At 53.7% G+C, this 63,791-nt stretch overlaps 1 protein-coding gene across 2 annotated transcripts; it reads right to left on the reverse strand.

Moving 5' to 3' along the window:
• Window positions 1-3,659: 3,659 nt before the first annotated feature.
• On the reverse strand, window positions 3,660-58,387 carry ARHGAP8 (Rho GTPase activating protein 8). 2 transcript variants are annotated; one of them, XM_040234563.1, is made up of 13 exons: window positions 58,308-58,387; window positions 41,459-41,578; window positions 39,933-40,088; window positions 35,769-35,856; window positions 30,307-30,438; window positions 26,172-26,258; window positions 21,336-21,434; window positions 19,770-19,880; window positions 11,637-11,710; window positions 8,814-8,891; window positions 8,047-8,175; window positions 4,711-4,814; window positions 3,660-4,068 (listed from the first exon to the last, which is right to left on the reverse strand). In XM_040234563.1, the coding sequence occupies exons 2-13, from the start codon at window positions 41,559-41,561 to the stop codon at window positions 3,736-3,738; spliced, it is 1,494 nt and encodes a 497-aa protein (XP_040090497.1). In that variant the 5' UTR covers window positions 41,562-41,578; window positions 58,308-58,387; the 3' UTR covers window positions 3,660-3,735. The 2 variants fall into 2 exon arrangements, with proteins under 2 accessions (XP_040090497.1, XP_040090498.1); XM_040234564.1 differs by lacking the exon at window positions 30,307-30,438 and having other exon boundaries at window positions 58,308-58,354.
• Window positions 58,388-63,791: the final 5,404 nt, after the last annotated feature.

Genomic DNA, 63,791 nt, shown 5'->3' on the forward strand with positions numbered 1-63,791 from the left:
TCAGTCTCAGGTCTCGTGGTTTCTGAGCCGGTGTCCTGGCAGCTGGAGGGGAGTGTGGAGTGTGAACACGCCCCTCCGCTGTAAGGTGGGGAGACCGAGGCCCTGACCCTTCTCTAGCCCCCACAGCACAGGGCTGCACAGATCCAAATCCCTGCTCTGCCACATGCAAGCTGTGTGACTTAGAGTAAGTTCCTTTACCTCTCTGGTCCTCCAGGTCCTCGTCTGTAGATGAGAAATGAGATGATGAGAGCAGCCCCACCTGCCCCAGGTTGGGGAGGGACTTCACCAGGGAGGACTAATCCTCCCGGCCTCTCTCCCCGCCCCCTTGCCCCTCCCGTGGGAAGAGGAGGGAATATCATGACGGTGGAACTCGGAGGTCTGGAGCCAACTGCCTGCAGAACACGTGGCCTCTGGCCCGCGTCCTCCCCAGGCTCAGCGATCAGGTGGTGTCTGTCGAAATCAGGGTGACTAGTTAGCGAGCGCCCTTGGCCACAGACAGGCAGGCAGGGCCCTGGCCAGCTCGAAGCAGACACTTTGACCCCCAGAGTGGCTCGTGAGTCTGCCTTTGCCTCAATGTTCTCAGTCTGGGCAGGGAGAGGGCTGTTACTTAAAGCTGCTCAAGCCCCAACTGTGAACGCCCACCTGGCTGGGCTCCACCAGGAGGCAGAGGCAGGCGGGAGGTGTTTCTGCAGCAGCCGCCACACCACAGGGACCAATGAGGACGGCAAAGTCTCCTCCCGGCGTGTGGCCCGCGTGGCCGTGTGTCATCCTCAGAGCCCCACAGGAGGGACCCGGCGCAGCCCGACCATGTCCGTGTGGTGGCCGTCCCAGCGCAGGTCGGAAAAGAACTTCCAGACACAGAGCACTGCAGAACGGAGTGAGTTCATTAAGAACAAAGAGCAGAGACAATGTGGGGACTGGGAGCACGGCAGGCCGAGCTCCTGACCCATCAGGGAGAGCTGACGGGGTGCCGTCTGAAGAGCGGGCCGGCTCCAGGGAGAGCCGACACTTGTGAGTTGTTCAGTTGCTCAGTCGTGTCTGACTCTTTGCGATCCATGGACTGCAGCACGCCAGGCTTCCCTGTTCTTCACTATCTCCCTGAGTTTTCTCAAACCCATGTCCATCGAGTTGGTGATGCTACCCAACCATCTCACTCTCTGTCGTCCCCTTCTCCTCCTGCCCTCAGTTTTTCCCAGCATCAGGGTCTTTTCCAATGAGTTGGCTCCTCACATCAGGTGGCCAAAGTGTTGGAGTTTCAGCTTCAGCATCAGTCCTTCCAATGAATATTCAGGACTGATCTCCTTTAGGATGGACTGGTTGGATCTCCTTGCATCCAAGGGACTCTCAAGAGTCTTCTCCAACACAACAGTTCAAAAGCATCAATTCTTCAGTGCTCAACTTTCTTTATAGTCCAACTCTAACATCCATACATGGCCACTGGAAAAACCATAGCTCTGACTAGATGGACCTTTGTTGGCAAAGTGATGTCTCTGCTTTTTAATACACTGTCTAGGTTTGTCACAGCTTTTATGAGTTAGTAGCCAATTTTTATAGCCTCAAGACAAAGAAAATTCCTGCTGGAAGGGTGCTATTAGGTGATTGGTTAGGGGCTATAGGGTGAGCACAGGGTGGGCATTTTTGCCTAACTTGGGGTCAGGAAACCGGCTGGTAATGATCAGGGGGGCTTTTGGCAGCAGTTACAAAGGGGCTCAGCCAGTTCTAGAGGTGACCTTGGTTCTGGGCTCTGTGTCTGTGGCCTTGGACTGGGACTCCACAGCCCACCCTGCTGCGGCTGGGCCTGCCTCTCCCCAGGAGGACGTGCTGTGTCAGTGGGAGGGTCTCTTCTCCAGCACCTGCCACCAGCTCCCCCTCCTCTGCCCTAGAAGCCACAGGAGGACCAATGTCCTCATCACCTGAATGGCCGGGACTTGGGGACACTGTGCTCTGGCCTGGACATGACATGGAACCTGCATCAGAGAAACGGAAGCATGCGCCCCTGCTCTCAGTCTGCTGGGTCCTTGAAACGAGGTGCCACCCACTCACTGCTGGGCTCTGGGAGACGGCTCAGTGGGCACATGTCCCCTCCCTTTCAGAGAGGAGAAGAGGCAGGCAGGCAGGCGACCGCAGCCACAGGTGAGAGTGCAGTGAATGTGGAGGTGAGAAGAGGCAGGAGGTGAGCACAGAGCCCACCCCTCTGCATTCAGGAAGTAGCCCCAGGTGTCCATGGGATTTCCCAGGCAAGAATACTAGAGCGGGTTGCCATGCCCTCCTCCAGGGGATCTTCCCGACCCAGGGATTGAACTCACATCTCTGGTGTCACCTGCACTGGCAGGAAGGCTCGTTAGCACTAGCTCCACCTGGGAAGATAAAGTGAAAGTGTTAGTTGCTCACTTGCGTCCAAGTCTTTGCGATCCCATGAACAGTAGCCTGCCAGGCTCCTCCGTCCATGGGATTCTCCAGGCAAGAATACTGGGGTGGGTTTCCATTCCCTTCTCCAGGGGATCTTCCCCACCCAGGGATGGAACGCAGATGTCCTGTTTTGCAGGCAGATTCTTTACCGTCTGAGCCACCAGGGAAACCCTCCTCACAGAGTAGTTAAAGTTAAATGAGGTCATGAGTGTGGGGTGGGCCAATAGGTCGTGTGTCCTACGAGAAGAGACACCAGAGAGCTGGCCCTTCTGGCTCCTGAGGACAGAGAGGAGGTGGCCGTCTGCACGTCAGGGGGAGCACCCTCGCCAGAAGTAAAGCCTCCTGGCACGCTGACCCTGGGCTTCCGGCCTCCACAACAGTGAGAAAAGAAGGGCCTGTTGTTGAAACCCTGGCCAGCGGTGTATGCTGAGGGGGCCTGCCCACACTGACCCACCGGGCACCAGCTCTCCTTTGTTGGGGGTCTGTGTGGGGCACCTGACCCAGGCCAGCCCACCGGTGCCTGCCCCGGACACAGCGCCTGTCCAGGGTGAGACCACGGCTCGGCCCATCAGGGACACTGGGGGCTCTTTGCTGGGAACGTGGAGCCGTGACTTTTCAGGGGTCCTCACTGTATGGGGCGCTGGGAACACAGGCCCGCCCCGCAACGCTGAGGGGCTGGCCTCCCTGAGACCACAGGGCAGGACACGTCCTGCAGCCCTTGGGCAGCCGACGGCCCCGTTTCTCCCCCTCCTCTTATCCGCACCCTTTGCCCTTCCGCTGTGACCCTGGCCTTGGCCCCGAGGCCAGCTCTGGCCGACAGGGTGTGAGCGTTAGTGACGTCACCCAAGCTTAGAAGCTGCCGGGCTAGTGCTCTTGCTTGGATTCGGCTTGTGTCCAGGGAATGCGTGCCCATTCATCAAATGGAAACGCAATGCCTGCGGGAGGGTGGAGTCTCCCCAGCCACCCTGGTGCCTGATACCTGCCAAGCAAGTCCTAAAGCGACCAGAGCTACCCGCTGACCCACTGACTTGCAGGCAGTGACCAGAGGCCGCTGCTCTAAGGCACTGGGTCTGCACCGTTTGCCACGTGGCATCGCGGCAGCAGGAGATGCCTGGTACCAGGCCCAGCCACCACATTCCCATTTTCAGGGGGGCCCGGCCGAGTCCTGATCCTAACAGATCCATCATCTTGCCTGCCATTACCCAACAAGAGGGGCTGATGAATCAGAACCATGGAATTTTCACTGGAGGGTCGGTTCCCTAGAAGATCGTTTAATGGCAAGTTTACAAAACACAGATGCAGAGACCACCACTGACATTTCCAGCCCTAGAGGAGTCTCCAGGCCGTGGTCAGGGGACGCGGAGGGAGCGGGGGTCTGGCGAGGTCAGAGATGGGTCTGTCTCCTGCAGCGCCCCCAGTGCCCCCGTCGGGGATGGAGCCTCTGGCGCGGGGACCGCCCTGCTCGCTGGCCTGGGCCCCGCGCTCCTCTCGGCCGCTGAAGACCTTATCATAGTACTCAATCAGCAGCTCGGTGAACAGGTTCAGAGGCACGAGGGCACTCAGGGAGGAGACCCCCTGGGACGGCCAGATCAGATTCAGCCCGAAGACGCAGGCCAGGTTGGAGCTATTCATCTTGTTTGAGATGCTCTCCTGGGACACCTGGGGTGAGAACACAGTGGAGACGAGAAGTGTGACTGGGCGTTCTTTGCGCCCGGAGGAGGGCTGGAGCTGCCCTGTCTGTAAAACGGAAAGGATGGGCCTTGACGTCCCCGGGGCCCACTGTCTCTGGCCTCTTGATCTCCTTCTGGAATGTCTGCAGCATCCCCCCCACACCCCATCCCAGTCTCCTCTACTCCCAGGACTCAGGGGGTGGGGCCCTGGCACCGTGGGTACAGAGTGGGGCCCTGGCATGCAGGTGCTCTTGGAGGGTTAACGAGAGTGTAGGGAACTTGCCTCCCCAAAGGGGCTGCCCCCTCATCTCTGCCAACACTTAGAGCAACCCCAGGGCTGGGAGAGGAGACATTTCTATTGTCTTAGGGCCCCCGGTGTGTGGCTCATGGTACAGCAGGCCCAGGACACTTCCTGCTCAGGCCTCACGCTGGCTGCAGACTCTGAGCATCCTTGGTCTGGGCACACAACCCCCCCACACTGCCTGTCCGCACCCCACCCTGTGACCTGCTGGGCAGAGGTGTGGCCTGGTCAGGCCTTGTAGGAGGCCCTTCGGGCCTAGACTGAGCTCTAGGGTCGAGGGAGATGAGAACCCAGGCCTGGTCTGCCTGGGCACTGGCTTGGCCCCCTCACCTCGTGCAGGAAGCCCATGAGATAGCTGAGGATGGCGTAGTTGTGTTCCGGAAGGTTCTGCAGGATCTGGCGGCAGCAGGTCACCCGCAGGCTGCTCTCCACACCTGCCATGGCCCAAGGATCCTTCCTGAGTGTCCCCTTCCTGTATCCCATCCCTCCGAGGACAGGCAGGGGCCTGGGGAGGGGAGGACAGACTGCCCCACGCCTGGGCCTTGGGTCTCACTTTCCAAGGAAGCTCTGCTCCGAGCTCTGCCCACTTCTTCACCTCGGGCACCGCGACTGCTCCCCGCCATGACCCCCGGGAGCCAGATCACCTTATGGATTGGATGGTCGATACAAACTACAGGCCGAGGGCCAGGAAAGCTTTATTGGCGCAGACCCACATCCTTTCATTTGCCCATGGCTGCTTTTGCATGGTGGCTGAGTCTGGCACACACAGCCTAAAACAGTTACTATCTGACTCTACAGAAGCACACGGACCCTGCTCTGGACTAACTCAACCTGTTTCCCATCCACAGCTCAGGGCCCCACACCTGGCGGGGTCTGGAAGCAGCCAAGCAGCCGAGTGCCCCCAGTGGCCCCCCACCACATACCCCACTGAGCTCCATAAACTCCGAGTGCAGACGTGCTACTCAACACGCATTCGCCAAGCTCCTGCTGCTGACACACACGTGCACACACGGACACACCTTAGCTCCCAGCACCCTAAACCTCCTCCCACTAAGCCTTGGGCATGGTGACTGTGGATTAAAACAGCCTCTGCTAAAAGACGCAGAGTTCCCTGCTGTGAACATTCTTGTTGGTTTTTCAACAGAAGTCATTCTTCCCTGAACTCAAGCGGTTGCCGGGTAATTTGAGCAGACTAGGAATTCCCTTGGAGTTATTATTTCCGAGGAACCAACAAGTCTTGTTGCCCTGGATCTCTGCTTTCCAGACTCGACATCTTTCTAAGAGCTGTGGTCCCAGAACAGATACGGAACATCGTCCACCCCTGGCTTTTACTCTGGTTCCTTGAAGAAAGAAGGAAGTGAGCAGGAAGGAGCAGCTCGCTGTCACAAAGCCACCACGAACCAAGCACTTACTGTGTGCCAGGAATCATGCCAAGCAGTGCATGACTTTTCATTCTCAAAGCAACCCCGATTTTATACAGATGAGGAAAGTGAGCTCAGAGAGGTTCAGTGACCTGCCCGAGGTCACACAATTAATGTGTGCTGAAGCCCAGACTTGAGTCCCATTCTGTTCAGCTATGAGTTGGTGTTCTAAACCTTGCTACACCTTGGCGACCATCCCTATGGCAGCTGCCTTTTTTTCCTGGACACCACAGGCCACCTGGGCAGCCCATTTCCTCCAGAGCATTCTCTGCAAGGACTTCTTGCCTCACTCCAAGGAGACACCTGGGCAGGGTTGCCGATACAATAGAGGATATCCAGTTAAATGTGAATTGAAGATAAACAGCAAATTCTTTTTTAGTGCAGGTATATCCTGTTCAATATTTGGAACATACTTATTCTATGTATACTTACTTACACATAGATACATGCTTATACTAAGAGTTCATTATTTACCTGAAATTCATATTTGACTGGACGTCTTGTGTTTTTTAAAAGCGGAATCTGGCAGCCCTATGCCTGAGTCACAATTCAGTCAAGCTGAGTTGTTGAATGACAGCCGACAGGGTCCATAGCCTTCAGAATAACTAAGCTGATAGAAAGATAGGCAGCTATTAAAAAGAATGAGTAGAGGTGCAAATGAAGAGGAAAGAAGTAGCTCATAACTGCAAACTTTCCACAAGAACTGCTCTAAGATGGGGCCAGGCAGCTCTGTCTATCACCAGGTTTTGGCTGGAATGAGAAGTACTTTCTCGGGCAGGATTTTGTTTGGGTTGGGGTCACCGTCTTAGGGGTACAGCCTTGAGCCTCTAACTCTCATTGTTAGAAACGATCAGAGTGCCTGTTCAAATCTCTTCATGTGTGGGGTGGTGGCGGGGGGGTGCTGGGCAGGGAGGAAGCTGGGGCTCGGCTGTGTCTATGGCTTGACACTCACCAGGAGCCGAATCCAGTTTTGGGAGAGCACTGGGGACAGAGGTCATCCCATTGAAAGAATTGAAAGCAACAATGTTTGATTACGCTGCTTTCCCAGCATCCTCCAGCATCTCTGACATGCCCTCATTGTTGTTTAGTTGCTAAGTGTCTGAGTCTTTACGACCCCATGGACTGTAGCCCGCCAGGCTCCTCTGTCCATGAGATTCTCCAGGCAAGAATACTGGGGTGGGTTGCCAATTCCTTCTCCAGGGGGAAGATCCTCCTAGCCTAGGGAAAGAACCATGTCTCCCCCATTTGCAGGCAGATTCTTTACCACTGACCCACATAGGAAGCCCTGACGTGCCCTCACTGGCTGTTGGGAGTGATCAGCACCACGGCCCTCGGTGCACCTGGTCCATTCCAGAATGCCGGCATTACCACGCCCGAGAGTTGCAGCTCACATCACGTCTCCCCGGCGTTCTCCACCAATCTGGGGAGACTCTCTCCTCAAACTCTAGTCAGGCTTTGTTGAGTTCTTTTATTAACAAAGCCTCTGGTTTCAGGCTTCTTTTTGTCTCTACACTGTCCAGCTTTACGAAGAGCCGTAAGTTAGTGTAACAGGAACCTTGATCACCCTTGCCATCTGATGGGTCCTCATCCCCCTGTCCCCCATCCCCTAGGGGATGTTGGGCCACCTGGTCTGCGGGTAGCAAGAGTCCTGTTGGATCAGTGTAGTCAGAATCCGCCCCCCGCCCACCCCCATGCCCGTTTCCTCTGAGTAATCTTCCATCCACAGACCACCTGCCCACCAGCTCTTCGGCCAGCCCCTCCTCCTGTTGCAGTATTTGGAGCTGAGCCCAGTCTGTCTCCCCGCTGCAGTGGTCCCTACACCTCTCACGATGCCCCCCTGCCCCACGATGGGTGCTCCACTGTGCTCTCTCAAGGGCCATGCGTAGCTTTTTCTGTAACAGCAGGCGGGGTGGCTACCCCCCTTTCTAGATGAGGAAGTTGAGGTGCTAGAAGTAGAGATCCTGCGGAACAGTGCAGGGGGGTGCACTCTGACCCCAGATCTAGAGATGCCCTCCGAGACTGCGCCTCTGGGCCCAGGGGCATCTGATAACCCCTGACCCCATGTCCCCCAACCACGGGCAGGGCTGGCCTGGCTGAGGCTGGCGGGGGTCCGGGAGGGACAGCCCCTCTCCTGGCCCGCAGCACCAGAGGGAAACAGCAGGAGGCCGAGCAGCCCCGCCCCCTCCCACCTGGCCTTCGGCTGGCACCCTGGGCACCCCTGGCCGGCACCCCGGCGGGTACGTACTGGTGATCTCGAGGATCTGCTCGTAGGCCTCGAAGGTCAGCAGCGGCTGGGGCAGCTCCCGCAGGAAGGTCTTCAGGATCACAGCCGGCAGGTGGATGTCCCCATAGTCATCGAAGCTCACGGGCTTCCCTGGACACACAAGGGCGTGCGTCTGAGTTCTGACGCTGGGCTGGGGACTCCAGCTGCAGAGCAGGCTCGGGCTCGAAATGGCTTGAAACCTCCTGAGGGGAGGAGCCCGGCCCCAGGACACAGCACTGCCCCGCCCACCGATGGTGCCACCTGCCCTCCCCTGCGTCTCACGGCGCCCGGCGGGGGCTGGGGACCCTGGGCTTTTAATGAATTAATTTGGCGCCACCGGGTCTTCGTTGCAGCATGCGGGGTCTTTGATCTTTGTTGCAGCACGTGGGATCTCGCTCCCTGCCCAGGGATTGAACCCAGGCCCCCATATGAGGAGTGCGGAGTCTTTGCCACTGGACCACCATGGAAATTTCAGGGGTACACTATTGATTCTCTGCCATATGACCCAGTCCTGCCTGGACAAGAGCATCCTGAGGTCAGGCCTGGCTTCCACTGTCCCCAGGCTTGAGAAGGGAGGCTTGGGGTCTGGGCACAGACTCACCAGGGCAGCTGTCCCCCCAATCTGGGCTATTCTGGGGTTGGGGTGGGGGGAGCTCCGCTGGCTCGAGTGAGGGCTCTGTGGCCTCAGAGGCCCCTGTGAGGCTGGCCGGGCAGGAGACTGGCAGGGAGGGTCTTGGGGAGCCACTCACCTTGGTTGTAGAGGCGCTGGACCTCGCGGACCGTCTGGACACTGGCTGATCTCCGGAACAGGCCCTCGGTGTGGAGTCCTGTGGGGAGAGTCTCCAGGCATCTCACAGGGCCCAGTGTCTGAGGTTTCTGGAATGTTGCGTGACTCCCCCTTCCCACGCACCCCCGCACCGCGGCTGGCAGGGAACACTCTCCAGCCTGGCTCGTCTTCTCCCCCCTAGCCCCACACCCACCTTTGTTTATTCCTCTTAAATCAAACCTTTTCCATATTCCCCAGTCCCACCTGATTCCCCACCTCTGTGGACCCCAGAAAGGGAGAGTGGAAGAGGCTGATGCTTCAGGCAGACAGCTGGGGTCTGCCCAACAACGCTGCCTCGGGCCAGCTGTGTGACCTCAGAGGAAGCACTCAGCCTCTCTGAGCCTCAGCTGCCTCGTCTGCCAAGTAAGCCAGGAGAGCCTGCCTCCAAGGGCTGCGGGAAGGATGAACGGGGTAATGCATGGCCCCAGCCCAGCCCCCAGGACGCCCCCAAACATGCTGCTCCCCTTTCTCCCCAGTGTCTAGAGCCGACCTGGCCTATATGGCAGCCACTAGCTGCCCATGGTGGTTTACATTTGTGCAATTAAAATTAAATCAAGTAAAAAATCAAGTTACCCAGGCTCGGCACACAAGCCACACACGCAGTGCTCCGTTGGACGACAGCCACATATGACCAGTGGCTACCGTCCTGGACAGTGCAGACAAAGAGCATGTCCATGTTCACCAGGACAACACCGGGCCCCAGACCCCCATGCTCGCCGCTCACCCCCTCCCCAGTCTCTTTCCACGCTGAAGTTGGGTGAGCTATTTGATACCTACATCCAAACCTCATCGGCTCTGGCACAGAGGTCTTCCTGTCTCCATCAGTCATGGGAGAGCTGCCTGCGAACCCATACCACAGACCTACAGGTCTGCCTACTGCTGCCCAGCTCTCCTGCCCAGCACCTCTCGCCCACTCCTCTAAGCCCTCTGTCCAGCCCCCACCGGCTCCACACTCCTTCCTGCCTTCACCCTCTGCACCCGCTGTTCCCCTTGCCTAAGGGCCCCTCCTCTCTTTCTTGCTGAGTGACTGTAATAGGCAGAATTCTGACATGGCCCCCAGGCTCCTGGGCCCTGGGGTCCCACGCATTCATTCAAACACTAATCTAGATGGCCGCAATGAAGGGACTCTGTGGAGGGAATCCAGGTCCCACGCAGCTGAGCTGAAGGCGCGGAGATTATCTAGGCTGGGTCTGGCCTAATCAGGTGAGCCTCATAAGAGGGACCCAGGTTCCTCCTGGCAACACAGACTTAAAGCATGCGGGGCAAGGATTTGAGGTGGGGGGGTTTCTCCAGGGGGAGGTCACACAGCAAAGAAAGCAGGCTGCCTCTAGGAACAGAAAGAGACCCTGGCTGACAGCCATCAAAGACGCAGGCAACTTGGATCTACAACCACAAGAGCTGACCTTGACTGACGCGCTGGATGAGCATGGACGTGGAGTCTTGCCCAGAACCTCCAGAAAAGAGCGCAGCCTGCCTGGCACCTTGAGTTGAGCCCGGTGAGACCCTGAGCAGAAAACCCACCCCCCGTGGCCAGACTTCTGACCTCAGACATTGTAATACATTTGAAGCTCCTAAATTTGTGGCTATTTGTTACGCAGCCGCCCGCGTGTCAGAGCTCAGGTTCCCCTGACCTCTATGACCAGCTCATCCCTGTCGTGTCAGTCTGTAGATGTCATAGCTGCAGCCCCTGGAAGGGACACAGGCTGTGTGTTGCGGTCACCATGACAACCCTAGAGCCTAGACCAGGGCTGACTGCAGCTGAGTGTTCAACGAATACACGTTTAACCCACATATTCTTCAACAAACGTAGAGTGAGTTCCTACTATGGGCTGTTTGTTTCAAGTTTTCTTTTTTTTTAATAAGGGAATTAATACATTTTTTAAAAAAGGAAAACTCCCTTCTACAGTTTCTATGAAACTTTTTTATCCACAAGTTTTTTTGTCCATTCCTGAAATACATAACGGAAAGGGCAGTATTGCTAATGACAGAGCAAAGAAATGTCGAAGGAGACAGAGCTCCAAGTGGCCAACCGCAGGCCCTCCAGCCTGAGAGCCGTGGTCTCAGAGAGCTTTTGACGCCTTGAGCGGGCAGTTCCTGGGACGTGCTGGGAACCACCCCCAGGGACCCCACTTCCCCTCTGATGCACTGACCCCCACAGCTCCTGCATCTGAATCTGCAGGGGACCACCCCTCGCTGGCAGCCCTTTCTCTCGAGAATGGTCTTCCTCCCGTTAGGGTAAAAGACACCTCCATGCCCCTTTCCTGTGGATCTGAGCTCTAGCCTCAGGAGTCTAGGAGGAGCCACAAGGCTCACCCCCAAGTCACTGAGCACACCCACCCCACTGGCAATGTGTCTGCAAACCAAGCGTGTCTCTCGTGATAAACGACCAGAGGTGTGTGAAACACCACGCACGTCACCTCACTTAGGCTCCACAGCAGCTCCGTGCACCAGGCGCTGTTATTACCCCACTGGACAGATGAGGAAACAGAGGCCCAGAGAAGGAAGGTGACTTGCCTGAGGCCACACAGCTAGCACACAGCGGAGCCAGGGTTCAAACCAGGGAGCCCAGGTGGCTGGAGCTACCACTGTGCCCGGGCCCTGCCCATCCCACTCACCCGCCCTGTGCCCAGGTTCTAGCTCCTCCCATCTTCTGGCCTGTGAGGCGCTCAGGATCCCAGAGAGTCTCCAGGAGAGGAGCCCCTGGCACCCCCCTCACCTCCCCTGGCTGGAGCCAGCTCTTACTCACCTTTCTCTCTCAGGTATGTCACTGTGTATCTCAGCACAGGGGGGATGAGTTCACCTTGATTTTTGTCTTTTAGGCTGAGGGGAGAGAAAAGAGGGTGACAGTCTTCACCTAGGTGTGGTGGGTGATCGTGACAAGCACAGGGTCCTCACCACACCCATGAGAAAACATGGGCCCGAGGTGCCGTACAGGGGGCGAAAGAGGCAGCCTGGGCCCCAAGGAGGCAAGTGGTCTGGTGGCCAAGAGAGGCAGAAATAATAAAATGACAGTGCATTACCTGAGCAGCCCCTCAGAAGGGTGCACATGTTACGGAGGAGACCTGCGGTTGGCGAGGGCCCCACATGGGGCAACTTCTGCGCTGGGTTTTGAGGGACGAGTAGGAGCTTGCAGAGGACAAAAGAGGAAAGGGCATTCCAGGCAGAAGGAAACACACAGAAGAAGGCCCAGAGGTGTGAGAAGATCTGGCCGTGAAAGCAGAACCAGGAGACCAAATCAATCAAAAGAGATGCTTTGTGAAAACCAAGTATGTTGCCTCGGACAGGCTGGTAACAGTCTCTTAAGTAGTAATTTGATTCAGAGATTTAGGAAACTTTAAATGCTTTAAAGACAGGGAAACTAAAACACAGGTACAATCATACGAATGGCCCTTCCAGCCCCACCTCCCCACATCCCCGCTCAAGTGGCAGTCAGAAATCTGAAGCCAGAGCCGCCTACACTGACCCATTCTACAGACCCCTGGCCTCCCTCTAAACATGTTTGTTTCTCTCTTTCCTCATCTGCTGGATTTTCTTGCCCAAAAGGCAGTATATTTGAGAGACTGGGCTACATTGGGCCAGGCTCCTCTGTCCATGGGTTCTCCAGGCAAGAATACTGCAGTGGGTTGCCATTTCCTCCTCCAGGGGATCTTCCCAACCCAGGGATCAAACCCAGCCCCCTGCATTGCAGGCGGTTTCTTTACCGTCTGAGCCACCACGGAAGCCCCCAGCTAGATTGAGGGGCCAGGGCTCTGAAGTCAGACATTCCTCGCTGGGATCCTGCCCTGACACTTTTTAACTGAGCAGAATATGTTTTGCTGCTCCCAGGATGCCTGTTCTTTAAATTTCAGTGGGGTTAGTTTGACTGATGTGTTGCTCAAGCTTGCTGTGGGCTTATTCCATCAGCTATACAGAGCAGGGTACTGGCGTCTCCTACCAGGACTGTGTATCTGCTTCTTTGGTTCCCCCAGATTTTGTTGCATGTATTTTAAAGCTGTTACTAGTGAATAAACTTTTAAGATTAACTTCTTTATTATTACAAAATGTTCCTTATTACCCCACAGAAATCAGGATACCCCACAAAACGGTTGTTGTTTGAAGCTCGGTTCTGGGGGAACTTACGATGCAGCCACAGATTAGGGGAAAACATGGTCACAAGCGGACAGAGACGGGACTCAGACCCACAAGTCTGAGCCCAGAACCCTCGCTCTTAAATATTATCTACTTAATTTCCACTGTACTTTTGTTAGCCCCGATCAGAGATGAGAGATGGACACTGGGAAAGTCCAGGTGACCAGCTCGAGGTCCCAAAGCCAAGAGATGGCAGAGCTGGAGGCAAGGCGGCCACGACTCAGATCCATGCTCCTTCAGTAGCAATTCACTGGGCAGATATGATATCCGTCCTGCTTTCCATTTCACTCTGAGATTTACAGAGGACCTAAACATGAACACATGGGCTTTCCAGGTGGTGCTGGTGGTAAGGAATCCATCTGCCAGTGTAGGAGACACAACAGACGTGGGTTCAATCCCAGGTCAGGAAGATCCCCTGGAGGAGGAGATGGCACCCTACTCCAGTATTCTTGCCTGGAGAATTCCATGGGCAGAGGAGCCTAGTGGGCTACAGTCCATGTGGCCGTGAAGAGCTGGACACGACTGAGTGACGAAGCACACGCACGGACACAAGGAGGACCACGTCACCAGCAGCGACAGGCCTTTGCAGGCCCGGATGGCCACAGAAAGCTGGGTTTACTGCTGATTTCACTTCTACTGAAGCTTGTCCCGCCAGGCCCCCAAACAATAGTCCAGTTGGCAAATGGGCCCGGGGGATGGCCTCTGCTTTCATGAGGTCATGCTATGGTAGGAATGCAAGCTGGACACTCCCCACTCCTTCCCTAACTTGATTCCCTGTGTGTCCCCTCTGAGTGGGAGGACGAGGCTTGGGGCCCAAGTAGCGTCCAGGACGTGTCCCTGCTGCACCCCGGGGAGGAGTGTGGTGGATGGGTCCTTTTCTCCCAGGAGACTCCAAAGCTGCAGGCGCTCTTCCTCCTCCATTTACTTTGGGAACCACACAGATCTACACAAGTCCTAGGAAATGAGTGACCCACAGCCTGTCTCTGAGTCTCCCCAGCCTCCCCACATGAGAAAGAGACTTGCCGGCAACCTCCCTCCAGGGAGGGCTGCAAGTCATAAGCAGTGAACGACGGGAAAAGCTTTAAGCTGTAAGTCAAAGACAATGATAATTAGAATCACTGCAATGCTGAGAGCTGGGTGACATCCCAGGCCAGACACAGAGGGCCCGTTTCACGGATGGAGACCTGGCTCCAGTGTGCTTATGAACAGACACAGAATCCTCAACAAAATATCAGCCACGCAAATTCAGCAACATATGAAAAGATTATACACCATGAACACATGTGATCTATCCACAGAATACAAGCTTTGTTCAACACATGCAAATCAATCAGTGTAACATCATATTAACGGAATAAAGGGCAGAAGTCATGCGATCCTCTCAACAGAGCAAAAAAAAATCTGACAAAATCTAACACCCTTTCATGAAAGAAAAAAAAAAAACAACATTCAACAGAGTAGCCACAGAAAGGATTTTCCTCAATCTGATCAAGGGAATCTGTGAAAAACTAGCTTCATACTTAATGGTAAAGAGACTGAAAGCTCCCCTCTAAGATCAGGAACAAAATAAGGGTGACTGTGCTCGTCACTTCTATTCAACACTGTACTGGAGGGCATAGCCAGTGCAATCAGGCAGGACAAGGAAATAAAAGGCACCCAGGTTGGAAAAGAATAAGTATAACTCTCTCTATTTGCAGATGGTGTGATCTTAGACGTGGAAAATACTAAGAAAAAAATTCACCAAAAAAAATCTATTAGAATAAATGAGTTCAACTAGATTGCCGGAGATAGAATCAGCATACAAAAATCAGTTGTATTTCTATACACTAGCAATGAACAATTAAAAATGAAATTAAGAAGCAATTTGATTTGCAATAGCATCACGAAGAATAAAAACTAAATAAATTTAATAAAAAAGTACAGAACTGCTACATGGAAAACTATAAAACATTTTTGAAAGAAATTTAAAAATTCAAATAAATGGTAAGACATCCTTGCTTTCGAATTGGAAAGAACCTGCCTGTCAGTGTAGGAGACATACGAGACTCAGGTTTGATCCTTGGGTTGGGAAGATCCCCTGAAGGAGGGCGTGGCAACTCGCTCCAGTATTCTTACCTGGAGAATCCCATGGACAGAGGAGCCTGGTGGGCTGCAGTCCATGCGGTCACCTAGAGTTGGACATGACTGAAGCAACTTAGCATGTAGCACATTATTAAAATGGCAATAGCCCCCAAATTGGCCTGCTGACACAGCACAGTGCCTATTGAAATTCCAATTGCTATTTTTTGCAGAAATTGACAAGCCAATTCTAAAATTAGTAAAGAAATTCAAGGGACTCAGAAGAGCTGAAATAGTCTTGAAAAAGAAAAGCAAAACTGGAAGAATCACACTTCCCAATTGCAAAACTTACTATAAATCTACAACAATAAAGATCATGTAACACCAGCTTACAAATCAATGGAATAGAATCAAGAGTCCAGAAATATACCCTCATCAGTTCAGTTCAGTTCAGTCGCTCAGTCGTGTCCGACTCTTTGCGACCCCATGAATTACAGCACGCCAGGCCTCCCTGTCCATCACCAATTCCCAGAGTTCACTCAGACTCACGTCCATCGAGTCAGTGATGCCATCCAGCCATCTCATCCTCTGTCGTCCCCTTCTCCTCCTGCCCCCAATCCCTCCCAGCATCAGGGTCTTTTCCAGTGAGTCAACTCTTCGCATGAGGTGGCCAAAGTACTGGAGTTTCAGCTTTAGCATCATTCCTTCCAAAGAACACCCAGGGCTGATCTCCTTCAGAATGGACTGGTTGGATCTCCTTACAGTCCAAGGGACTCTCAAGAGTCTTCTCCAACACCACACTTCAAAAGCATCAATTCTTCGGCGCTCAGCCTTCTTCACAGTCCAACTCTCACATCCATACATGACCACAGGAAAAACCACAGCCTTGACTAGACGGACCTTTGCTGGCAAAGTAATGTCTCTGCTTTTCAATATGCTGTCTAGGTTGGTCATAACTTTCATGGTCAATTAGTTCCTTACAAGGGTGTCAAGCCAATTCCATGGGGGCAAGAATAGTCTTCTCAACAAATGCTTCTTGCCTGTGTGGAGCATCAGGGAAGGCTTTCTGGAGGAGGGGATCAGAAGAGGGAATAAGAGTAGGCGATGATCTGGGCAGCAGGAACTGCTCACATTGCCTGCATTCTATTAAGGCCCCATGGCCCTGGAGGGTACAGAGAGCAGGGTTTCACCTATGGTTAGAGGGGAAGAGGCAAGGGTGAGAAGTTACATCACAAGCTTGCCTTCCCAAGCTAGAAAAGGCTAGAGCTGGGATGCGACCTGCCTCCCTCCCCCACCGCCCCAGAGGCCTCTCCCCTTTTCCATCGCTTCACAACTGCCCAGTTCAGGGCTGTTTCCATTGTCCCTCTTCAGGCATGGCAGGCAGGCAAAGACTTCTGGAATCTCTGACTTCCCCTTAATATATTAACTTAATTAGCTCGTGCTAAGGTGATAGCGTTCTGTTGTGTGTTTTTGAATGTAACTCAGCGAATTAACACTTGTGAATAGGATCTGCTTATGAATTTTAATGACTTTCATTCATTCACAGTCCAAACAAATTACATATTTGGTGCTTTATTTAATATGTTTATTGCCATTTCATTACAGTCATTCGCAATGAAACAGCATAAAATATTAATTTAAAGAGACAATCGCATGGATTAGCTCTCAAAGTGGCACGTGCAGAATGGTTTTCAGAGGTTGCCCAATGATAGTCACCATTCCCTAAAGATGTAACGAACTGACAGGAACAGCAACAACTGGTTCTGGAGCGGGGCTGGACGACAGCCTTTACACCAGATATCCCCAGCATCTGCTGGCAGCTCTGGGCTGAAATGCTGCATCAGCACCTTCCAAAAGGCACCTGCTCGAAACACAAGGCCAAGGTGCCCTGGTGAACTTCATAGGCTGAGCGGTACCCAAATCACAAACACCTCACACACACATGCACACACACATTGTACTCAAGCAGATGGCTTCAGAAGTCCACAAGTTGGGTGAGTTTTGCTTTTTGTTTTTCATTTTTAAAGCTTTGTTAGATGATAATGAGACTTCCCTGGTAGCTCAGACAGTATAAAGAATCCGCATGCAATGCAGGAGACCTGGGTTCAATCCCTGGGTCGGGAAGATACCCTGAAGGAGGGCATGTACGACTCAGTTGTGTGTGACTCTTTGTGATCTGATGGACTATAGCCTGCCAGGCTCCTCCATCCGTGGAATTTTCCAGGCAAGAATACTGGAGTGGGTTGCCATTTCCATCTCCAGGGATCTTCCTGACCCAACGATCGAACCCCGGTCTCCTGCATTGCAGGCAGACACTTTATCCTCTGAGCCACAAGGGAAGCCCAGATGATAAGGAGACTTCCCTGGTAGCTCAGACGGTATAAAGAATCCACCTGCAATGCAGGAGACCGGGGTTCAATCCTGGGGTCAGGAAGATCCCCTGATGAAGGGCACGGCAACCCACTCCAGCATTCTTGCCTGGAGAATCCCATAGACAGAGGAGCCTGGCGGGCTACAGTCCATGGGGTCACAAAGAGTCGGACACGACTGAGTGATTGAGACTTTGACACTTGCACTTTTCAAGGAGTGATTCTGAACAACGAAACAGGCAACCCAGAAGGTGCTCCTGTTCCTCAGGCTAAGGTGCTGACGATGCCAAAGCCAGCGGCCTCGCACGCCCACCCTGGACCCCGGGTATCAGCTCACACCCAGCCAGGACTGGGGCAGCAAACTCAGGGCTGGGCTGAAAGCACAGAGCCCATGGCAGAAGCCTCGGTAAAGCGGTCATGAGGCCATCCTCTGAGAGCCAAGTTCTTACCAGGGCTCCCCCAGAGCGGCCGGAGTCACAGCAGGCGTGTTCCAGGTCTTGCCTTCCTGGGGGCAGTTAGGGGGTGGCGGGGGCCACACCAGCACATCTTTACAATGTTTAAAAGCGGAAAAGGAAGTGCTGGTTGCTGAACTTGGCTCCAGATGTATTTATGGAGATTGTATATGAACAGACGGTATATTCACTTTTGTTGTTTAGTTGCTGAGTCGTGTCCAACACTTTGCAACCCCACGGACTGCAGCACACCAGGCTTCCCTGTCCTTCCCTGTCTCCCGAATTGGCTCAAACTCACGTGCATTGAGTCGGTGACGCCACCTAACCGTCTCATTCTCTGCCGCCCTCTTCTCCTTTTGCCTTCAACCTTTCCTGGTCACTAAGTGCTCACAAAAAACCGAGTCGAGGGAGTGCTGCTGGGCGTGTGTCTGCCTGAGTCCACCAGGCAGCGAGCGGCCGCCTAAGCTGAAATCAGTTCAAGGCAAATGAAACGATAAATCCGGTGCCTCACCTGCACTGCTCAACCGTCAGTGGACAGTACGGACAATGGCCCCCACTGTAGAAAGTTCTGGAAAACAACGGTCCCTTTTGGCTGCTAGGTCACACCCAAGGTGCCGCTTCCGCCCCCTTACCCGGCCTGGGCCCTGCCCAGAGCCTCCTCAGCTCCTGACCTTTCAGTGTCTTAACACCCAGCACGGCTCTTAAAGATCACGGGATCTTTACACACAGACAGATCACACGGCATGTTTCTAACAAGAAACAACTGACAAATGAAACCGGGCAGACTGCTCCCCGGATCCACCACCCTCCAGGCCCTGGTTTCCCTACACATCGTGCAGCCAGCTCAGACCCAACTGCCCCACGGGGCTCGTACGGTTTAAACAGCCCCTTCATCTTCCATCATGTCAGCTGCCTCACACCTGGCCAGGTGCCGGGAACAGAGCTTAGGAGGAGAACAAAGAGCTCGCCTCTGAGCAGGGCAAAGAGCCTGAGGGACTCCCCCCGGCGCCTGCTCAGATCCGGGCTGCAGTGGAGGGAGGCCTTATACGCAGTCTAGAGCATCAGGGAGGACTTCCTGGAAGAGGCACCACTATGATGAGTCTTAAAAGGGACGAAGCTGGCCTGGATGGGAGGCCCAGAATCCTTTCCAAGGAGTAAAGGTTAATGATCACATCATGCAAAAACTGATTGATTTTAGAGATAAGGAAACGAGCTGAGAGGGGGCGTGAGCTCAAGATTCCCGTGGCTAACAAGGGTGGGACGAGGCAGGAAGGAAAGGATACACTGTGGGAGCAATAGTCCTTGCAGTCGGGCAGCTGAGCCCCACGGGGGTTCTCTCCCCACTCAGGCAGCCCCACGCCCTGGGCGTCAGTGGGAGGGGCTCTGCGGTCACCCAAGGACGTAGGCCAGCCAGACGCCATCTCCACCCCGCCTCCGTCACCGCGAGAGACCAGCTACGAACCAGCCACTAAGGTTCCCTCCAAGACGTGACCTGCCCCGCGGCCGTTCCTGTCTCCTTGGCCAGAGCAAAGCACGTGGCCAAGCCTCATGTGGAAAGTGATGGGAGGCGTCTGGGCCATGGCCTGGGGATACGGAACCAGAACTGCCCACTGAGCAGTGATGAGGAAAACTGAGGCAAGGACCCCACCACCCCCACCCCTAGCACCCCCCCGGCCCATGGCTGGGTGCTCTGCACACAAGCACATAGACACACACAGTGGCGGGCACTCTGGCCTCGTGACAAGCTCACAGGTCAGTTTCCCCGAAGGCTTAAGCTCAGCTGCGGAGGCCGAGGTCTGGGGAGAAACCCCCCACCACTGGCACACGGATGCATCCCAGGAAACAAGGCAGACCCCATCCCCGCTCACTTACTATTGCAGACTGACGCCGAATTGCTGGGTGGGCAGAGGGGGCCGCGGCGGGGGCGTCTTGGTGGGAGGGGGCAGCCTGCCGGCGTGAAGGTTCCGAAGCTCCTCATCGTATCTGTGGCCACAACAGAAGCTGAGCTGTCAGCTGGCAGGGGCGCAGCCTTGGGCCCCAAGGCGTTGTCGGGTCACACACCCCACAAGCATCTTCATCCCTTTTAAGACTCATCACAGTGGTACCTCCTCCAGGAAGCCTTCCCTGATGCTCTAGGGAGCATTTCGGGTCACACGCCCCTCAAGCATCTGCAGGATGGGACCCTGGGCGTCCCATCCTTCCAGGCCCATATCTCAGTCTTGTACATGCACACACAGACACATGCACTCTCACAAGCCCCTGTAACCATGGGCATTCACACAATAGCCAGCAAGAGAAATCCAACCGCTGTCAAACAGCCATCCTCTCCTGCCAACCCCTAGCCAACACTTTACCCATGTGTCTAACCGAGAGCTTCCCTCTGCTGGAAAGGGACTCTTCCCTGGGCTCTCGATCTAGCCAGTGGTCCCTTCAAAACTCACTTCAGAAGGTGGTGGTGAGGGGGGTTCAGGGTTGGGAACTCATGTACACCTGTGGTGGATTCATGTCAATGTATGGCAAAACTAATACAGTACTGTAAAGTAAAAAACTATATATATATATATAATAAATAAATAAAATACAAAAAACATTAAAAAAAAACTCACTTCAAGAGTCACCTCCTCCTGGAAGCCTCCTCTGATATTCCCTCCTCATAAGTCCCCTCCCCAGCTGAGTTCAGCACCTCTTTCGGGGACTCGTGGCCCTATTACTCGAGAGTGTCCTGAGGGTGGACGCACTCTCTATGGAGCTCTATATCCCCAGCGCCTGCCATGGGACTTGGGGCCCAGAGGGAGGGAGCTACCTCCACTCCCCCTGCAGGGCTTCCTCAAAGGAGCCCCCCCCAGAGAGCGGGATGCAAAGGGCAGAAGGGCGTGGGGCAGGGCTCAGAGACTGGGCTCCATCTGAGCTGAGAGAGGGGCCCGGGGCTGACCACACGCCTTCCTGGGCTCCCCCCTGCAACCAGAGCCCCCGTCGGAGGAGGGGACCACTGCCTAGGAAACAAAGCAGCAGACCTACCAGCTAGGCTTCCAGCCAGAAGCACCAGGCCGGCGGTTCTGAGAACACGTGCTCCAGGCCTGGGAGTGTTTCACGCCACACACGCGTCATCCACACACCCCAAAAGTCCCCCTCATTCTCCGCTCCAAAGCGAAACTGGCCGACCCCATGGCAGCAAACAGCAGTTTCCAGCACGGCTTGTTTGTTCAATCAGTTTTGGAGCGGCGGGTGAGATCAACACCTCATCCGCGTGTGTACACGCCATCCCCGCCTCGCCTCTCTGAGTCAGCAGTCAGCATCTTTTACTGTGAGCATCCTCGTGGAGGCAGCGGATTCAGGAACCGGATCTGGCCGCGCACACGAATGGAAATGGAAATGGAGCTTTCAACCTGAGGGGAGGCTGGGGCGGGCGGATGTGGAGGGCATAGCGGTCTCACTCACCGCAGAACCTCCCGGGGGATGCTCAGCTGGTCGTATTTGAGGTGTTCACGGAGCTCGCTCAGATAGTTGAAATAGGTGACTTTTTTCCCAAACTTGTGACTAAAAAAGAAAAAAGACAGAAGAAAATTAAAAAAAAAAAAAAATTAGGAGGCAGGAAAGAGGCTGGGGGGGACCTGCGAGAGCGGGGTGGCGGCAGGAGCCCTGGAGCAAACAGCGCTGGCGTTTTTCATGTTGAAGAAGCGTAAACGCTGACTCCACCTAAACGCAGAGCAGAGCGGAAGCAGCACCCATCTGGCAGGTGCTCGGCTTTCATCAGACCTCAGATGCACCCGGCCCGCCGGAGAGCCTCATTAGCGTAAAGACCAGCATCTGCCTCCAGGGTGAGCGCCGGAACCTGCGGGCCACACGCAGAGGGCGTCCCGGCGCCCGGCTTCTGGGGTCAGCGGTGGCTTCGGCTTCGAACACCCCACCAGGCTTCTCTCTACGAAGCGGGAGTCACATCCCCACGACTGTGGGACCAAGCAAGACACCCTCCGATGTCCGTTCAGGACGGTCACTCTTGGGGCGCACAACAGCCTGAGCACGATGACGCAGACAAGCCCTGACTGGAGCCACTCGCCTCCCCTCGAGGTGGGGTTCCCTGCTGCAAAGAGTGGAGATGTCTACATGAACCAGCCCACTGTCTGATGCCTGGTGGACGTCGCGGCCTGGGACCATTACTAATAACGAGACTCAGGACTTCCCTGGGCGGTTCAGGGTTAAGACGTTGAGCTTCCACTGCAGAGGGCCCCGGTTCGATCCCCCAGGTCAGGAACTAAGATGCCTCATGCCTCGTGGCTTGGGGGGGAAAAAAAAAGTTTTAAAATTTAAAAATATATATATTGGACTTCTCTGGTGGCTCAGTGGTAAAGAATCCACTTGCTGATGCGGGAGACACGGGTTCAGTCCCTAATCTGGGGAACCCACATGCCTTAGAGTGACTAGGCCCGGCGCCCCTTAGAGCAACTAGGCCCGGCGCCACAGCCATTGAGTCTGTGCCCTAAAGCCCGGGAGCTGCAACTAGTGCTAGAGGCTGTGCAGCAAGAGGAGCCACGGCAACGAGAAGCCCAACGTCGTCGCAACAGAGAGCACCTCCCCCGCCCCCAGCTAGAGAGAGCCGGGGCAGGAGGGAGGCCCAGCACCGCCGGAAATACACATCTGAGAAAAACGAGCCTCAGTTTCCCCAGCCGCCAAGTGAGGAAAAGCACAGGAGGCTGGGCTGGGTGAGAAGGTCACTGCTGGGCCCAGCCGACCCCCTGTGAGACCACCCGCCTGCTCCGCTGTTTACAGCTTCACTGCCGTGTCACCGACGCCCGCACGGCTGGCCGGATTCCACGTGCACGAGTCGATGAGCTTGGACACGTCGTACACTGTAAAACCCACCCACAACCAGCTAACAACATGACCATAGCCCCAGAGGTGCGCCCCTTGGCTGCGTGTGCTCACCCCGAGGTGTGCCCTCTCCAGGACTTCTCCAGTAGATGACGCCACGCCATCAGCCCAGAATATCACCTCCGATAACCCAAGCAGCTGTCTTATCCCAGACCTGCTGGAGCCCGGAGCCCACAGGAGGCTGAGCCGCGGGCACCGGGTGCCCCCTAGTGGAGGAGGAGGAGGCCGACCAGGTGCCAGGCCCTCAGCCATACCCACGGACAAGGCCTCTGGGGAATGGTCTGCAGGACAGAGGTGTTGGCCTCCTCTGCAGGGAGCCCCCCTCGTGCCAACTGCAGCCCACCCAGGAGCCTCCTTGGCTTTCTCCCAGTGTTTCTGCCTGTCCCCCTCCGGCCGCCAGGTACTGGCTGGACACCAGGCTCCACCGACGCAAGCAGGGCTCCTTCCTGCCTCTCATTCCCAGGAAAGGGCCTCTCGGGGGCCCACCCGGGGGACCCCAAAGCAGGGGTGCAGTGGGATTGCCAGGCCCTGCCTCCAGAGGGTCTGAGTCAGGCAGTGCATGGGCCCTGGAGAGCCACTGGGCTTGTCCACTTCGTCCATTGGCAGCTGAGGACTCCAGGGCTCAGATGGCCCCCCAGCCCTGACCCCTGCAGTCCGCTCAAGACACCCGCTTATGTCTGTGCCTGAGGCAGGACCGGGACAGAACCACACAGGCTTGAGCTGGAATCCCAGCCAAGCCCTGATGCGCTGTGTGACCTTAGACAAACTCTATAACCTCTCTGAGCACCAACCTCCTCCTCTTTGGAACAGAAGGGAGACAGCTGACTCCATAGGATTGTTTCGAGGTGCCTGCACATAAGGTACATAACATATTACAATTAAGTAATCAAAAAAGGATAATAAAGAGCTTTTTAAATCGCACTAGCAGCTGACAGTTGGTACTGACTAGTGCCAGCAGGCCCTGCTCTAAACACTCCACACGTATTACGTCAGGGATTTGTTACGGCAATCGGATGACTTAAGGGGCATCATCAGCCTCAAGGGAAACAGGCAGAGACAGGCGGCGTCTACTGCCCAGGGTGACGATGGCCAAGGGGAAGCCCGGGAGGCCTGGCTCGTCCCCACATCACCTAGGCTGCCACGCTGCAACACAGCAAGAACAGGTGGGGTTTTTCCAAGCACTTTAGAGGCTTCTGGAACTCTTAGAGCTTTTCTAAGCTGAAGGACAGCACCAGGAAGCAGAGCATCTGAACGGCCTTCTTGGGCAGGAGGGTAACTAGGACTGGCTTCTTCGCTTCGTTACCTACAGCACCAGTCAGCTGGCGGGGAATTCCAGCGAAACGAAAGGAGCTCTCTGGCCACAAAAATCGCTCCCTTGCTTTTTAAATGGGTGCTGCCTTGAGTCCACTGTTTCAGCAATTGTCCCAAGCAGAGCTGTAGGTCCGAGAATGCGTGACCCTCTCTTGGGGTTTCCCTGGTGGCTCAGATGGTAAAGAATCTGCCTGCAACGGAGGAGGCCCATGTTCGATCCCTGAGTCAGGAAGATCCCCTGGAGAAGGGAATGGCAACCCACTCCAGTATTCTTGCCAAGAGAATTCCATGGGCAGACGAGCCTGGGGTGGCAACAGTCCATGGGGGGGTCGTAAAGAGTTGGATACAACTCAGCGATTAACACTACTCCTCTCTAGGCCAGGCTCTCTGGGGTGAGGTTGGCAGCTAATGGGAAGGAAGGGCTCAGACCCATGGCAGGGCAGCCCCCAGACCTCAACTGCACCACCTCCTAAGAAGCTTCAGTTCCAAAGGAGATCAGACTCAAACCTTCCACGGCTTCTCGATCTGGTCTGAGGGGTGGCACAGTTTATTACCAGGAAGAGGATCTCAGAGCTCCCCAGAAGCCCCTCCTCCAAGTGGTGATTCTGCACAGCCTAGAAAACACACAACTGCTCCCCTGGGAGGGCCCCGGACTCTGCATGCTGAGGGTGAGGGCTGCGTGGTGGGGGCAGGCACAGGGTTCCTCTCAGAGCCGCCTCTCACCACCAGTCGCGCTGGGAAGTCCTCGTTCAAGTCCCAGAGCTGGCCTGGAAAGCGGAGGGGGCCTCAGACAGCGACCTGGGGTCACAGAAGGGTTTGTGCACACAGGTGAGCACTTGTACACGTGTATTCACTCGCCAAGTGAGAAGCGAGCGGGCTGGAGGGACCCTGAGAGGTGCCACAGTACAAAGGCTGTGGGAGCGACTCACTGAGAGGCCACGGCCGCTGTGTAACAAACGATCACAGAACTAAGGGCTGAAAACAACATTAGCTTATCCTGCAGGTCTGGGGTTCAGAAGTCCAACACAGGTCTCACCTGAGGGTCCCAATCTCCCTCGTCCCACCCAAGGCCCCTTGCACTGGGAGCCCCTCCGTCCGGCAGGCATGGGGCTGGAGCTGCTGTATGAAAGCCATGTCTAGGGGCCTCCGCCCCGTCCACCCCGTCACGTGGCCCTGTGCACACGGTGTGTGCTGAGTGCCTGCAGTCCACATGGGGGCAAAGCAGAGGGGCCATGTGGCCCTGGCAGAGCCCCTCCACCCTCGCCACCCCTGCCTGGCCTCTGCTTCCCAACATGGAGGCAGAAATCATCCCACAGGGAGAGCCCAGATGCAGAAGAGGAGGGCTAAAGTCACCGCTCTTTTGTTGAAGAGTCAGGCCTTTGGCTGGACGTGCCAGGCCAGGAAGGGCTCACCAGGCACAGGCTGCCCACACCTGCTGGTCCCAAAGAGAGGACGACCCCTGACCGGCTCCTGGGAGGTGACCCCCACGCCCTTGGGAGGTCCCGCTGATGACAGCATCTTTGCACCGGGGCCAACAATGTGATTTACGGCGAGGTCTTGCACCACACTGGGCCTGGCTAAGTGGACACCGAGCTCAGGTGAGCTTCTGGGGTGAGTGACACTCATCTTGAGCGGCACGCCAAGGCCCAGGGACCGAGCTGACCTGCACAAACCCTCCCTGCCCCAAACAAGGCAGCAGGGAGCTGGGCTTGGGCTGATGGCACACCTCTGCCTTTTCCAGACCCTATCCGCATCCTTCCCCTGTAAAGACTGGAACCATGAGTATGACCGCTTTCCCGAGTTCTGGGAGTCCTCGTGGGGAGTCCCTGACCTGAGGCGGTCTCAGGACCCCGACACGGGTGTGTATACACAATGTGGGTGCTCAGGAAAAGGGGGCTATAAAACGCTGGAGCCGACGTCACTGGGGGCGCGAGCCGAGGCTCCTGTTCATGACCATCAGCCCTGTGATCCGACATAGCTGGGGGGCGGGCAGGTACCCCAGATGCACGGGTGCCCCAGAGCAGGACTGCCTGGGTTTCCGGACGGGCCAGGCTGTCTGACCCCAGCGAGACCCTTGTGGAGAATGGCTCATACCTGACGAGGGGCTTCAGGATGGTCCACAGGATTCTGATGAGGTTGGTGGGGTGCACGACATACAGGGCCTTCAGGTTCTTCTTGTACCTGAGGAGGGAGACGGAGGGGGTCTCAGAGCACGCACACGGAGACACCTGGGCTGGAAAGAGAGCTGCAGTGTGGTGGCCTCGATGGCGAGTCTCAGAACCCTCTGTTCCTGGTCTTTTCTTTTTTATATTTTATTTATCTACTTATCCGGCTGCCTTGGGTCTTCGCGGCAGCGTGCAGGCTTAGTTGCTCCATGGCCTGTGGGATCTTAGTTCCCCAACCAGGAATCAAACCTGAGACCTTCAGCTTGGAAGGCGGACTCTTAAACCCTGGACCACCAGGATAGTCCCGACCTTCCGTTTCTGGACAGTCGATTTAAGGACATAGAAGGAGAGAATGAGGCCCCCATGCTCATCACTGGCAGTATGCACACAGCACTTTACAGTTTGCAAGATCAGAGCCCCCACTTATAGGCGCTCACACTGGGGCGGAGACACACTGGCAACTCGGCAGCAAGCCCCGCTCTGCAGGGAACTGACCTGGATGAGGGTGGAGCCGTGACCCCCCCAAACCCCACCATACGACAGCTCTAGGCACCCCCTTCAATGAGATGTTTCTTAGCTGACTTCCCTTCCTCTTTCGTGATTAATTCAGTCCAGAGCCATCACGCCGAGCCAAGAAGGCTGGCGTCCACCCAGGGCTGGAGGGAGGAGGTGGGCCCGCTGGGGTCTGTGACGCCAGCAAGGGGCTGGCAGCCTGGTGGGGAGGGGGTGTCCCAGAGGGAGAAGGGCATCCACACTCAGTTCAGCCAGGGACACCCTCAAGCCAGCTCTTCGCCCTTCAAAGAGCCGACTGCCAGAATTTCAGCCATTCAGGGAGTCAGCTGTGAAAAACAGCCGTTATTCAACAGTATCAACTCACAACGAAGTAAATCATATTAAACACAAAGGTCATGAACGGTCCAACCTCACTGATTCCTGATCACTCCATGACTTGTACTGTTTGCTGTGCCCCTGGGCTCCTTTGCCTGTTACATCCCAGGGTGGGAGAACCCACAAGAAGGGATGGCCATCCATTTCCTCCCAGTTCCGTGCCCAGCGGGGCCATGTGGGCCACTTGGAACTGGTCACAGTTGCAGGACCGACACCCCAGGAATCTGCAAACATTACCCATCAGTCTCCCCAAGCCCCTGCGAGCTGATTAGTAAGGCAGACACGAGCGAGGGGGGTGGACAGGAACTCCAGCACGAGGTGTCTGGGACCAGGCAGGCAGAGGATGGTGGGGGCTGAGAAGGGACCCGACATTTGCAACCAACTGTGGGAGCAAGAAGGGGGCAGCCATGGCGGCCTGGTGCGGGCATCAGCCCAGGGGGACACTGGCAGGAGCCCTGTGGGGTGGGGCAGCCGCAGCGGTGACAGAGCCTCAGCGAGTGAGAGGCAGCCACGCGATTAGTCAGAGGCAGGCCAAGTAACAGCGGTGGATTCCCAGGTGGCTCATGGTAAAGAATCTTCCTGCCAATGCATAAGACACAAGAGATGTGAGTTCGATCCCTGGATCGGGAAGATCCCCTGGAGGAGGAAATGGCAATGCACTCCAGAATCCTTTCTGGGAAATCCCATGGACAGAGGAGCCTGGCGGGCTACAGTCCATGGGGTCACAAAGAGTCAGACCCCACTGAGCACCTGAGCGTGCACAAAGGCAGTGGGAGCCAGGCTCTTACTGTTGGAGAAGAGATGTTACGAATGCAGAAAGGGAGAAAGCTAGAGTGAGCCCGGGTGGGGGACGGGAACTAGTATAGATGTCGGTGTGAACACACAGGTACCAGGAGAAACAGGCAAATGCTAACACGAAGACCCACGTCGACGTGTGCGTGTACGTGTGTCTACATACACGTACACACACACACCGCAACAGTCCGCTGACTCGCCTGCGAGCCGTAACAGCCCGGCAGCAACTAACACACTGCTTCCAGGCCCGGGTTCCCAGGAGCGTCCTCCCTTAAGAGGAACCAGGGACCAGAGAAACGGCGGATTCCTGGGCTGGGTGTGCGTGTGTGTGTGCTAAGCTGCTGTTAGTCGTGTCCGACTCTTTGCAACCCCATGGACTGTAGCCCGCCAGGCTCCTCTGTCCACGGGATTCTCCAGGCAAGAACACTGGAATGGGTTGCCATGCCCTCCACCAGGAAATCTCCCCGACCCAGAGATCAGACCTGCATCTCTGACATCCCCTGCAGTGGCAAGCGGGTTCTTTACCGCTAGTGACACCTGGGAAGCCACCTGGTGTGTGCCCGGAGCATCTCACTGTCCTAGAAAGTAAAGGAAGCGCTTGGAGGGACAGGGACGTGTCTGTGGGACATAGGAGCCAGGCTGAAGCTCACCTGGCCAAATTTCAACAATTTGAGCATTAGGATAAATATAGTCATGGATTATAAACTATTGAATAAAATGGGAGATCCCAAGCCCGTACGAATATAAATAAACCGAAAGAGGAAGCTCTTGGGCACGGTAAAATGCCAACTAAGAGCCCCAATCACCATTTGTCACTCATCTTAATAATAATTAAGCCAAGAAATGGCAAGGGAGGCAAAAGCTAGCACATGAAACTGATATTTAGACAGTCTCAGAGTATCTCCTGAAGGAATATTAATTAATTACCAGAAAAAAAAAAAAAAGTCTTGCAATTCGAAAGGAGGAAGTCGCAGTGACTTTCAGGTAGTCCAAGGACCCAGAGCACAGCTGTTACTTTAAGGCCGGACCCCGGGGCCACGATGGGCCGCCCCTCCTCTCCCTCCTGCCGGAAGGAGCCTCCCAGATCCCGGGGACCAATGACAGCACACTTCACCAGCTAAAGCCGCCCCACTCCAGCCACGTAGAAGGACCTGTCAGCCCTCGACACCTCGGCCTGGTGACCTATCTGAACCCCAGTCCATCTAGCCTGACCATCCCTCGCAACGAACATATAAAAACCACCCCCAACACGGTCCCAGCGGGGACTTCCTCGACCTGCCTCGTTCGGGTCTGGGAACCCCGCCCCGGAGCGCTTCGCCATTAAAGCCTGTTAGACACTCTTTTGGTGTCCTGGTCATCTTTACCCAACAGTTACAAAGTCCATCCCTATAGGAAGGTGGACTCTATCAGGTGCCACCCATGGCAGGAGCACCGGCACTCCTAGAAAGGGGTCAGGTACATTCCTGGGTGGATGGTTCTTGCTTAAAGGAGAAGCCTGGCAGAACAGTTTGGAAGATGAGAAGTCAAAAGCAGAGGGAGCAGAAAAAGATGCAGGAAACCCACTGTATCTTTGTAGTGATGTTGGTAATGGTGGATGGAAAAATCTCTGCTGTATAAATTGCATCCAATTCGACTTGGAGCTCTGCTTACATACCTCCACCGACAGGGAACTCACTACCTCTAGCAGGCACTCCACTATCAGGTGGCTTTGAGGCCTAGGATGCCCCTCCTTTTGGCTTCCATCAAGCCAAGATCTATAATCTTACTCTTGCCCCCAGTCCACCTGTGAGAGAAGTGGGAGAAACAAAAGAAGTTCGCTACCTTCCATTTGAAAATGTATCTGTTTTCGCTCAAGACAGGCATATACACATATCCTTCCACTGTCAGCCTGAGCTTCTGGAAAAGATCGCTTTGAAAATGTCATTTGCTTCTTCTCAAGAATCATGGGGTTTCCCAGGTGGCGCTCGTCATAAAGACCCTACCTGCCGATGCAGGAGATACAAGAGACGTGTGTTTGACCCCTGGGTTAGGAAGATCCCCTGGAGAAGGAAAATGGCTACCCGCTCCAGTGTTCCTGCCTAGGAAATTCCATGGACCGACGAGTCTGGCCAGCTCCAGGCCATGGGGTCACAAAGAGTCGGACATGGCTAAGCAGGCACGCACCAAGAGTCTTGCACGGCTGCACACCCAGCCCTAAATGACAGTGCTGGACAGAGGCCCCTGGCCCTGAGGGGTGCTCACCCTAATGCCCCGCTTGGCCCTCTGGGTCCCTCCCTTGCCCACTGCACAGCCGGGACCCCTCCTGTCACCCAAGCTTCCCCCTCACTCAGCCAGGAACCTGAGGTTCCCCTTCACCCCACCCAAGGCTGGAGGGCACCCACCTCCTGTCAAACTCCTTGTAGGCGCTCTGGAGCCAGCGTAGGGATGGCTTGTTCTGGCTGTTCAGCCCATAGTGGAAGTAGACGATGGTGTAGTCGCTCTCCACGTACTGGTCCAGCGTGTACTTCAAATACCTGGGCACAGAGTGCAGGACACAGTTATGAGCATCTCACGTTGATCAAAACCAAATATGCCTTCCCTGTAACGGAGCTGTGGTCACCCAGCAGGTGCCAACGCTGGGCCACGGGGGACGCTTCCAGCTCAATGCTGAGAATCCACCTGCAGGGGGCCTCGTCGTCATTCCTTTCTCTTTCTTGTTTGGCTGTGCTGTGCAGCTTGCGGGCTCTTGTGTGGCATATGGGAGCTTAGTTCCCTAACCAGGGATCAAAAACAAGCCCCCTGCATTGGGAGCACGGAGTTTTAACCACTGGACTGCCTGGGAGGTCCCCTATTCTGATTTCTTAGATGATAACTGAGGCTTAGAGATATTAACTAACTTACCTAACTTTTCCCTCCCTCCACAGCCAGGAAGTGGATGTGATGGCTTGAAAGTGGCCCCCAGAAGACATCCAACGTCAAATCCCCACAACCCACGAACGTGGCCTTACTTGGAAAAGGCTCTTAGTAGACGTGATTAAGAAAAGGATCTTAAGAGCAGTTAATCCTGGATTATCCAGTTCAGTTCACTTCAGTTCAGTCGCTCACTCATGTCCGACTCTTTGCGAACCTATGGACTTCAGCAGGCCAGGCGTCCCTGTCCATCACCAACTCCAGGAGCTTGCTCAAACTCATGTCCATTGAGTCGGTGATGCCATCCAACCATCTCATCCTCTGTCATCCCCTTCTCCTCCTGCCTTCAATCTTTCCCAGCATCAGGGTCTTTTCCAATGAGTCTGCTCTTCACATCAGGTGGCCAAAGTACTGGAGTTTCAGCTTCAACATCAGTCCTTCCAATGAACATCCAGGACTGATTTCCTTTAGGATGGACTGGTTGGATCTCCTTTCAGTCCAAGGGACTCTCAAGAGTCTTCTCCAACACCACAGTTCAAAAGCATCAATTTTTTTGGTGCTCAGCTTTCTTTATAGTCCAGCTCTCACATCCATACATGACCACTGGAAAAACCATAGCCTTAACAAGTTAGACCTTTGTTGGCAAAGTAATGTCTCTGCTTTTTAATATATTGTCTAGGTTGGTCATAACTTTCCTTCCAAGGAGTAAGCGTCTTTTAATTTCATGGCTGCAGTCACCATCTGCAGTGATTTTGGAGCCCCCAAAAATAAAGTCTGACACTGCTTCCACTGTTTCTCCATCTATTTGCCATGAAGTGATGGGACCAGATGCCATGATCGTAGTTTTCTGAATGTTGAGCTTTAAGCCAACGTTTTCACTCTCCTCTTTCACTTTCATCAAGAAGCTATTTAGTCCTTCTTCACTTTCTGCCATAAGGGTGGTGTCATCTGCATATCTGAGGTTATTGATATTTCTCCCAACAATCTTGATTCCAGCTTGTACTTCATCCAGATCAGCGTTTCTCATGATGTATTCTGCATGTAAGTTAAATAAACAGGATGCCTTGATGTACTCCTTCTATTTGGAACCAGTCTGTTGTTCCAAGTCCAGTTCTAACTGTTGCTCCCTGACCTCCATACAGGTTTCTCAAGAGGCAGGTCAGGTGGTCTGGTATTCCCATCTCTTTCAGAGTTTTCCACAGTTTATTGTGATCCACACAGTCAAAGCAAGAATCCCTTAGAAGAAATGGAGTAGCCATCATGGTCAACAAAAGAGTCTGAAATGCAGTACTTGGATGCACTCTCAAAAACGACAGAATGATCTGTTTGTCTCCAAGACAAACCATTCAATATCATGGTAATCCAAGTCTATGCCCCAACCAGTAATGCTGAAGAAGCTGAATTTGAATGGTTCTATGAAGACCTACAAGACTTTCTAGAATTAACACCCCAAAAAGATGTCCTTTTCATTATAGGGGACTGGAATGCAAAAGGAGGAAGTCAAAAAACACCTGGAATAACAGCAAATGTGGCCTTGGAGTACAGAATGAAGCAGGGCAAAGACTAATAGAGTTTTGCCAAGAGAACGCATTGGTCATAGCAAACACCCTCTTCCAACAACACAAGAGAAGACTCTACACATGGACATCACCAGATGGTCAACACCGAAATCAGATTGATTATATTCTTTGCAGCCAAAATGGAGAAGCTCTATACAGTCAGGAAAAAAAAAAACAAAAAACAAAAAAACAGAAGCTGACTGTGGCTCAGATCATGAACTCCTTATTGCCAAATTCAGACTGAAATTGAAGAAGGTAGGGAAAACCACTAGACCATTCAGGTATGACCTAAATCAAATCCCTAATGATTATCCAGTGGAAGTGAGAAATAGATTTAAGGGACTAGATCTGATAGACAGGGTTCCTGATGAACTATGGACAGAGGTTCGTGACATTGTATAAGAGAGAGGGAGCAAGACCATTCCCAAGAAAAAGAAATGTAAAAAAGGAAAATGGCTGTTTGAGGAGGCCTTACAAGTAACTGAAAAGAAGAGAAGTGAAAAGCAAAGGAGAAAAGGAAAGACATACCCATTTGAATACAGAGTTCCAAAGAATAGCAACGAGAGATAAGAAAGCCTTCCTCAGTGATCAGTGTAAAGAAATAGAGGAAAACAATAGAATGGGAAAGACTAGAGATCTCTTCAAGAACTAAGGGAACATTTCATGCAAAAATGGGCTCGATAAAGGACAGAAATGGTATGGACCTAACAGAAGCAGAAGATATTAAGAAGAGGTGGCAAGAATACACAGAAGAACTGTACAAAAAAGATCTTCACGACCCAGATAATCACGATGGTGTGATCACTCACCTAGAGCCAGACATCCTGGAATGTGAAGTCAAGGGGGCCTTAGGAAGCATCACTATGAACAAAGCTCGTGGAGGTGATGGAATTCCAGTTGAGCTATTTCAAATCTTAAAGGATGATGCTGTGAAAGTGCTGCACTCAATATGCCAGCAAATTTAGAAAACTCAGCTGTGGCCGCAGGACTGGAAAAGGTCAGTTTTCATTCCAGTCCCAAAGAAAGGAATGCAAAAGAATGCTCAAACTACTGCACAATTGCACTCATCTCACATGGTAGCAAAGTAATGCTCAAAATTCTCCAAGCCAGGCTTCAACAATATGTGAATAGCGAACTCCCTGATGTTCAAGCTGGTTTTAGAAAAGGCAGAGGAACCAGAGATCAAATTGCCAACATCCGCTGGATCATGGAAAAAGCAAAACATCTCTTTCTGCTTTATTGACCATGCCAAAGCCTTTGATTGTGTGGAATAAATGGGGTGGGGGGGCGGACACTAAATGCAGCCTCTCACATCCTGGTAAGATGGCTCAAAAGAGGAAAGTCACAGAGCAGAGTCGGCCACAAGAAGACAGAGGCAGAGCAGAGAGCAATGTGGCCACCAGGCCAGGAGGGTGTGAAATCGCCGACAGCTACCCCACCAGAAGCTGCAAGAGGCAAGAAATGTTCCTCTGTTGGAGGCGAAGCTTCCTCTGGGGGGACTGTGGCTCCGCTGACACGACTCCCGGCCCCCCATGACTGGGGGAGAATCAACGTGCTGCTTTATACCACTCAGAGTTTGGAGATTTGTTGCAATGGCCACAGGAAACTGACACCGAGGATGGACTGGGATTCAAACCCGGGACTAACTCAGCCCCTCCACTTCAGATGACTTGCTGTCCGGCTGTCTGTCTAGAAGCAAGCGATTCCTCCTTTTCAGATCTGCTCCTAATGTGCTTTCTCTTGGGCTTCCCAGGTGGTGCTAGAGGTAAAGAGTCCGCCTGTCAATGCAAGAGACGTGGGTTCGATCCCCTGGGTTGGGAACATCCCTTGGAGGAGGAAGTGGCCACCCACTCCAGTGTTCTTGCCTGGAGAATCCCATGGACAGAGGAGCCTGGCGCGCTACAGTCCTTGGGGCCAAAGAGTCGGACACCACTGAGTGTGCACTCGCACGTCTTCGTTTTCCTGGAAAGTAGACCCGCTTCTGTCATGGGACCACACTCCACGGGACAAACTACAAATCCCACGGTCAGTCTCCGGGCTGCAGTGCGTGTTCCTTCCTGGCCACGTGCACGTGACCTGCCTGAAAAGCCCTCATCCAGCCACCTGCGCTTGAGCTGCAGCTGGAGCTCTCCTGACCCCATCAGCAATCTGGCTCCCGACGTACAGCTGGTTTGGCCAGGTTCTTGTACCTCAGGTGGGCTGAGCCATTCGTCATCTAGAAAGCACAGCTCGTGATTAATCCGGCCCGGTGCTCCAGGAATGCAGGCACGGCTTCTCTGAGTTGGTGGTGGGACCGCAGCCGCCTTCCCTGGGAGCCAGGCAAACACAGCCCGCCAGAGCCCAGGGGCCGTTCTATCTTCAGCAGCTGGTGGAGGACCCAGCAAACTAGTCGGATGCCTGGGGTCCCGGGAATTCTCACAAAGCAAGCAGCGTGAAGGCTTCCGGACACTTTTACGATCCAACTGTGCCTTCGTTCACTTGGGAGTTTGGGGCTCCAGGCCACAGTCGTGGCATTGAGCTATGGCTGGGCTTTTGTAGTCGAGAGAAAAGTGGTGGGTCTAGAAGCAGTGACAGCAGAGTTCAGGCCCCCGAGCCGTCCCAGCAGTGGGTGTCTGCCCTGGGCCAGACTTCGCTCCTCTGTCCCTCACAAGGGGACAGACATTCCCAGGGATGCCCAGCACTGGGTGGGGCTTGACCAAGTGAGTGAAGAGTCATTGGCACATGGTTGGAGAGCAGAATCCGACGGCTGAGGGGGAAATGCCCGGGACATGGTGTCCAGGGAAGTCACACGGGCCCGGCAGGCAACCTGGGCAGGGACTCGGCCCCCAGCAGGACCCACTAGGTGGAAGGGAACTTCACTTGATTTCAAGCAGCCTCGGTGGCCTCAGCACGCAGCTTTCTCCTCCCCGGGCCGAGCCTCTCACCAGACCCGAGGCCGCCTGCTGACCGGGGCGACGCCGGGCGGGAGCTTTGCAATGGGGACCTCGCCAGCTCTCCTGATGCTCTCAGGGTCCGGCCGGGGAGGGGGCCCTGGGGCCAGCTCAGCCGCACAGAGCAAATGGAGAGCCCCCAGGGACAGGGCGGAGGACGAGGCCCGCGGGTCAGGGGCAGTGGGGAGGGCTGCCTCCTGAGCAGACACAGAGGGCGGCCTGCGTGGCTTGGAGGGGTGCAGGCGTCGGTCCTGCAGGTGGGACTGTCAGCTGGCACTGATGACACCCCCTCGGGGACCCGAGCGCCCATCAGTGTCTGTCAACCTTTGACCCCGAACATCCTCTCTGTGCTGAGAGTGATGGAGAGGCCCCTGCCAGTGAGAGGGACACACGTGGGTGGGGGGGTGCCTATGGAGGAAGGGCAGGGGGGGGGGGGGGCATGGAGGGGGCACAGGACAGACTTACTCCAGCAGCCGCCTGTGGTTGAGCTCGTGGGAGGGGGGCATCCGGCAGCAGCAGAACGTGATGACTCGTCTTCCAAAGCGGTCCTCCCCTGCGGGGCAGACGGGTGTGAGCCCCGGTCCAGGCCTGACACCAGAGGTGGCCGTCTCCCCCCACGCCCTCCGGCCATCACCAAAGACGGCCTCTGTCCAGCCCACCTGAGCTAAGAGGCGCAGGCAGCCAGGGTGAGCACCTGCCAGATGGGTGCTGCTACCTGAGGCTCTGGGTGCCTCGGCCAAGGTTGCCGTCACCACCCCCTGCGCCCCAGAGCCCACTGCTGAGCCCGGGGCTCAGACGAGGTCCCACAGTCATTTCCTGACTGGTTACAGAAAGGCCGTGCGTGTGCGCTCAGCCGTGTCCGACCCTATGGACTGTAGCCGGCCCGGCTCCTCTGTCCACCGGATCCTCCAGGCAAGAGTACGGGGGGTGGGGTGCCATTTCCTCCTCCAGGGGATCTTCCCAACTCGGGGATCGAACCCACATCTCCTGCACAGGCAGGTGGATTCTTTACCACTGAGCCCCCTGGGAAGCCTACAGGAAGAGTATCAGAAAGCAGAAAGGTGCCCTTCCAGAAGTGTCCGAGACTCTGAACTCACTGTAACTCACCGTAAACAAGTATTTACAGCCGTTGTCAGATGTTTACTTAAAATAAGAAGAAACGACAGCAGAGCACCTTCATTCCTCCACCCACCCCACCCCAGCTCTGAAAGGCAAGGCGTCAAACTCTCACGCCCAGCCAGGACGGCTGTTTGTTATTTAAGGCACATCCGCTTCTCCCGGGAGCCGCAAGCCACTCCGACCTTCAGAATGCGAGAGTCATTTTGGTTTCCAAAGACAGCGGCCTTTTCACAGGTTCCTTGAGAATTCTGGTCATGGTTTCTGTTTGTTTAGAAGGCACTTGTTGAAAGGACTGCCGGGGGCCCAGGCGTTTATCTGCTTCCCTTGCCAGCTGGGCATTTCCGTCTGGGCACAAAACCTTCGATGGCTGTGCCTAGAGGCACAAAGTGTTTCCTGAACGATGTTTCTAGCATCGAGGCGGCCAGGCTCCACAGCTCACCTGAGCCTGTGCTCACCTGTGAGAGGGAAGGACTTTGCTTCTGAAGATGTAAACTGTTTTGTGCAGAGACTGGAGGAATAGGGAATTAAATGCCCCTGGCGCTGAAAGAGAAGGTCGACCTCCACGCTGAGATGTCAGCGTAGGAACCAGACCAAGTGGAGAGTCTTGGCGATGTGCTGAGTGGTCAACGGAAGGCCAGGCCAACAGACACTCACTGTGGGCTCACTGTGCACCCAGCTCTGGAGAGAAAAGGCCAGACATGGTCCCCACTGACCCACGGTCTGCAGTTGAGGGGAAAGGACAGTGATAGGGTGCTGGGGGTCTTGGCTCAGCTCTGCAATCCCCTCTCTGAAAACCTTCAAGGGCTCCAGCAGCCACATCCACCTCCGCAGGGACTTCCCAGATTGGGGGGGGGGGGTCGCTATCCTCCACAGGCTGGCCCCCACTTCAGACACCAGCTATGCGTCAAGGGTCTCCAGGCCTCCCTATTTTTGTCCAGCTGCCTATAGATTCCGAGGTTCCCACTACCCGCCTCACAACTGATCACTCACTGGCTCACAGAACTCTGGAAAGCACTAGACATCCAATCACCTTTATTATAAAGGATACAAGTCAGAACCAGGCAAGAGGGGAGACGCACCGGGGAGTCAGGCAGCCCTGGGCCAGCCTCTCTGCAACGTGGGGATAAGAGACCTGACTTTGGGGGGAACAGGAAGGCCTGCACTCGTAGTTGGAATAAAGCCTTGCCGAGCTGGCACACAGCAGGCGCTCCATAAAGGTGGCCCATTAGTCACCACACGCTGGAAGGATGGTGGGTGCGTGCACGTGTGCTGTTTCATCGGGGGTGAGAAAAACCGAGGTCCAGAGACGCCAGGTGAGCGTCAGAGCTGGGCTCCTGCTCACGGCTGGCTGGCTTCCGGGGCAGCGCCCTCAGGCCGGCCTCCTCTGCCCCCGACATTCCCAACAAGGAGGCCGTCACAGCCCCAAAGCTCCCGCAGCCCTGAGGAACCCCCGGGACCCTGAGGCTCCCGCCCACTGAGCAGTTGTGAGGCATTTGTGTTAACCACCCCCATCAGGATAAGTCAGTGCCTCCCGCTCTCCAGTGACACAGGCCAGTGTATGGAAAACGGGCTAGAAAATTGTCATATGGGAGGAAATGAAAACTATCAATAAAATGCAAACTCTACAAGGCACCGGTTTAATTCACGACCCCATCTTCTCCCCTCACTGGTTCACAACACAACATCACTCACAGTCTCCAAGACAGAGGAGCCCCGTTTCTGCAGAAAGAAATGAGTCCCGTGCCGTGACCCGTGACATGCCCGCCACCATCCATCACCAGCTCCGAGAGAGAAGGACGGTTAAAATGCACAATAAAGGCACAGCGACCTCCCCGGGACCAATGAGGGAGCGTGTCTGGGTTTTAAGGTTGCTAACCTTTTACTGCGGGAGTGAAAGGGGATTCGCAGACTCATTTTGTCTGTGTCCTGCAGGAAAAGCCCAGCCAGGGTCTGAAGGGTTGTGAGGAGTGCTCCAGCCGTGAGGATGCAGACTGGACGCCAGCAGGACCAGGTCTGGCGCCTGCCTCTATCTCTTCTCTGCCGCTCACCTCTGACCCTCGGATGGAACCTCCACTCTGACCACCCTGCTTTCCAACTTCTTAATCTCACCCCTGAGCTCACAGCCCCAGACCCAGACTGCAGTTTCAGAAAGTGACCACTCCGTAAAGTAGTTATTTTTTACTTCTTATTTTTGGCTTGCGGGATTTGTCAGTTCCCTGACCAGGGACAGAACCTGGGCCCTTGGCTGTGAGAGCATGGAATCCTAGCCACGGAACTGCCAGGGAATTTCCTAAGATATTTCTGTATGCATGTATGTAGTCCTGGCTGTGCTATGCAGCACATACGATCTTATGGGAGGATCCCAACCAGGGATCCAACCTGTGCCCTGCATTGGAAGTACCGTTTTGCCCACTGGACCACCAGGGAGGTCCCTCCCTAAAATATTTAAATCAGTGCTATCTTGAGACTTGAAAAGTCTTCAAAGCTCCCATTTGGCCAAATACATAGTTCTTTAAGTAATTATGAGAGATCATTCAACAATTACTTTTGACAAGACGCTCTGGTTCTGGGCATGGTCCTGACATTCAGCAGGTAGGGGAGGCAGCCCCTGGGAGAAGAATTAGGAGGCAGCTTGGTGGGGGGATGTCTGGTATACCTGAAGTGGGCCCCTTGGTGGGTGGCAGGCCTAAACTGTCACATGCCACCTGCTGGAGGAGCAGGAGAAGCGTCCATGTCCTGAGCTGTGTCCCCCGGGTCCTCTGGCTGCAGAGGAGAGTGGACCTGAGATGGGGCGAGGGGACACAGCTGGACGCCAAGGTGAGGCCTGGGAGGAGGGGCCAGAGGGCTGGTCCTCAGGGAGGGAACCCCGGGGTCTGCTCTCCCTGGGCGCCCCAACTGGAAAAGCCACGGGCTCACCCAGTCTCAGACCAGGACTTAACAGCAGGAACAGCCTGGTCCCGGCATGCAGAGGGCAGGTCATGGGACTTCTCAGCATCCCTCACTGCGTGAGAGCCGGTTCCTACGAGAAATGTCCTCGGATGCGTATCTCCATACAGTCTATCGGCTGTGTCTCTGGGGACCCTGACCAACACGCTGCCTGTGTGAGACATGCATGTGAGTGGCATGGCCCTGATTCCTCAGGGAAAATAAACGTGACGCAAGAGGCTCCCTTCTGGCCAGCTGCTGGGCGTGGGGCCGCTCGCTCCTGAGTTTGGCAGAGGTTTGCTGCGTTTGCTGAGCGGCAGCATAACAGTATCCTCGGTCAGTAAAGCAATCCGTTTAATTCCGGCCTGTGCTCTTTATAGATGCTGCCTGGTGGCTACTCAGAGCACTGGGACGATGAGCACTCAGACAGCTGCGCCATGTGCATTTGCAAAACACTGGTGGGTACTTTCTGCTGCGGTTGTCACGCTATGAGCACAGCCCTGCCGAGCCCACCACACACCGCAGGCCCTCAGGAAGGCCGGCGCAGCAGCGCTCCAGGGGACCAACCACCCCGCAGGGACTCACCTGCCACCTGCAGGATACCGTGTCGGGCCACGTCATAGAAGGGGTGGTTCAGGCTCAGCTCGGGGTCCGGGCCAGCCGGGGGCGCCACAGAGGGTGCAGCTGAGGGCCTTCTCGCGGCACCCAGGGCAGCGGCCTCCTCCTCATCTCTCTGCAGCTCTGCGGCAGACAGCAGGGTCAGAGGAGGGTCACTGCATTCCTCAGGAAGGAGGACAGCGAGGGAGCTGCCTGAGGCCTTTTAACAGGACACACACCTCGCCTTGCTGTGCACCCACTATGCCTACCTCTATGGGTGACACTATGCGCCCACTCTGTGCACCCACTACATGCCTGCCTCTGCTGTGCACCCACTATGTGCCCACTCTGCACCCACTACATGCCTGCCTCTGCTGTGCACCCACTATGCGCCCACTCTGTGCACCCACTACATGCCTATCTCTGCTGTGCACCCACTAAGCGCCCACTGGGTGTGTACCCACTATACGCCCATCGGGTGTGTACCCACTATACGCCCATCTCTGCTGTAAACCCGCTACCTGCCCGCTCGCTGTGCACCCACTATGTGCCCATCTCTGCTGTGCACCCACTATGCACCTGCTCAGTGTACACCCCATGGAAAGAGTAAAATGGGTGAAACAAACCCGGGGGCTGGAGACTGTCCCTCCGCACTGATAGCAGGGGTAACTGAGGCTCAGAGGAGAGAATGACCCTGGGGTCACAAGGTGTGGCCTGAACCTGATTTCCCAGCTCCGAATTCTGACTTGGGCCCTTCCTGAGAGATGCTGACACCGGTGGCCGACAGGAGGCTGTGGCTGGGGTGAAAGGCAGTAGCTGGGGTCTCTGTGCTATGAGGCAGGAAGAAAGGGCTGCCTGCTGAAGTTTAGTTTTAGTACAGAAGGTTCCTTCATACAAAACAAATCCAGGTTCCTTCAGGAATGTTTTCAGTTGGAAAAGGAGCGGGAACTTCACATTTCGGGTGAATATTGTGACCACGAAATTTAAGTCTACCCAGAAATCCACGGTGGGACCTTGCTTGGAAACAGTGTCTTTAGAGACGAAGTGAATTAAGGTGAGGTCACGTTGGATCAGGGTGGACCTTAAATCCAATGTCATGTCCTTACAAGAAGGGGAAAAGGGCTCCCCTGGTGGAGCAGCAGTTAAGAACCCTTCTGCCAGTGCAGAGGACACAGGTCCAATCCCTGCTCCAGAAAGGTCCCACGTGCCTCCAGGCAATTAAGCCTGTGCCCCACAGCTGCTGAGCCCCTGCACCGCACCTACCAAGGCCCACGTGCCTAAGCCTCTGCCCCACATGAGAGCAGCCACCCAAATGAGCGGCCCACACACCCTAACAAGGAGTGGCCCCTGCTTGCCGCAAGCAGAGAAAGCCTGGGAGCAGCAGTGAAGACCCAGCACAGCCGAAACTCAAAATAAAGAGATCTTTAAAAAAAAGAAGAGGAAAGGACACAGAGCCCTGGAGAGAAAACCGCCAGTCTCCTACCGGGATGGGGCTGGAAGAGAGCATACTGTACCTATTTCGGCCAGCTCCTCCAGGTCCAGCCCAGACATGCTTTGCTGGGGCGTAGGGCAGCCTGGAGGCACGGTCCGGACACCGCCTCCGGAGGATCCAGGCATGGGGTCCTTCCGACACCCTGAGGGAGAAGCACATTGAATCGGCGAACGTTTACCGTGAGGAATAAGGGAGCGCCCTTCACGTGGCCTGCTTGCTCTTCAATTTCCCTCCTTGACAAAGAAAAAGCAGCCACCTCCGATTTGCCTGGACCTCAGGTCACTTTCGTGTTTGGCTTTCAACCTGCCCAGCGCACCCCCTTCACCCCCGACCCGTGGGAAACTTGCCCCTCGAGGAACCACATGAGGTCCTGGGAGCTGGACCCCTGGACGGGAGCCCACCCCATGTCTGGGCTCCTATATCCGACCTCATCCTCTGCAGGTCCTGCCCACTAAAGAGTGCACGTGGACGGGGCACCCCCTGCCCAACAGCCCCCTGTCCCAGAAGAGCAGGGCAGAGGGCAGTGGGTGGGGGGGGGGAAGGGATGTGGAGAGAGAACAGCACCTCCAGGGCCAACACACTTCGAGGACATCTTTGCTTCTTCACCACCGTCTCACAGATTCACACACTCACTCCTGTACCCGCTTTACGGATAGGGCAACTGAGGCCGGCAAAGATCACTTAGAGCTGCACAGCAGGTAATCACCACCAGCTAAGAGTTTGCCACCTGGTTATTCTGTGCCCTGGAGGCTGACGCAAAACCTGTGCAGATCTTTACATTACTATCCAAACGGCAGAATATTCTGGTACATAAAAAGGAATGAAGTATGGACACCTGGTACGACATGGATGGTCCTTGAAAACAGTGTGCTAAGTGAAAGGAGGGCATGGAACCCACTCCAGAATTCTTATCTGGAGAATCCCCATGGACAGAGGAGCCTGGCCAGCGACAGTCCATAGGCTCACATAGAGTCGGACACGACTGAAGCAACTTGGCACGCATGAAGGAAGCCAGAGCACAAAAGATGACGAGTCCGCAGAATGAGTCCATTCTAGAAAAGTCTGGAGCAGGCAGGCCCACAGAGACAGAGGGTAGCCATTGGGTACTAGGATGTGGGGCGGGCAGAGATTAGGGAGGTGGCAGCAAAGCAGGGTGGACCCTTTTTGAGGTGAAGAAAATGCCCTAAAATTGACTATGGTGATGGCTGCCCATGTCTGCAATTACACTAAAAACCGCAGAACTATAAACTGGTAAATTACATATTGTGTGAATTATATCTTAGTAAAGGTGTTGTGTAAAATGAACAGTGCTAGGTGAAAATGGCACATACAGTTTGGTCTAGCTTTTGAGTAGTGAAAAGAGACATAGGACATTGCTTTTATTTATTTACTTATGTCTATTTTGTCATGCCTCACGGCTTGTGGGATCTTAGGTTCCCTGACCAGGGATTGAACCTGGGTCCCGGCAGTGAAAACTGGTGAGTCCTAACTGCTGGACTGCCAAGGAAGTCTTCAGAACATTGTTTTTAAAATGCTGGCTTCTATGAGTTCTAGAATTAGGATTTATAAATCCATTTATTTTTCCATGTTTGTCCCTTTTTCATTTTTGCAAAAGCCTGTATTACACTTAATGTAAGGTTAAGTTATATAAACTAAATTAACAAAGTTTTATGAATAAAAAACATTTTAAACCTTGACGTCTTTTAAAAAAAAAAACGCACTTAGTAGCTAAGTGCCATTTTCCATCTTATTTTACAGATGGGAGAACTGAGGCAGAGATCAGGGAGCCAGCCCCTGAAGGGAAGTGTTGTGGGACTCCAGGACAATGGCCACAGATACAAAGAGCAGAGGGTCAGGGTTGGGGGAAAGGAGGGAGAGGCCAGCACCCCCTCCAGGGGGACCCCTCAGAGCCAGCTCAGTGAGGCTGCACCTGCCCACTTTGGGGGAGAAGTCAGAGTCCGTGCTGGTCTGCAACAGCTGCCAATGTTCAAACACTGCAATCTAATCTAAAATGAAAAAAAAAATCTGTATGCCCCAAACTCCACAGTTCCACACATCCAGCAGAATGTGTACATCTGTGCGACAAAAGACGTGGGCTGGAGTGTTCTGAGCTGAAGCACTAAAACAGCCCCAAACTGGAAACGACCCGTGTCCACAGACAGTGAAGGGAGCTGTCGGTGTGGACGGTACGTCTCAGGGGTGAGGATGGTGTCGGGTTATGTAGGAGAATGTCTTTATGCTCAGATGCTGAAACAGTCAGCAGAGGAGGCAGGAGGGCTATACCACCTTGTAGGAGTTCAGCTAAGAGAGAAAGACAGAGAAAGCCCATAACGGATGGCACCAATTTCCAAATCAAGGGGAAGAGCAGGTGTTTTCTTACGTTTCTGCACTCAGAACAATTTTCTTAAAAACAGCTGGAGACAGAAGGAAGGCAGGAGGGAGAAGCCCTTGCCTGGCTCCATCACCCTGTTTGTCAAAGAACAAAGCTGAGGCCCGTCAGTTGCAGACAGTGGCTCAAGGTCACATAGGGCGTCATCCTCAGGGCGCCTCCCAGGACTCCTGTCTCAAGAGTTTCTCTCTCCTGACACCAGTGAGCCTGAGGTTTTGGCGTATCCCCTCTGAGAGCTCTCCACGATCTGGGGGCCATGTCACCAGGGCCTGTTTCCTGGTGTCCAGTTTCAACCAGCCTCCTCCCTGCCCTCTGCCGCTGTGAACCCTGCCAGCTGCTCCCCTGGGGGCAGGGGGGGGCACTCTGCCGTCCCAGATGGTTGTGTGGCTTTGCCAAGGGTTGCGCCCTGTCTGGGCTGAGGTGTTGCAAGAGCCTGGCTGGCTGCAGGTGGAAGACCCTGGGCAGGGCACAGGGGGAGAGCCCACGAGAGGGGGAGGGGTGGGAAAGAGGGGCAGAGAACCCAGGAGCAGAGGGGTGAGGGTTCATGGGTCACTGGCACACCCTTCTACAAGTCCCGCCCCCCGACACGTCCTGGCTCCTCTGTGCCTGCAGTTCAGGGGGGCAGGGGGGCCTCACTGCGATGCCCCTTTTAACACCAGCAGTCCAGATGCTAGATCAGCCCCTCCAACAGCCCACACTTAGACCAGTGATTGGGCCTGCCTCCACCTCTGCCTGTAGACCCCCGTTGCACCCCTGCCCAGGGCCTGCCTTGCCTGCCTTCTTCAGATGCCACAGCTCCGGAGGTGGGGTTGGCTGGGGGTGCAGTGTGCACACAGGATCGGGTTTTCTCCTGGGATCATGCAGGGCACGGAGTACCAGGCAGGGGAAGCCTCACCTGGGCCCCCCGCCCACCCTCTCCGTGTCAGGAACACAGGGCTGCCTTCCAAATCCTGCATTCCCCAAGCTGGGGAGGGAGGGGACTGGGAGGGCAGCAGGGGTGAGCCCAGGCCTGGGCCTCTGTACCCAGGCCGGGCAGGGGCCCCCACCCCACCTGCTGCAGTGAAAGTGAGAAAAGAAACTCAATCGTCTACACCCACAGCTCTGGACCCGCTGGGGCGATCGGTCTGCTGGGAGCCCTGGCGAGGTGATCCTGGTCACCAGAGAGCCCGGATGCCTGGCACAGGGGCCTGGGGGGCTGCAGCCTGTCCTGTGGGGGGCTCAGGGCCACCCACTCATTCCACTGACAGCTCATTACAAGCGGGAGGGGCTCCCGAGGTTTGAAGATGGGAGGGGGGCACCCTGTCGGCAGCCCACACTGAGCGCCCGAGCTCCCAGCCTTGCATGTCCGCCTTGGCAGTCCAGCCTGTTACAAACAGCTTGGGAGCAACCAGCTGAGGGCACCGGGGGGAAGCCAGGCACAGGGGTGCCTGATTGGAAATACAGGGGCTGCTTCCTGGGGGCCTGCCCACCAGGGGAGGAAAACACATCCAGAATATTCTTGCTTCAAAGCCTCGTGGGAGGCAGACACCAGGGTGAGCCACCAAGGGGCCCCAGGCCTCCCCCTTGGCCGCCCGAGTGGTGGGGTTGGGGGAGCTCTGGCCAATCCAGGAGCACAGCCTGAAGCCCGCGACCCCCCGAGGCGAAGAAGGCTTTATTTTAACTCCAGACTTTGCCGCAACACCAAGAGTGCTTGTCACTCCTGTTTTTCCCTTTGCAAGCTCAAAACTTTCACCCAGCTGCCTATCTCAAACAGCACAGGCAGCGTTATCTGTTTTGAAGTTTGTGCACCAGGGCCTGAGCGTGTCACACACAATCCGTGCTTTGTTGTGGTGGCGGAGGGCTGGGGGGGAGGGTAACTGTCGGGCTGAGCGGGCCCCACAGGCCCATAGTTGAGGGACATAGAAGGCTTACCTGCCATCGTGGGCTGCTCCCCGGGCTTGGATCAGGGCCTGGGGGCCCACCTTGGCCCCCTGATGCATGTGCTCAGGGGGACCCCACCCGGTGTGGGACAGACACATGGCCAGGGCAGGGGAAGGAAGACCCTCCCCCAACCCAGCCCCATGCTGCCCAGGCGGTCCTCAGGGAGGCCAGCGTCCTGCTCCCATCAGGCCCCGCAAAGCTGCTCTCCAGGCCCAGGAGCCCCATGTGGCTCTGATGGGTCAGGAAGGCCCTTGGAGCTGAGGGTTCTGCACCAGCCTTGTGATGGTTGGTTTTATACGTCAACTTGGCTGGGCTACGGTGCCCAGCTGTTTGGTCAAACACCAGCCTAGATGTTGCTGTGAAGGTGTTTGTGGATATGATTAACATTTACAGTCAGAATCAGAAAAGGAGTACGCCAAGCCTGTATATTGTCACCCTGCTTATTTAACTTCTATGTAGAGTATGTCATGCGAAATGCCGGGCTGGGTGAATCACAAGCTGGAATCAAGATTGCGGAGAAATACTGACAACCTCAGATATGCAGATGACACCCAGTAATGGCAGAAAGTGAGGAGAAACTAAAGAGCCTCCTGATGGAGTGAAAGAGAAGAGTGAAAAAGCTGGCTTGAAACTCAACACTCAAAAAACTAGGATCACAGCATCCAGTCCCATCACTTCATGGCAAATAGATGGGGAAAAAGTGGAAACAGTGACAGATTTTATTTTCTTAGGCTGCAAAATCACTATGAATGGTGACTGCAGCCACAAAATTACAAGATGTTTGCTCCTTGGAAGAAAAGCTGTGACAAATCTAGACAGCTTAATAAAAAGCAGAGACATCACTTTGCTGACAAAAGTCCATCTGGTCAAAGCAATAGTTTTTCCAGTAGTCATGTACAGATGTGAGAGTTGGACCGTAAAGAAGGCTGAGGGCTGAAGAATTGATGCTTCTGAACTGTGGTGTTGGAGAAAACTTGAGAGTCCCTTGGACTGCAAGGAGATTAAACCAATCCATCCTAAAGGAAATCAGTCCCGAAAATTCAATGGAAGGACTGATGCTGAAACTGAAGCTCCAATACTATGGCCACCTGATGCGAAGAGCTGACTCATTGGAAAAGCCCCTGATGCTGGGAAAGACTGAAGGTAGGAGAAGAAGGGGACAACAGAGGACGAGATGGCTGGATGGCATCACTGACTTAACAGACATGAGTTTAAACAAACTGAGAGATACTGAAGGACAGAGGAGCCTAGTGTGCTGCAGTTCAAAGGGTCAGAAAGAATTGGACATGACTTGGTGACTGAACAACAAACCTCACAAATGGACCCTTTCTCCTCGGTGGCAGGTGTCAGAGCACCAGCTCCATCACCCCCGGACGCCCTCACCCTCCACCTGGGTCCACACATGTCTCATCTCCTCCCTGGGCCTCTCACTGCCAAGCCCTTTCCCTCTGAGCCAGGAATCACAGCCCCAGGTTGGGGGACATGGGTGCCAAGGTGCCACCAGCATTGCGAGGCTGTGCCAGCTGGAGCTGCAGACCAGGGGCACCAGCACGCAAAAGAGGCTTCTGACCACCTGATGGCTCTAATTATAATTCATAGCAAAATGGTTTGTTGCTATAAAAATATATTTGCACATTACACAAATAGACCCTCACAGCAATTACCCTAATGCTGTAGTTACAAATTATTACCTACTTAGCTTGGGCAAATCAGCACCAGACCTAATTTGAGTGGCGCAGGCGATGTGTGGGGCACACAGAGTGAGAGCCTACCCCCATATTTGCATAGCCCCGCTCCCCGCTCAGGACGGAGGCGCTGATGAGAGGCTCTGTGCGGAGGGCTGGGTGGGCTCAAGGCCATCCAGCGCTGACCCCGTATCGACAGGGAGGGCACCCAGGGAGAAAGGGGCTGGCAGGGTCCCATCAGGGCAGGGGTGCAAGTCCAGGCGTGAGGGGAGGGGCTGAGAAGGGGGCCATCACTAAGCTGGGACCCCAAGGTCTCGGGGTACACCCCATCAAGAGCAATTTTCACCCTTTTGTCTCAGCGATGTCGCAGATTTACAGATACAGACCCCCACTACCCACTCTTCATCATGAACACCACGGACGCTGGCGAGAAGGCAGATGTAGACTCTTCTCGCAAGCAGGGGGCCCGAAGCCGCTGGAGCTGGGCATGACAGCTGGATGAAACACCCAAAGGTGGCAACAGCAAGGTCCCAACGAGCTCCGACCTGCTGCACGACCCTCTCGGAGGCCTGCCCGCAAGTGCCGGGGTGCTGGGTTGAAAAGACAAGCTGGGGTCGGGTGGGGGTCTGCTGAGCGCTGCTGGGGCCGCCCACCCCCTCCCGTGGTTCTTGTAGACACCAACCTCAAGACTGGGGGCCGCTCCCCTCCCCAGCATCCCTGTGGCCCTGCCCTTGGTACCCAGGTGCTTGCTCAGGTGTGCACCTCTCTCCTGCACGGCCCTCAGGAGCGCATCTCATACCTCTGCACTCCACCCCCGCTGTCTCTGCTCCAGCCTCACAGGCCTCAGGCCTGGGCCTCAAACAGACCAGGCTGTTCTTGTGTCAGGGCCTTTGCACTTGCTGTCCCCTCTCCCTGCAACACACGGCGACCGCAGGGAGTAAGCGATCCATATGGTTCCTGTTACGACCATTGGCTCAAGTCCAAGTTAGTCATTCAGGCTGAATTCAAATCTGCCTCCTCACCGGTCCCCTTGGAGGTGGGATCCACGGGGAGAAACCTCTCCTCCACCTTCAGATCCTTCTGTATAGGAAGATCTGGTTACAGTTTAGCCAGGTCAAATAAAGACTTTCCCTTTGGAAGAGAAGCTATGGCACATGTAGACAGCATATTAAAAAGCAGAGACATCACTTTGCTGACAAAGGTCCATATAGTCAAATCTATGGTTTTTCCAGTAGTCATGCCCAGATGTGAGAGTCGGACCAAAAAGAAGGATGACTGTTGAAGAACTGATGCTTTCAAATTCTGGTGCTGGAGAAGACCGTTGACAGCTCCTTGGACAACAAGATCAAACCAGTCAATACTAAATGAAATCAACCCTGAGTATTCACTGGAAGGACTGATGCTGAAGCGGAGGCTCCAATACTTTGGCCACCTGATGCGAAGAGCCGATTCATTGGAAAAGACCCTGAGGTTGGGAAATTTTGAGGGCAGGAGAAGAAGGGGAAAGCAGAGGATGAGATGGTTGGATGGCATCACCGACTCAATGGACATGAGTTTGAACAAACTCTGGGAGATGGTGAATTACAGGGAAGCCTGGAGTGCTGCAGTCCACGGGGTTGCAAAAAATTGGACACGACTGAGCAACTGAACAACAACAATGAAGCCAGAGAGAAAAGCACCCCAAGTCCCGGGGGAGGATCAGGCCACGCATACTTTCCACAGCCAGGGACCTGATTCTGCCCACTCTATATCTGGTCCAGAGACCCCTCTTTACCATGAAGTGTTGACCCCCAGCCCCTGCACTGGCACTGTGAGCAAGCAGAACAGAGGAAGAGTCAGGGGGATGGGTTCCAGCCCGGGTCATTCCTACTCAGGGGGCCTCCTCAGTGAGGCCAGTCCACCTCCTCAGACACTACTTCCCTATCTGTGAAATGGGCACAAACCCTGCCCTCCACCAGTGCCACAGTGAGGATATACAGTCCAGATGTGCCATCACTCTGAAAGGTTGGGCACTCCAGAGGCAGGTGCACAGTAATGGTCAGCAGGGCTGTGCAAGCCAGGCGGTGACCAGAGGACAAGATTAATCTTATTCAGATCCTGATATAAAAGAACTTATGTACGGTCCAACTCTCACATCCATACTGGAAAAACCATAGCTTTGACTCTGGACCTTTGACTATGAATAGAGTCCATGACTACGGACCTTTGTCAGCAAAGTAATGTCTCTGCTTTTTAATATGCTGTCGAGGTTGGTCATTCTAGGAATCAGCAAACTAAAATGGACTGGAATGGGTGAACTTAACTCAGATGACCATTATATCTACTACTGTGGGCAGGAATCCCTCATAAGAAATGGAGTAGACATCATGGTCAACAAAAGAGTCTGAAATGTAGTACTTGGATGCAATCTCAAAAATGACAGAATGATCTCTGTTCATTTCCAAGGCAAAGCATCCAATATTACAGTAATCCAAGTCTATGCCCCAACCAGTAACGCTGAAGAAGCTGAAGTTCTATGAAGACCTACAAGACCTTTTAGAACGAACACCCAAAAAAGATGTCCTTTTCAGTATAGGGGACTGGAATGCAAAAGGAGGAAGTCAAGAAACACCTGGAGTAACAGGCAAATTTGGCCTTGGGATGCAGAATGAAGCAGGGCAAAGACTAATAGAGTTTTGCCAAGAAAATGCACTGGTCATAGCAAACACCCTCTTCCAACAACACAAGAGAAGACTCTACACATGGACATCACCAGATGGTCAACACCGAAATCAGATTGATTACATTCTTTGCAGCCAAAGATGGAGAAGCTCTATACAGTCAACAAAAACAAGACCGGGAGCTGACTGTGGCTCAGATCATGAACTCCTTATTGCCAAATTCAGACTTAAATTGAAGAAAGTAGAGAAAACCACTGCACCATTCAGGTATGACCTAATTCAAATTCCTTATGATTATACAGTGGAAGTGAGAAATAGATTTAAGGGACTAGATCTGATAGATAGAGTGCCTGATGAACTATGGAATGAAGTTCATGACATTGTGCAGGAGACAGGGATCAAGACCATCCCCGTGGAAAAGAAATGCAAAAAAGCAAACTGGCTGTCTGGGGAGGCCTTACAAATAGCTGTGAAAAGAAGAGAGGCGAAAAGCAAAGGAGAAAAGGAAAGATATAAGCATCTGAATGCAGAGTTCCAAAGAATAGCAAGAAGAGATAAGAAAGCCTTCTTCAGCAATCAATGCAAAGAAATAGAGGAAAACAACAGAATGGGAAAGACTAGAGATCTCTTCAAGAAAATTAGAGATACCAAGGGAACATTGCATGCAAAGATGGGCTCGATAAAGGACAGAAATGGTATGGACCTAACAGAAGCAGAAGATATTAAGAAGAGGTGGCAACACAGAAGAACTGTACAAAAAAGATCTTCACGACCCAGATAATCACGATGGTGTGATCACTCACCTAGAGCCAGACATCCTAGAATGTGAAGTCAAGTGGGCCTTAGAAAGCATCACTATGAACAAAGCTAGTGGAGGTGATGGAATTCCAGTTGAGCTATTTCAAATCCTAAAGGATGATGCTGTGAAAGTGCTGCACTCAATATGCCAGCAAATTTGGAAAACTCAGCAGTGGCCACAGGACTGGAAAAGGTCAGTTTTCATTCCAATCCCAAAGAAAGGCAATGCCAAAGAATGCTCAAACTACCGCACAACTGCACTCATCTCACATGCTAGTAAAGTAATGCTCAAAATTCTCCAAGCAAGGCTTCAGCAATTCGTGAACCGTGAACTTCCAAATGTTCAAGCTGGTTTTAGAAAAGGCAGAGGAACCAGAGATCAAATTGCCAACATCCGCTGGATCATGGAAAAAGCAAGAGAGTTCCAGAAAAACATCTATTTCTGCTTTATTGACTATGCCAAAGCCTTTGACTGTGTGGATCACAATAAACTGTGGAAAATTCTGAAAGAGATGGGAATACCAGACCACCTGAGATGCCTCTTGAGAAATCTGTATGCAGGCCAGGAAGCAACAGTTAGAACTGGACATGGAACAACAGACTGGTTCCAAATAGGAAAAGGAGTACATCAAGGCTGTATATTGTCACCCTGCTTATTTAACTTATATGCAGAATACATCATGAGAAATTCTGGGCTGGAAGAAACACAAGCTGGAATCCAGATTGCTGAGAGAAATATCAGTAACCTCAGATATGCCGATGACACCACCCTTATGACAGAAAGTGAAGAGGAACTAAAACACCTCTTGATGAAAGTGAAAGTGGAGAGTGAAAAAGCTGGCTTAAAGCTCAACATTTAGAAAACGAAGATCATGGCATCTGGTCCCATCACTTCATGGGAAATAGATGGGGAAACAGTGGAAACAGTGTCAGATTTTATTTTGGGGGGCTCCAAAATCACTGCAGATGGTGACTGCAGCCATGAAATTAAAAGATGCTTACTCCTTGGAAGAAAAGTTATGACCAACCTAGACAGTATATTCAAAAGCAGAGACATTACTTTGCTGACTAAGGTCCGTCTAGTCAAGGCTATGGTTTTTCCTGTGGTCATGTATGGATGTGAGAGTTGGACTGTGAAGAAGGTTGAGTGCCAAAGAATTGATGCTTTTGAACTGTGGTGTTGGAGAAGACTCTTGAGAGTCCCTTGAACTGCAAGGAGATCCAACCAGTCCATTCTGAAGGAGATCAGCCCTGGGATTTCTTTGGAAGGTATGATGCTAAAGCTGAAACTCCAGTACTTTGGCCACCTCATGGGAAGAGTTGACTCATTGGAAAAGACTCTGATGCTGGGAGGGATTGGGGGCAGGAGGAGAAGGATGAGATGGCTGGATGGCATCACTGACTTGATGGACGTGAGTCTGAGTGAACTCCGGGAGATGTGCGATTCATGGGGTCGCAAAGAGTTGGACGTGACTGAGCGACTGAACTGAACTGAATTGAGATTGGTCATAGCTTTTCTTCCAAGGAACAAGCATCTTTTAATTTCATGGCTGCAGTCACCATCTGCAGTGATTCTGTAGCCCCCCAAATAAAGTCTCTCACTGTTTCCATTGTTTCACCATCTATTTGCCATGAAGTGATGGGACCGGATGCCATGATCTTCATTTTCTGAATGTTGAGTTTTAAGCCAGCTTTTTCCCTCTCCTCTTCACTTTCATTAAGAGGTTCTTCAGTTCCTCTTTGCTTTCTGACATAAGAGTGGTGTCATTGAAGAACCTAAGCCACTCTGTTTTGTTAACAGAAAAACTCCATTTTGTAAGGTTCCGGGAAAAGAGCCTTTGGAAATCCCTTGACCTCACCCCACCACCCAGGAGCCAATCGGACCCCAGACCAGAATCTCCTGACTTAACGTTCAGGAACTTGTGGTCTACCTAGGAAATACGGACCAATCAGAAACCAACACACAACCCTTCGAAAGGAAGTGACCAATCAGACGTCCCCTACCTAGAAATCCGTTTTTTCCTGAACACTCCCTATATAAGCAATGTAACCCAAAACCCGGGGCTCCTCCCTATAGCAGCTGCGTCCGTAACGGTGGGAGCCCCAGCTCAAGCTTGGTAATAAAAACTCCCTTGCTTTTGCATCGGATAACGGCTCCCTGGTGATCACTGGGAGATTTCGCGTCTTGGGCATAACATCATCTGCGTAGCTGAGGTTATTGATATTTCTCCTGGCAATCTCGATTCCGGTCTGTGCTTCATCCAGCCCGGCATTTTGCATGATGTACTCTGCATATAAGTTAAATAAACAGGGTGACAATATACAGCCTTGATGTACTCCTTTCCCAATTTGGAACTAGTCCGTTATTCCACGTCCGGTTCTAACTGTTGCTTCTTGACCTGCATACAAATTTCTCAAGAGACAGGTCAGGTGGTCTGGTATCCACATCTCTTGAAGAATTTTTTACAGTTGGTTGTGATCTACAGTCAAAGGCTTTGGTGTAGTCAATAAAGATGTTTTTCTCTCTTCCCATTTCAATGATCCAGCAGATGTTGGCAATTTGATCTCTGGTTCTTCTGCCTTTTCTAAATCCAGTTCGAACATTTGGAAGTTCTCAGTTCATGTACTGTTGAAGCCTTACTTTGAGAAATTTGAGCATTACTTTGCTAGCGTGTGAGATGAGTGCAATTGTGTGGTAATTGAACATTCTTTGGCATTGTCTTTCTTGAGGATTAGAATGAAAACTGATCTTTTCCAGTCCTGTGGCCACTGCTGAGTTTTCCAAATTTGCTGGCACATTGAGTGCAGCACTTTCACAGCATCATCTCTCAGGATTTGAAATAGCTCAACTGGAATTCCATCACCTCAGTAGCTTTGTTCGTTGTGATGCTTCCTAAGGCCCACTTGACTTCACATTCCAGGATGTCTGGCTCTAGGTGGGTGATCACACCATCGTGGTTATCTGGGTCATGAAGATCTTTTTTGTACAGTTCTTCTGTGTATTCTTACCTCTTAATATCTTCTGCTTCTGTTAGGTCCCTACCATTTCTGTCCTTTATTGAGCCCATCTTTGCATGAAATGTTCCCTTGGTAATTCTTGAAAAGATCTCTAGTCTTTCCCATTCTATTGTTTTCCTCTATTTCTTTGCATTGATCACTGAGGAAGGCTTTCTTCTCTCTCCTTGCTATATCATGAAAGTGAAAGTGAGAGTCACTCAGTCTTGTCCCATTGATCACTGAGGAAGGCTTTCTTATCTCTCCTTGCTATTCCATGAAAGTGAAAGTGAAAGTCGCTCAGACTTGTCTGACTCTTTGCGACTGTATAGTCCATGGAATTCTCCAGGCCAGAATACTGGAGTGGGTAGTCTTTCCCTTCTCCAGGGGATCTTCCCAACGCAGGGATAGAACCCAGGTTTCCCGCATTGCAGGTGGATTCTTTATCAGCTGAGCCACAAGGGAAGCCCAAAAATACTGGAGGGGGCAGCCTATCCCTTCTCCAGCAGATCTTCCTGACCCAGGAATCGAACCGAGGTCTCCTACATTACAGGCAACTTCTTTACCAACTGAACTATCAGGGAACATGACAAATTCTTAAGTAATCCATCAGCCCTCCCACCTACAATGCAAGCTGTTACACAGCTCCCTGACCTGGGAGCTCTGACAAGGGTGGGAGCAGAGCCCCTCCCAGAGGCCAGGGCCCGCAGAGGCCCCCAGAAGTTGACCCCAGGGGGTCATGGCCCCAGGAGGAGGTGCTTTCTGGAAGCCCCACACATGCCCCGCAGGTTCAAATTTCCGCCCTCTGGCTTCAACCACCCGCAGCTTTTCTGTGGATGATAAATGCCCTGACCCAGTCCCCAGGAGGCTTCCTTTGTTTGTTTTCATTTTATAACCAGGTAGGGGGAGAGAGTGGGCAGGTTCCCAGAAGATTCTGGACTCCTGACCTGCCAAACCAGTTCCTTCTAAGGAACAGCCACTGGCTCCAACCATCCAACTTCTTGCGCCCTGCTCTGACCAGGGTCACTGCAGAAAGAACGGCTGGGGAACAGGTTCCAACCAAGCTTGGTCCCCACAGTCTTCCCTGGGTGTGGGAGGAGACGACTAGTCCTAAGAGGGGTAAAGCTGCCACACTCTGTTTTAGGCACTCCATACAAATTACATTTGTTTCTTCCTCCCAGAAACCCGCTGAGTAAGTGACAGCACTGCCCGTATTTTATGGGGAAACCAGGGCGTGCGGTGAGCAGCTCCTGGCGAGCAACTCTCGGTCACTTGGCCGGGGTGAGGGCTCAGGTAGGCAGGCACCAGTGGCAACTGTTGACCAGAGCACAGCCCACCTACTCCGAGGCTCAGGACACCCTGCCTGCCTGGGAGGGGTGGAAGTGGACCTGACTCAGCCGGGTCTCCTGCCTGGTGGGGACCCGGGAAACTGGACAGAGGCCAGATCCAGCTGCCAGCAGCCCTGGGAGCCTCCAGGATAACAGCTGGGGCGGTGCCTTCCCCCGGGCATCTCCGAGGGCCCCCCCGCGCAGAGGGAAATCTGCCGATGTGCCCGGGGTGGCCAGGGAAGCCCCTGGATACACCTTCACATCTTCCTTGAGCATCAGTTTCAATCAAAGGATTGAAGGAAAAGTTAATTTACCTGAAAGGAAACTGAAAGCATTTCTTTTTTCCCCAAGCTACTCTCACACAGACTTGAAGAGAAGTCACTGGAAGGCTTGGAATGTCATCCCCCAGGAGGCAGACGTCAGGGCCCTGGGACTGCCCCTCCCTCTCCCTTCCCACCCCCTTGCCACTGGGGAGGGCGTGGACTCTGCTGTCACAGCAGGGTAGGTCTGGCTCTCCACTTTCTGGCTGGCCATGTGACCTCAGAAAGTCATCTAAACCTCCCTGCCTCAGTTTCCTCATCTGTAAAAGGGGACAGTAACAGCCCTTGCCTCATGAGGCATGTGTGAGTGAAGAATAAGGCAATTAAGTGTGCAGTTAGGGGACTTCCCTGGTGGTCCAGGGGTTAAGAATCTGCCTTGTAGTTCAGGGGACGTGGATTCGATCCTTGGTTGAGAACCTAAGATCCTGCAAGTCGTGAAGCAACTAAGTCCGCGCACCACACCTGCAGAGTCCATGCACCGCAATGAGATCCTCCCTGCGGGCCGAAAGTAAGACCCGAGGCAGCCAAAAAAACAAAAAAGCATGCAGGTAGGGCCTGAGAGCCTCAGCAAAGGTGAGTGTGACCTTCTGGGGGAAAGATGGTCAAGGGCGTCACTTTACAGGTCAAAAGGCTGAGTCCCCGGGAGGGAAAGTGACCTGCTCAAAAACTAGGTCCCTGACTCCTCCTGGGGCTCCTTGTCCCCATCCTGCTGCTCCTGTGCCTCGGCGTCCCCACCAGTGAAAGAGGGTAAGATCAGGAGGCGGGTGTGCCCGCCAGGCACCTCCAGGGCGGCGGAGCTCTCGCTGTCCTCTCTGTAACCATCCCTGAAAGCCTCTCTGAAAGCCACCATCCATGGTGTGCCCAGGACAGCCTCACAATGGCACTGGCTTGCCAGGGAGATGCCAAGATCCATGGGATGTTTAGCCAAGTTTCCAGACCTCAAAACGTCTCATTACAGCGCTCACTGATGGCGTGGCTAAGATGTGGCATAGATACACAGTGGAATACCACCCAGCCGTAAAAAGAATGAAATAATGCCATTTGCAACATCGCACGGGCCAGGAGGGCATTCTGCTTTGTGAAGAACAAAAGACAAATACTTTGTTTTCACTTACTTGTGGAATCTAAATAGCAAACGAATACAACAAACGAACAAGCGTCTCACGGAGGCTGCATTTCAGTGACTCACTGATATCATCCAAGTGCATTCCTACCGCCTGCACCTGACCACCTGTCAGGTACTGCCCAGGTATGTCTACCCCCACCTATGACTTACCCCCAGACAACCACAGAACCCCAGCTTCTGTGTGCGCACTCCTTCCTGCCTACCTTTCACCCATTTCCCAACTCAATGGTCACCTCCTCCAGGAAGCCCTCCCAGACCTCCCACAAGCCTTTGGCTTCCCTATGTCACACAGAGGCTTGACTCTCAGTCCCCCTTGGGCAGGGACTGCAGAGGCGGCCGTCCACAGGGACTAGACAGGTTCAGGCCTGTGCACTGTATCCGTCTTCACCCCTCGGCCCCTGCTCTGCCGCTGGCTTGAGAAATGGCTTAAAGTCACCGAGTTAAAGCAGAAACTCACAAACAAGAGCCTAAAACCGCCGACACAGACCGACCGAAAGATATCTGGTGGTGAGTCTTAGATTTTGAGTTCTCACCAAGACAAGAAGCAGCACCGTGCTCTTTGGAATCCACACAGTCCTCTGTCACAAAACCTCCAGTGTGTGAGCTCCAGGCAGTCTAAGCCAGGTCCCACCCAGCCCAAGACTCAGGAATTCCTCCCCGCCCACCCTGCTTCCTTCTCCCTGGGAGCTCTCCACACAACTGGCCAGGCCCTGGGGAACCCCCAAGCCAGTGCTGTGGACAGTGGCCCTGGGTCAGGGTTTGCGAAAAGGGAAGGTAACCTGGGGCTCTCTCCAAAACTGGCAGTTTGGGAGGCTGATTTAACTTCAGGGCATATTAAGTCGTTTTGTTGCAGCAGGGGCGGGTGGGGCGGGGGGTGGGTGGGGGTGTCCATCCCCTGTGACCAGCGGGCAGTAACCTCCAGCTGGAACCCCTGAGTCTGAAGAGACTCAGCACATGCTCTGCCTCAGTTTTCTCGTCTGTGAAGCAGGTTGATGCCTCCCAAGTTCGGGATGAGGGAGCTGCTGTGCGGGCGATTGGGGACCCCGAATGAGGGGAGAAAAAACAGGGAGGTCGGCGAAAGTTTGGGCTGAGATGGCCCAACCAGAAGAAGTGAAGTCGCTCAGTTGTGTCCGACTCTTTGCGACCCCATGGACTGTAGCCTACCAGGCTCCTCTGTCCATGGGATTTTCCAGGCAATAGTCCTGGAGTGGATTGCCATTTCCTTCTCCAGGGGATCTTCCCAACCCAGGGATCGAACCCGGGTCTCCCGCATTGTAGACCCATGCTTTACCATCTGAGCCCACCCCAAACAAGCAACCAGAACAAACCCAAACAAGAAAAGGCGGGGGAAGCCACGGGGCTGGGAGGGAGGTGGGGGACGGGGTGTAGCGAGGGGGCTGGGAGGAGAGGCGAGGTCGGGAGGGGAGAAGGGAGGGTGCGGGGGATGCGCGCGCGAGTGGAAAACGGGAGGTGGGGTGTGCGGGAGTGGGCGAGGGGCCGGGCCGGGCCGGGTTGGGGCGATCGCGACTCTCCGGGTACCGCGCCCCGCCTCGGCGTGCCCTCCCGAGCAATGGGCCGCGCCTCAGAGCCCGCACCGCCTGCCCGCCCAGGCCCCAGCGGGCTCCCTCCCGCGGACACCCCGCCGCCTTACCTGACGCAGCCCCACGGGCGCCTCACCTGGGCTCCGCGAGGCCCGGCGACTCACCTGGCCCCGCCCCGGACGTGGCTCCCGCGAGGCCGCGCCCCTCGCGCCGCCCCTCCGGCGCCGTCTCCCTGGAGCTCAGGACTGGAGTGACCCTGGGTCACCGCGAGTTACCATTTCTGCGCATGGGCAGAGCGTCTGCCCCAGCCCTTCGCCGTCGTTCGGTCGCTCAGGAGCGTCCGACTCTTTGCGACCCCGTGGACTGCAAGCTCGCCAGGCCTCCCTGTCCATCACCAACTCCCGGAGTTTGCTCAAACCCATGTCCATTGTGTAGATGACGCCATGATCCCCTTAAAGTGAAAGTGAAGTCGCTCAGTCGCGTCCTACTCTTTGCGACCTCATGGACTGTAGCCTACCAGGCTCCTCAGTCCATGGGATTTTCCAGGCAAGAGTGCTGGAGTGGGTTGCCATTTCTTCTTCAGGGGATCTTCCTGACCCAGGGATGGAACCTAGGTCTTCCGCATCGCAGGCTGACGCTTTGCCGTCTGAGCCACCTCCTCAGTTCAGTTCAGTTCAGTCGCTCAGTCATGTCCGACTCTTTCTGACCCCGTGGACTGCAAGCTCTCCAGGCCTCCCTGTACATCACCAACTCCTGGAGTTCACTCAAACTCACGTCCATCGAGTCAGTGATGCCATCCAGCCATCTTATCCTCTGTTGTCCCTTTCTCCTCCTGCCCCCAATCCCTCCCAGCATGAGTCTTTTCCAATGAGTCAAGTCTTCGCATGAGGTGGCCAAAGTACTGGAGTTTCAGCTTCAGCATCATTCCTTCCAAAGAACACCCAGGACTGATCTCCTTTAGAATGGACTGGTTGGATCTCCTTGCAGTCCAAGGGACTCTCAAGAGTCTTCTCCAACACCACAGTTCAAAAGCATCAGTTCTTCGGCTCTCAACCTTCTTCACAGTCCAACTCTCACATCCATACATGACCACTGGAAAAACCATAGCCTTGACTGGACGAATCTTTGTTGGCAAAGTAATGTCTCTGCTTTTGAATATGCTTTCTAGGTTGGTCATAACTTTTCTTCCAAGGAGTAAGCATCTTTTAATTTCATGGCTGCAATCACCATCTGCAGTGATTTTGTTGGAGACCCCCGAAAAATAAAATCTGCCACTGTTTCCACTGTTTCTCCATCTATTTCCCATGAAGTGATGGGACCAGATGCCATGATCTTAGTTTTCTGAATGTTGAGCTTTAAGCCAACCTTTTCACTCTCCACTTTCACTTTCATCAAGAGGCTTTTTAGTTCCTCTTCACTTTCTGCCATAAGGGTGGTGTCATCTGCATATCTGAGGTTATTGATATTTCTCCCAGCAATCTTGATTCCAGCTTGTGCTTCCCCCAGCCCAGAATTTCTCATGATGTACTCTGCATATAAGTTAAATAAGCAGGATGACAATATACAGCCTTGATGTACTCCTTTTCTTATTTGGAACCAGTCTGCTGTTCCATGTCCAGTTCTAACTGTTGCTTCCTGACCTGCATACAGATTTCTCAAGAGGCAGGTCAGGTGGTCTGGTATTCCCATCCCTTTCAGAATTTTCCACAGTTTATTGTGACTCACACAGTGAAAGCCTTTGGCATAGTCAATAAAGCAGAAATAGATGTTTTTCTGGAACTCTCTTGCTTTTTCCCTGATCCAGCGGATGTTGGCAATTTGATCTCTGGTTCCTCTGCCTTTTCTAAAACCAGCTTGACCATCTGGAAGTTCACGGTTCTTGTATTGCTGAAGCCTGGCTTGGAGAATTTTGAGCATTATTTCACTAGCGTGTGAGATGAGTGCGATTGTGCGGTAGTTTGAGCATTCTTTGGCATTGCCTTTCTTTGGGATTGGAATGAAAACTGACCTTTTCCAGTCCTGTGGCCACTGCTGAGTTTTCCAAATTTGCTGGCATATTGAGTGCAGCACTTTCACAGCATTATCTTTCAGGATTTGAAATAGCTGAACTGGAATTCCATCACCTCCACGAGCTTTGTTCGTAGTGATGCTTTCTAAGGTGCACTTGACTTCACATTCCAAGATGTCTGGCTCTAGGTACCTACTGACCCCCTTAGGCAGGGAGTCATATACTCAGGAAAGGCCCCTTAGCCCTGAAGGTGCCGTTGAGGAATCCGGGGCCCCAGGCAAGGGGAGGACTGGTCTTCCGATAGGATTGCATTAGAATCCAGAGGGCTTTCCTGGTAGCTCAGTCATGAAAATGCCTGGAATGCCGGAGATCGGAGTTCCGATCCCTGGGTGGGAAAGATCCCTGTAGAAGGGCGTGAGAACTCCAGTATTCTTGTCTGGAGAATTCTGTGGATAGAGGAGCCTGGTGGGCTCCAGTCCATGGGGTCGCAAAGAGTCGGACACGACTGAGCCCCTAACGCTTTTGACTCTCACCCAGAGAGCGGTTCAGGAGCGGCATTCTACAGGTGGGTCTTCCTATCGGGCCGGGGTCTGTCGCCCACCTTTCTGGCTGCAGCTCTGTCTGCGCCGCCCCCCAGTCTCCCTGGTTTCTGAAGGTCAGTGCCCCCGCAGGGCTGAGTGCGCGTTTCTTTTCATCTCTACCCGCTCCCCAGCCTCCTGCTTTGAAAACCGCCTATCACCAGCTAAATGACGATCACCAGCTAACTCTCCTGAATGCAGACTTCTGTTTCCAGACGCCCACTTCACATCTTCACGTGCAGAACTTCGAAGGCAGCTCAAGCTCCACATGCCCGCCTGCACTCCTCTCCTGGGTGTCCCACCTCCTTCTCCACCAGCCCCTTCCAAACCGAGGGCGCATCCTTGGCTCCCCTTTTTCCCTCACCCTCCACGTGTAGTCCTAGGATGAGCCCCGATAGCGCTTCCTTGAAGACGCATCACAACGCCAACACTTCTCTCCACCCACGCTGGTCCCAGTGGCCCAGGCCGCCAGCGTCTCTCACGTGGCCCAGGGCAGCAGCCTCCTGACCCATGTCTTGGTTCTGTCCTCGCCCCCTTCCCTCTGTATCAACACAGCAGCTCAGGGCGGCGGGGGGGGGGGGGGGGGGGGGGGGGGGGGGGGGGGTGTGGGGGGGTTGTGTGGGGAGGTCATTCCTGAGAAGCTGTCCCGCCCCCTCTTTCCCCTCCTCCTCTCAGGGGAGGGGGCGGGCACAGTCCCAGGCTGCCATGCGCGGAAGGTGGTGTGGCTGCTGGCAGCTCTGGGATTGCGTGGGGGGCTCTGTGGTCCCCAGTGGCCAGTGTACAGCCGCCAAGATAATCAGGTGTATTGACCCTCCCCATTTCTAGGGGGCAGGGGGATCTGACTGCAGAGGCCACAGTGTGGTATCACCCTCTGCCACAGACTGGTGCAGGGTCCAATCACGCGGGCCTTCACCAGGGTACAGTGAGCGGTTCAGGACACTCCAGTTGGTGAGATGAACTGGACTTTGCCTGGAAATTTGAGGAAGAAACAATTCCTGCTCTATCTTTTCCTCTCCCCCACCCTAGATGAAGAAGCATGGTGCTCCTGGGATAGCAAGCAGCCATCGTGGGACCGCAAAGGATCTAGGCTTGGGATAAAGCAGAGAGGGCAGGGGACTGGCTTCTTGTGACCCTGCAGAGCCCCTGGATGAAACCTGGCTGAGGCCCACACTTCCTTGGGCACCAACAGATTTTCTTATTGTTCAAACTAGTTTGGACTTTCTATTTCTTATGACCGAAAGTATCCTCTGATAAAACATTGTTATGCTTTTTAACCAAATTGCAAAGAGTTTCTCTCCTTATAGCGCTAGCAGAAGAAAACCCAGGGAAGACCTGGGTGGCTGATCCAGAGATGCATGACCATTCCAGGGATAGGAAGGGGGTTAGACAGACCAGAACTTTATCCTCCCCAAGGTCAGGACAGCTTAGGGACTTCCCTGGGGGCCCAGTGGCTAAGAAGCTCCCAATGCAGGGGGCCCAGGTTCCATTCCTTTTTAGGGAACTAGATCCCACATGCCACAACTAAGAGTTTGCATGCCACAGCTAAAAGACCCTGCGTGGGGCAACGCCCCACGTGCTGCAGTTAAGAACCAGCACAGACAAATCAATAGAAATAAATATAAAGCAAAAGACAGCTTCATGCCAGTTGTGCTAACGGTAAGCATGAAATAAGTGAATACGGTTTAATATTAATGGGAACCAGTGCTTGGCTCTAAACTTCAGCTGTCGCCTTTCTGAGGCAGGCCAGCACTATGAGGCTGCTTGCTGACTGCAGTATCTCCAAGTGTCCAGTCCTGCATCCAGCACATGGTAGTCACTGTTCTCAATATGATTGAATGAATGAATGACAAGTTTCTATTGTCCCCCAAGCAGCTGCCTTTTTCTGTGCAAAGAATCTGTGACCATCCTGGCACGTGGGCTTGTGCACCTCACACACCCCGAAAAGTGAAAGTGAAAGTGTTAACTTGCTCGGTCGTGTCTAACTCTGTGTGACCCAATGGGCCGTAGCCCGCCAGGCTCCTCTGTCCGTGGGGATTCTTCAGGCAAGAATACTGGAGTGGGTAGCCTATCCCTTCTGCAGGGGATCTTCCTGACCCAGGAATTGAACCGGGGTCTCTTGCTTTGCAGGTGGAATCTTTACCGTCTGAGTCACCAGGGAAACACTCGTATGTTCTTATTGGTACCTTCCTTGCTCCCAAAGGACTTTGAGGTGAGCAGACGGAGGGGTCCATGGTGCTGCCTGACCTCTAAGTCACGTGCACATATGAGCCCCTGGATGGATTGGGAAGGGGGCCTATTTCTAGGTCAAAACTCTTCTCTCTCAAAACACGACAAGGAAATGGAGGAGATGCCCCATGACTTACATGCTTGATGGGTTTCAGCTAGTGTTTATGCTGCCTTCTGTTTTCCTTTTGTGGAATATAAGCATCTTTTATTATGTCTCATGAAACTTGGACAATTTTCTTGTTCAAAAAGCGACTTTGGACAGAAGTAAGAGAAAACACCCCTCTCCCCTTCCCAGCTGGTCTATGACTACCAATGTAATTTCATGGTATTAAGATTGTGTCGGGGGGAATGCTGCCCTCCTCGCTTCTGTGTTTTGTGAAAATCTCATACAAATTCCACAACCACAGCTTGGTGATATTAAAACATGTACAATAAAGCAGTCAGAATGATTCTGGGAAAAGAATGCAGGTGTGTCCCGCCATTCATAATAAAAGGCAAAAGAAGTAGAAAGAAGCTGTGAGACCCACAGTGGCTCCCTTTTCGGTTCTTTCTTCTGTTTTTTTTTCCCAAGCACGTCTAATCAGTCACCCACCAGTTAGTCATTCCCTTTTGTAGCTGTAACAGTGACTCCTTGCATTTCAAATGCTTTGCCATAGAAAAGAACGAATAATAATGCAAAATGAAGGAATTACATCTGACTGGTATTATTCCCAGCTTATTAAATTTGCTCCGTACAAATGTTTATGAAGTCAGAGAGTTGCTTTTCCCCTGAGCCGCAAATT

Source organism: Oryx dammah, unplaced genomic scaffold, assembly GCF_014754425.2.
Source record: "Oryx dammah isolate SB20612 unplaced genomic scaffold, SCBI_Odam_1.1 HiC_scaffold_29, whole genome shotgun sequence".
NCBI lineage: Eukaryota > Metazoa > Chordata > Mammalia > Artiodactyla > Bovidae > Oryx > Oryx dammah.

Excerpts from the sequence above, each read along its gene's own strand:
- ARHGAP8 (XM_040234563.1), bottom strand. The coding sequence starts at position 41,561 with ATGCCTGGATCCTCCGGAGGCGGTGTCCGGACCGTGCCTCCAGGCTGC. Across the intron at positions 35,857-39,932 it reads CGGTATCCTGCAGGTGGCAG|GGGAGGACCGCTTTGGAAGA; the intron begins GTGAGTCCCTGC and ends TCTGCCCCGCAG. Across the intron at positions 8,176-8,813 it reads CCAGCGCCTCTACAACCAAG|GGAAGCCCGTGAGCTTCGAT; the intron begins GTGAGTGGCTCC and ends TTGTGTGTCCAG.